Source organism: Equus przewalskii, chromosome 26 (assembly GCF_037783145.1).
Source record: "Equus przewalskii isolate Varuska chromosome 26, EquPr2, whole genome shotgun sequence".
Taxonomy (NCBI): domain Eukaryota; kingdom Metazoa; phylum Chordata; class Mammalia; order Perissodactyla; family Equidae; genus Equus; species Equus przewalskii.
Genome location: NC_091856.1, coordinates 10,407,369 through 10,479,457, shown reverse-complemented (window position 1 = coordinate 10,479,457; position 72,089 = coordinate 10,407,369). Strand labels below are relative to the sequence as shown.

Genomic DNA, 72,089 nt, shown 5'->3' with positions numbered 1-72,089 from the left:
GAAGGCTATTCCACAGTTCTATTAACTGCAATGTTTGCTGCGTATTTCAGGGGCAGTTTACAGAAGGAATGGAATAGGTGAGTCATCTTCTCCAGTTTTGCTTGCACAAACGCTGCCCATGAATCAGGCTTACTTACTGGCCTAAATGTCTTGAAATAATTTAAAACTTTTTATCTAATTTTTTGGTCCCAAATTAGTGAATGTAACTTGGGGAATCACACCCTTGAGAAGTGGAAATTTCTTATCTTCTTTACATTGCAGAATCACAACATTAAATTTTTAGGGGAGTTCGAAGGTCTTTGGTAGCAATAGGAGACTTTAGTAGTCTGAGTTCCAGGCACAATCGTTTGGAAGGTTTCTGGAGCAGATGACACCTAGTGATGTTGGCAGAGCAGCTCTTCATGTCGTGATTTCTCTTAAGAAATTATCTTTAAATTTTTAATTAATAGGAACTATATATGTTGAGATTTGTGAATCAGGCAAGATTTGGGTTGATATTTTGTAAACCAACAACATCCATATCCTTTTTCATTGCAATCTTCTGAATAAAAATACCACTGCACAACTGACTTTAATATATTTTTCGTAGAATACTATCGTAATTACAAAATTCAGAATCTTTTACTATTTTGAGCACTGCACCAGATTCATAAGAAATACTGTACTGACAATCCAATTTAACTCTAAATATTGAAGCACATGTTATCCAAGAAAGAAGATACTCCTCACGTGTGCTGAGGTAAATGGGAGCCGATAGTGCTCATCTATTTCTGTATTCTCAGATTTACACGATTTATTGATAGGTCTCAGCTAGGTTAGGAAACCAGAATAGAGATATTTACATTAAAAAGTAGTACTAGTTGGTAGGAAAAAATACTGAGTTGAAGAAATGAGTCCTGAATGGATACAACTTTTGGCTGTAAGTTCCAGATTTTCTTATTTACCTCAGACAAATCATAAGCCCTACCAAGAATCTCTCAACTTTAAAAGGAGGGAGTTGGATCAGAATTTCTGAGTTTATGCTGGCTCTGATATTAGCACTGGAATCAAGAAATTATTTTAGAAAAGGAGAAAGTATCTACATAAAATGACTTGGGATAGGTGAGACTCTGACAAAGTTGTAAGATAATCATGGGGACTCAATCTTCATCAGAAAAGGAGAAGACTCCAGAGCTTTGTTTCTGAAAGGGAGGACAAGAGAGTGGTAAAGAGAAAAGTGGAGGGCAACAGAGGAGCCAGAGCTAGAGCAAGGACACTGGGTGCTGGGTGGGAAAGGCCACTAGAGAAACCCTCAGTGGAAGTGGTGGTGTGTGCTGACCAACATGGACTTAGGTGACCAGAAATGTCTAACTTTCACCTTTCTGTATCGGGGGTTGAAATTTTAATAGATTATGTTGTTTAAAATCAGAAAAAAATATATTATATCCCTGAGAGAGATCTTTGTTTCCCTGTAAGAATGACAGGATGTACTCTCGGACACTGCAACCCAGAGACAATGGAGCAGCATCATTAAAGTATTGAAAAAACTGTCAATCTAGAATTCTATACTCAATGTACACACCTTTCAAAGTCAAGATTTTTTCCTTCACTACTTCTGGAATCAACTATGGTTCCTTTTTTAGTGGAAAACTGCATATAGAAATCAAGATTGGTACAATTATTATTAGATATCACTGCTCCCAGGCCCTCTCACTGGGCCTATGTGTGTATATACAGTCAAGAATATATATACATACACATTTATGAACATTTACATCCATATTAATTTCTATACGTATATCTACATCTCACCATTATCTCTGTATTTATCTTTCTTTATGTGGATGTACATCACTCTATATGTCTATATATACTGAAAATCATGAGTTCACAGTATCTTCAACTCTAATCCAAAACTGCAGGTTTTATTCTAATTTTCCCCCTTTCCATGTTTGTAACCCCTTCTCTGACGCTGAGAAACCTGGCTCTCATTATGTCTTAGAGGTTTACTAGTTACTTGTTTTACCCCTTTATGTACTGATTTCCCATTTTCTTTGCTTCACATTACCCTCTATCACCCCACTGTGCCCACACTAACATCCTTTTTTAATTACTTGAGATCTGACACTTCAATCAAGGCTGTTCCTCTTCAGAGATGGCTGCTTCAGCCTGATCTGGTGCTGACACACTTGACCATTTCCCCCTCCTCAGGTGTTCCCTTCTCACTCCATTTAGGTCTTTCTTCAGGGGCTCCCTCTACACCCCCTCTCAGGTTTAGACATTTGTCATCTGAATCATTCTGCTATGGACATCTTCCTCATCTATTCCAACTCTGACAACTCATGCCCAGCCAAGTGCCCCAGTCCTTCTCCTGGCAGCCCCACATTTTGTTACCCTGCTTGTGTTCTGCCAGATGCCTTCCTTCCCAGATGTGATCCTCAAACAGGTGCTGATATCCACACTCCTCTCTTATGTATATATGTTCCTTTCATCCTGCTTGGGCTCTGACAACCTGAGCTGTGCCATTCCCTGTATGGACGTCCTTTTCATTCTTCTTGGCTTCTGACAGCGTGAACTGGGTCTCCCTTCCACATTAACATTTCACTACTCCTGTCAGGGTCCAAAACATCCTGCTGGTCAGAACAAGCAAGGATGTCCTCCTGAACACAACTTGGTTACTCAAACATTTGCTGGATGGCCCTTGAGCATAGATGCTCTCTTCATCCAGTTCTTGCTATGACAATGTACCAAGCCACTCAACCATATAACAGACAAATATATATGATATGTTATGCAAAAAATGCAACTATAAATAATTACTCTCTAGCAATTTCAGGGGGATTCTTTTAAAGGAAAATATCTAAAATGAGACTATTGCTTCTGAAAGATTGAAACTTTCAGTGTTCTTTAAGAAGGACTTATACAATTGATATATTTTTCTTAGGAATTACTTATTAGAGAATAATATACAGTGATATGATTTTTGTCCTATCCAGCTCAAATGACCTCTTCAGTATATTTTGTTCAATCTTTAATATGCTGTTATTTTTCCAAACATTTAAAATTAGCTGATATTTTACAAAAGCTTTTGGATTTGTCATTTGGTATAAGAAATAATACATAAATTCAAGTTCTCTTATTGCCCTTTATTATATCAAGTACTTGGACTATATTTTACTAACCTTTTAAAATTTTAAGTAATTAATTAATTCAACAGATAATTACTGCTTACTGTTTTTAATTAACTTGACATTAATTCATGCAGGGAACAGGAAGTTCTACCATTGGAAGCTTTCAAAGCTAGTAAATGATTATAGTATAAAAAGTAAATTGCTATAATGGAGATAAAGGTCAAGGCAGCACAGAAGAAGGAATAGCTAACTCTGGGAAAATTCAGTGATTTGTGTAAATTATAACACTTGAGTTGTGTTTAATAAGGTTAGGAGGATGTCACCATAGGAGAAATGTAATGATGTGGATGAAGTGGCTTATGCTATTATTCTTATGTGTGAAATAACATGGTTTAGTGCAATAGGTACACAGTAAATGGAACGCAGCATGTGCAAAGGGGGTGAGGGAAATATGGAGAGGGAAAGAAAAAGGGAGAATATATACCTCAAAAATAAGATTAGGGCCAGATCGAGTTCCTGGGTAAAAAATAAAATAAAATCAATAATAGAAAAAAAATAGAAAAAATTAACCCTAATGGTTCCCTTGAAAAGAGAACTGAAAGGGGCTGGCCCAGTGGCTAGTGGTGAAGTTTGTGCACTCCGCTTCAGCAGCCAGGGGTTCGCAGTTTTTGATCGCCAGCATGGACCTATGAGCCTCTCATCAAGCCATGCTGTGGCAGCATCTCACATACAAAAGAGAGGAAGATTGTCAGAGATGTTAGATCAACAAAAAAAAAAAAAAGAGGAAGATTGGCAAAGGATGTTAGATCAGGGACAATCTTCCTCACCAAAAAAAACAAAAAATGGGGGGGCATGACTGAAAAATACATGTTTTACTCGTTAAGTAGACAAATGCACAGCATTTCCTTGGAAAAGCTTAATCCAGTTTTTTTCTTGTTTCTAAAAGTTTACTTTCACTTCTTAGGGCAGCTGTCCCTACATTTGTATAACAGTCATTTTCATAAATAGATAAAGTTAGATTACCACCTTGAAATTTCTTTCCAACCCTTAAATTCTCTGATTTTACATATAGATTTTATTTGTTTTGTTCTCTTTATATTAAAAGCCTTCGCCTCCAATATATGAGCTTAGTTTGTGCATGAAATTGAAGGTGAAATTTCTCAGCCTTTCCTCCAGAACCAGTGTCTACTCACCAATTTTCTCATAGCTCCATGCACCTCTGTATTCCTCAGGCTGTAGATGATAGGATTGAGCATGGGTATGACTGCTCCATAGAACAGGGCAATCAGTTTGTCAACAGCAGAGGCTTTGGACTTTGGCTTCATGTACATGAAGAGGATTGTCCCATAAAACATAATCACCACTGTCACATGGGCTGAGCAGGTGGAAAAGGCCTTTTTTCTTCCTTCCACTGAATTGATTCTTAGCACAATAGAAAGGATGAAAACATAGGAGATACAAATCAACAGTAATGGAAAAAGCAAAAATATTACATTATCCAACATTAGAGTAATCTCATTCAAGGAAATATCTGCACAAGCCAGCTTGACAAAGGCCAATATTTCACAAACAAAATGATTAAAGACATTTTTTCCACAAAAGGGCAACCGTATTGCAAGAAGAGTTTGTACCAATGAGTTGAGAAAGCCCAATCCCCAGGAGAAAGATGCCATCTGAATGCAAAGGGTCTTGCTCATGATGACGGGGTATCTCAGAGGGTTGCAGATGGCCCCATAACGGTCATATGCCATCACTGCTAGGAGCACACACTCTGTGGATGCCATCATGTAGGAGACAGACATCTGAACAACACATCTAGTGAAGGAGATGGTTTTTTTCTTGGATAGGAAGTGTATCAGCATTGCGGGGAGAGAGGCAGAAGTGTAACAAATGTCTAAGAAGGAAAGATTACTAAGGAAGAAGTACATGGGTGTGTGGAAGCAGGAATCCAAGAGAGTTAGGATGATCAAGGTGCTGTTGCCCAAGAGTATAACGAGGTATATCACCAAACACATCACAAAAAGGAGTTTTTCAGCTCTAGGGTACTCAGAAAGTCCCTGCAGAATGAACTCAATCTCCGTCCAATTGGTCTTTTCCATTTACTTTTTTATACCGGGAGTAATTCAAAGAAGAAAACTTCAGGTGTGTTGAAGGAGTCTGTACAATATTATCACATGAAGAAATAGATCGCTGGAATAGGAGGGGAAACAAGTACGTCAGCGTTGGCTGGAGTGGTGGTCCCAGCTGTGAATTTAGCTTTTTTAATTCCTCTTCTAGCTCATGAGGCGGGGGATTGAAGACAAGCAATAATTACATCGGTAGCTTATTGAAATACAGGCATTTGTATTCCATTTCCTGAGATTGTGATGCTCAAGTTCTGAGGCAGGGAAGAACTACTTGCATTTTTAACAAGCATCTGTTATTTCCACTTCAGCTGACCCACAGAGCCCACTTTGAATCTCATTATTATGGAGAAAGAATGTTTAATCTGTTTAAAAAAATCTAATTTATTCGATTTTATACCATGCCAATCATTGAAAATATCATTGGTTTAGGGTTTTATGATTTAAAAATATGTTTACACATATTACTCATTTCATAATCTCTATAATTCATTTAGGAAACTGAATTATATGCAAGTAAAATATATGTAAAAACACGGTAGGTGAGTGAGCTACTATTCAAAAGTGTTTTTTCAGACTTTAAATCCTTACTCCTCTTTTTAAACTAAACTCTTATTGCTCTCCCAAAATTATGCATTTTGTCTAAGAAATGGTAATCAGGCTTATTTTTTAAATAATACACTCCAGATGATTCTAATGTGCAACTAGGGAAGAGAACCACTCGTCTCACGGAGTGCTTCCAAATTTTAGCATACAGATGAATCACATGGGGAATCCTGGATCAGTGTATCTGAAGTGGGTTGAAATATCTGTATTTATTACCATGTTCCCAGGTGTAATTTATCTACAGAACACATCTGAGTAGTAAAGCCTTTTAGACTCTCTCCAATACCAACGGAGAGCAAACTGGTGCTTCAGTTGTGTGTAGTATTGTGATTGAATAGTAGACAATGCAAAACTGAACATTCTGGTGAGACTTGGAGATGAGACTTCTGTCTAAATGTATTGCAATCAATCAGTTTTGTGTTCTTTAGAATTTTAGATACACAAGCAAACAAACTGCATACAGAGGAGTTTGTCTTTTATTTATGTCCATATGAAAGTCATTCCTCTTCTAATTTTCGAATTTGCAATTAGGGTCAGTATTTTCCAAAAAGGAAATTTGAGGCCAACTCAGCCACCTGAGTTGCATACCAAACAGCATGGAGGAAATGACTTTATTTTGAAAAAAGTTAAAAGGTAAATATTAGTAGATGATCTTCGTCTTTCTAGTAAATAAAGCAAAGAATATAATTTTGAAAACACCTCCTCATCCTCAAGATATTCTTCCTAGCTTTAAGAATATTCCTAGAGGAAAAATGAATTGATCCAATGGAGGAGATTCTACTTAGTGTTTTCAAACGGCTGTGTTTCTGGTATAGGATTTATCATTTCTCTTTGTGATATTCATTTGCCAACAGGTTGTGCTGCTTTCTATGAAAGCTCCACTTTACAATGGTGAGACAATTAACCAGCATAATACAATGTTTATAGATCTATTAGTTGTGGAAATGAAGAGTCTCATCCATTTAAGCTGCACCCTACTTAGTAGGCATACATTCCAAAGAGGGTAGGAAGGGTTGGTTATACTTATATACCAGGATATACTTCTACTTGGTATTAAGATTTGAATTTGAATGACTGCAGGGCCACATATCACCCTACTCAACCAGGGAATAAAATTCTGATAGAGGCTTTGGAGGAGCATCAGTTGTCTTGGGTCTGTACTGAAGTTTTTCCAGGGATGATGTGAATCAGGTCAAATTCTCTGTCTTTTCTTTTCAAGGAATAACCTAAAACTGGATTTCTATTTGGAAATTATTTGCAGAAAATAATTGTGCTGTGCATTTGGTACACTAACAGTCCCAAGATAGTTGCTACAAAGAAAATGCCACTTGTAAACATTTGTAAGAGAATCCACCAATCCACTGTAATGCTTTCAAGTGGCAGGAAAAAAGGGAAACTGGACAGTATAGAGGAAATTATTTTCATTACTCTTGCAATGCTATAACTTTTAAGAAGCAATCAACAAGCACTGTTAAATAGTGTTGTGCCTGGAATTTTTTCTCCATTTAATTTTACTTCCCTAAATTGGATTCCAAGAATCTGGGAACAAAGGATGAAGATTTTTCAGATTCTTGACAGTTTCTAATAAATCATTTTCCATGGGATCTGATATTGGATAATTCCATTTTTACTAGATCTTTTGCCATTATTAGACATTATCTTTTAAAAAAGCTTTTCGCTTTTGGCTAATGCTAGGGAAATTGTTAAACAATCACAGTACACTCATTTGATGGGCCCTTATGCACCTGTTAATATGGCATTTGTGAGTAATTTGTATTAACACAAAAAATGATGTGTGAATTATTTGAAAAAGTTTAAGTAAAACAGAAACAAAACAACAGTTACAGCAGTTTTTGGAAAACCAAAATCAAAACTGGAAAACCTAGACAGAATAGAAAGAATGGAAAGAAGTATCCAGAGCATTAATAATTATGTTAGAGACCTTTCTTTTACTTTTTCGAATTACCCAAATTCTAAAATAAATATGCATAAAGGAAAAAATATAATAAAAAAAGAGAAAACCCCTGAAGCATGTGTCCAATTACGTTAGGAAGATAAACTCAGAGTAAAAAATGTTAAAACAATTTAAATAGTAAAGCGATTGTCTTAGGTGTCTAGAGACCACACACTGGGACTGAGGTATACTGGTGTGCCTGTCCAGTTATCCATAGGAACCCACTTTTTCTGGTGGAACTAGAACACTCATAATCCCTCTTCTCAAAATCTTCCAGGTCATAACTTTCTTTGTTTTTAGAAGGTATACTAAGGTAAAGAACTTGAGTTCTTGACTTCATCATATGATCCCAAAAGCGATTGCAGACCATTGATGCCTAGAACGGAATTGTCACTAGAAGACAAAATTCCAATTTGTAAAGGCTCTTGACTGGCCTGGATCCTGGCTGTCCTCTTATTCGTGTTTTCAATGCCCTGATCTTTTGTAAGAAATAACCACTCTGTGGTTCAATGCTCTGGGACTCCAACTGGGCACTGTTGTCATGCTGTAAGAGACCTAAGGAAAGTTTATGACTTTCTTATCCCAGCCAGAAGTGAACTTATAGGAAGTTTAACTTCCTATAAGTTTTTGGTTTGTTTTGTTTTATTAACTTGGCTACTTGAAGATCTAATATTTAAACTACTAAGATTTTTCAGTGAAAACTACAAAGCATCATACTCTAAATTCTCACTAGAGAAAATAATCCTGTTATCCTCTCCAACTATTCTAAAAGATCAATTAAGAGAACTGATATTATGCAAAGATTAATGAACTTGCTGACTCTCAACTGATAGATTTTTATGAACTCTAATCTTCAGTCAATATACAACAAGGAAAGATGCATTATTTTAGCTATGAGAAGAGTAATCGACAACATGTATCATCCTAGTATCCTAGTATGTATTAGGCACTTCATATAATTTTTATCATTTAATCTTCAAAATAACACAAATATTATTAAGAAATTTTTACCTAGAGGTAAATTAATTTGAGATTTCAAATGTTAAGCGCAATTTTCAATATCTTATATTTTGCAAATATCCTAACTATGATTTAAAACCTTATTTTTATGATTGCTAAGCCCCCATTTTTACCACTATAATACAATGTTTCCTTACTTATAAAATATTTTTAACAAGATGCACTTCATCAAGGATCCATATGATAAATATACACATAAAAATATATTTACCTCTTTTGAGGAAATGGAAGATATTGCCTTCCGCTTATGAAGACATTATCCATGATAATGAATTCAAATGGAAAATATGCCACAAATTCCTTTTGGGTGTAGTGTGGGGAATTAAGGTCTAGCATAGCGTTATTTGATTTATAATATAAATGAGAATATTTTTTCACTTTGGCCTGGCCTCCTGGGGCTCAGACTAACACTCAGTTATAATTACTTCTGCCTGATGTTACATATTTTTTGTCTATTCCTATTTTTACCACAAATATCTTTAATTACACGTTTCCTCAAACACTTACTGGAAACAGTTTGTGTGTCAATTATATATAAATCACCATGAGCTCTTTCTCCAGATAATTTTTACTTAACAGTTTATTGAACCAATTTCTTAAATACAGTAGCCATCAGCCTATTATTTATCTGGTCTGCTGTATTGCAAACAACTTTGCCTTCCTTGTTGGTCTTTTTCATGGACTCTTTTAGAATTGAAAAATAAATTAAAGAATATCCTTGTCTTGAAGATGATGCCTGGGTTTTTGTATTTTTTTCTTTATATATATATATATATATATATATATATATACATTTTCAAAATCCCACCAGCAATAATGACTTCAACTCAAAAATATATTTGTCGACAGGATGTTTTCCTTTTGAAATAATTTTCATAAAAACAACTCTCTTTCTCTTACCTCCTGACTGGGTTTTAAAATCATCCACACCATTCCATTCTATTAAGTAAGAGAAAAATTCCTAGGAATTTGAATTTCATTTGCATTTTTCAGATAAGACCAGAAAATTCTTAATTTAAAAGATGGTTGCTCCTCCTTCTTAAAAAGAAACATGAGAAAGAACAGGCACAGAGAATTTGTCTGTATCTGAATCTTCTTAAGTGGGTGTCAAGGAAATAAAATTTATTAAAAATAATGATCAATGATGCAACTGTAGTTTCCCATGATTTATCCTAAAGTTGACAGTTACTCCAGAGAGACTCAGTGTTTTAGGGAAGTCAAGTTCGCACACATTTTTACAAACTTCTTCAGTCCCTAAGGTTGTGAGTCAGAGACCAGAGACGTAGGATTCTCTAGAGACCAAGTCCCTGACTTCTGCACCTTCCAAAGACCCAATTACCATGATTTAAGGAAAACCTTCCCCAGCCATACATGTCTCTGAGTACTCATTGAATATATCTTTTTTTCATGGCCTCAACCTAAGTTGCAGCTGGAATCAGAGAATGTCCAAAAGTTCTCAGAAATGTACAATTTTCCCCAAGAATTTGCTTTTCTTTTTATTCCACAAAAATTACTAGACTGATCCTAATAGAATCCTAAATAAGTCATTGCACCTTTTTAAACTTTTTTAATGTTTCATATATTTGCTAATTCTACACCATACATAAACAATTTTTCTTTGTACCAGTATAATTGTATTCTAGATAAATTTTTATTAGTATTTGCCACTTTATATCAATAATTTTCTATGATTTTTCATAGCTCTTTAATATTCTCTTTTAATATTTGAAGACTGTGTTATTAAGTGGAATTACTATACTGTAGTCTACAATTTGAATCTTACTGGATATTTTAATTTGTTTCTGAGTTTTTGAGATTTTGCTATAAAGACCATTGATATCTATGCATCAGGTTATCTAATCTGCTTTTCCTTCTACTGGAAATAACTTAAGGCAAATTACTAGAAATAGGACCACAGAAAGAAAGGATGTGAATGGAGAATTCTTGTACACATGAAAAATTATTTTTCCCAAACATAATACTTTACATTACTACTGAAGTATTTGCACAGACCATTGTTTGTATATTTTCTAAAACGTGAGAAGGTGTTTATTCTTTCATATTGGCATAAAACATGTCTTTCTTTTAGTTTTCATTTCTATGATTGCTAGGTAGATTGAACAGTCCCTCTATGTTTGTTTAGTCCTTTTCTTTTCTCTTTTGTTGTCCATCCACACGCTTGCTTACCTATCTCTTGGTATTTTTATAGTTTTAATCTGTATGAGCTCTTAATAGATGAACACTTTGTTCTTCAAATTGTCTGCAAATACTTTTCCAACTTGTGATTTGCATTCTCATTTCTGACATGCTTTTAAGATTTTCATTGAAGATTTTCATATGATTCCTGAAAAAATATGAATGAAATTCTTTTCTGACTTGATTTGGTTTTTTTATTCCATATGATAAATATGCAGTTATAGGTCTAAGACATGGAACATACTGATATTTTTTAAATATTAACTAATTTTCCCAAAATATTTTATTAAAAATATGTCACACTCTTCCCCCTCTTATTCATTCACCAAGTATTTATTGAGCACTTGTTATGGGCCAGGCTTTATGTTCAACATTGAGATGAACTTGGACATAGGTTCAAAAATTTTAAAAATAAATGTAAGAAGAATTATATTATAGGTCATAAAATTTCTACCTTTACCTGTCATTTGTATCGTCTTACACTTAACACTACATCATAAGCAGTTTTTCACATATCATCAGTAGTCTGGGAACATGTGGTTTTCATGGCTGTATAGTAGTCTATTATATGAGTATTTCAATATTTCTTCAATCTATTCTCAAATAATGGGCATTTACCTTGCTTTCATTTTTTCTTCTTATTATAAACAATGCTACAATAATATTTATAATGTTTTCTTTAAGGGGAATGTGTATGTTTTATTTATTCTTGGAATAATCTCAATCACTTTCTTAATGAATTATGAAATTTTCGTAATGAATTATGAAAGTGGAGGTAAAGATAATTAAATGCATACTCTTACATAATCATACCAGTGAAATAGTAAAGTTCTAAATGAATGAATCTACAAGCTGGAAATTATCTTAAAATTAAACTAGTTCTAACCTTTATGAGATAACAGAAACACATCTACATTATGGTTGATGTTTATCTTGCTTCTGCCCCAAAACCCAGGGACAGAGCACTTCATGTAGCCACATAGGTTATTTTTGGACAATTCTCATTATTAGAAAGTTCTTAACATTTAACTGTATATATATCTGTCTTCGAATACAACTCTCATCTTTCCCTGTGGAACAACAAAAAATAAGTATGTACTCCTTTTATTGTGATAACATTTCAAGTTTCATTTACAGATTGCTGTCTGAGTCTTTCTTGTGCCAGGCTACAATTCTTTGCTCTTTCAGCCATTCCCCGTGTGTTTTGCAAAAATAATTAAGCACCCGTATTGCTGAAGAGAATACTTTAGGACTGTGAGGTTCTCTGCTGTAAATAAAGATCGTTCTTTTGCATTATGTTTCTGGTTACTGATTTTGCCTGAGTCTACAGGAGCAAAGCATTCTCTCTCATTTAGAAGGCAGAAGAGTGAGATGGTTGAGAACATTGGATTCTGGAATTAGACAGCCCAGCTTTGTCAAACATTATCCCTATGACCCTGGCAAAGTCACCACATCTCTCTAAATCTGATTCCCTGCCGGTATAATGAAGAATTTAGAAGTTTAAACCTGAAATTGTTAGTCTGAGAAATAATGAGGCAATGCATATGAAGAATCTAATATAGTTATGGGTGCATAGTAGGTACTCAATAAAAGTGCTTTCTACTCTAATTATATTGATGATTTCAAATATACATCTGTTATTATGAAAAGAGAAGTGCTTTGGAATTGGATACACCTGTATTAGGACCCCAGTTTCCCGACTTTCAGCTTGCTGACCTCGACTAAGCTATTTGAGGCTATAAAATGGGTATTGTCAGTACCTTGTAGGGAGGGCTGTTATGTGATAAAGAGTACTTATCATGGTTCTTGGTATTTAAAAGACAGTCTATAAAAGACATCATTATTATATTTGATTACAAATCAGTGAATCTGAGTCAGTTTGCCTACTTCTGATGCTACAAATAATCACTTCCAGTGGTTTTGGTAAATAAAACAGACATGTAATCATTCTGCTTCAATACGAAGCTATAAAAATCAATAGAAAGGGTCAAAATGAATCACTGCCACCAAAGAATGGAATGTATGTCTTGATGAGTTGGGGGAAATATGAACTGTTTGTAAGAGACAAAATTATATAACTTATTGAATTTGACTACACAAAGTCTTGACAACTCATTCCACCTAAGTTAGAGAAGACTCCTTTTTCTTGATAACTGTATTCAAGTCAATTTAACTCAACTGCATTTTGGCAGACCAAAAAGCTGTGGGAGACACAGAGATGAGAAATGCTCAGCCCTGACAACTCATGAGAAATCACATTCCTGCACTAGCTTCCTAACTGGTCTCTCTTGCCTCCTTCAATATATTCTCCATTCAGTAGCGTGGGGGATCTTCTTAAAATGTGATACAGCTCAAACCACTGCTCTGCTTAAAACCTAATCTATCATTCCAGCTGACTTTCTCTTCATATTTGCTCTTGCCTGTGTCTTACTTGTTAAAGATGTTTTTGAATATCATCCCTTGTCAGGGCCCAGTTTCACATTCATACTAACAATAAAATGACCACAACTTGATATCTTGTGAGGACTATCTTCTGGATAGTAAACTTTGTCTAAGAGGAGAGAAGATGCTGCAGTCTGACTACATGTTCTCTACTTTCACCTGCAGCACAGGTTCCTCAAAAAAAAAAAAGTGGAAAACATTAGCAAGAAGCAGAGCTCATGCATTCAAGGATCAGAGCTGTCATTCCCATGCTTATCTTTGTGTGTTTCATTTGCAGCCAGGACCAAGGAAGTGCATTTTACTTTTTCTGGTGGTTTGTGTAGAGTAGGGATGGGTGAAGAGCAGGGCATGATGGGAACAGAGGAGTTGGGAGGTCAGCGTGGCCCAATTCCCTTCTCACTGAAGATGCCAGTGTCCAATCACATACCAAAGGGACAGAAGCTGATAAGTTTTTACTTGTGATGAGTACCAGATAATGTGAAAAATGACATATTTATTTGAGAGTTTCAAATGTGAGTTCTCTAAAATTACATGGCAAATTTGAACAATCATGAAAATCTCCAACAAAGATAAAGGTGTTTGATCAACCCTGGTGTCCTTACTCACGTTTTTGTTATAGTCAGTACAAATATACTCTCCATGGATCATCTTATGAATATCTGATCATATAGCCACTGTTAGAAATATTGGGGATCCACATATTACATTTTCTGTAATAGATGCTCTCATATTTACATGCGGATGAACAAATAGTTCATCCAAAAGAAGCCTAATAGAACAGGTTGCTCTTTGGGTGTGGTCATGACTATTCCACAGCGATTCTGAATTGATGTGATGAACAGTCCTGTGACAAAAGTGTGCTGATTAGTATGTTTATTTTTTACCATTCTTTGTTTACTTGCCATTTATCATCTTATTGGCCCTGAATTGTGCACTGATGTTATATTTCAATATCATTGTAGATTATGTAAATTCAGAGTTTAGAAAAAAATCTTAATACTTGCTGATTCCTACTCTAGGCAGGAGGAGCCTACTCTGGGTTCTTTACAGTGTCCTGAACCGTGGTTGTCCTGCATTTATATGGAGAAAAAAGACGGCTCCCCTACAAAAGTTAGATCATTGCATTTCTAAACAAGTGTAATGATTTTTTAAAATCACAGCATTAATTCTACAGGCCCTCAATTAATGTCCCAGGATGAAAATGGACTATCTCCATGATTTCATGTGTTCTGGAGGTCACAGACTTAAATATCTTCAGGTCTATGCAGTGAATGTACTTGAGTAAAACAAGCTGGGTCTAAAGCAATATAGAAGGGTGAGGACTGTTGTAAATCTCTTCAATTCTTGTGACTAAACAAAATGGCTGTACTGTCATACTGCCTTTCACATCTGGTTATCGCCTTGACTCTCTACTCGGTGTTGTCATTAGCAAATGTCTTCTTCAGCCTGTCTGATTGCATTTTATGAATGATGGGTGAGGGCAGTGAATAAAGGAGTGCTTTCCTTCCACAGAATAAAATCTTTCCACTTTTAGAATTTGGCACATGATGATCTCATATGCTATTTTCTTTCTTTTTAGTTTGAATCAAGGAAGAGAAATGAACCACCTAGGAACAGCTCCATTTTCCCTCCAGAAAACTTGCGGAGGGAAGAATGTTGTTGGTAAAAAGTTACAAGTTTACTTTAACAAGCTTGACTTTAGCCTGTAGCAAGCACATGAGATCCCATCCCTATGTAACCTATTCATGCCTGAGTATCAGAGAGAAGTAGGTCAGTCAACTTTTAATGATGTCCTCTGAGATGCAGTTCCCTGCTCAGGTCTAAATATCAGACTGTGTTTTATATTCTGTGTGAGGGGAGATTACCAGGCTATGAGATAGCTAGTAGAAAGAAATCGTGTCTTCCTAGGTCAACTGACCTCTTTGGAATCACTGCGTTTCACATGACTAGAGGTCATATAGAATTCAAAATTGTCCTTTGTCTATTAGCTAAGAGGTGGACAGGAAAGCCTTTTAGAAGTCAAAAAAAATTATGATATATGATGAGGTGATGGAAATTGTATCATTTTTCGAGTCTGTTTAGTTGTGCTCCAATCCCCACTGGGTCACATCCTAGCTAGGTGACCTAGCTCCATTTGTAGAACTTTCTTGGATCCCACATTCATTATTGTACAAAATTATGTGTATCTTCAGGTTTTTATGAGGATTAAATTTATTCGCAACATAAATTATGTTTATTGTGTTTCCTTCCCCGAGCTACAGAAGATATTAGTTACTAAAGTGGTCACATCATTTTTAATTAATGTACAACAGGGAAGAGGGCTCTTCCTTTTTTTTCCCTTTTCTCTGGAAACCATATGGGTCTTGTTCAGAGATAGTCATAGGAATTTCCTATCTGGGCTCAGTAAATTTTTGCTCTTTTATGTTTATTTATGATCCTACTGATCGTATGACAACTTTGGATTTACCACTGGTGCTTCTCCAGCCCGCCCTACAGGAGCCATTCCTGAACCAACTGGGTCATCTTCTCTCTTCTCCATATTAATATCTCTGATTTCGCCAATGTCCATATCTCCAATTTCCTTTCATGGAGTTAGGATTTTCCCTTTTAGGATTCTTGAAGCTCTCTCTTTTGTCATCTTGGTGACTTTACATACCCATGCCTATCTTTCTAACTCTTGGATGCCTAAATTTGCCTCTGCTTTTAGTGGTTCCATTTCTTTCTCCCCTAACAAGTGGGGCGCAATTAGTAACAGTGGGTCTGCTTTTCTCATATACTGCAGACATTACCTTTAGTATTTATTTCAAAAATCACACCATCTATGGCATCAAAGTGAATGGCCATCATTAGTGTTTAAATTTCCATCTTCACATACTGGCTAGATGCCATCAGCTTGGCTGTCCACCATCACCACAAGCAAACCTGCTTATATTTGAATTCTCTGTATTCCTCCTCCTCCTTCATTTTTTCCAACTAGGACTCTTTCTCTAGAGTAAGAGAAGCACTGTAAAGTGTGGATGAATGAACTTTTACACTTAATCCTCACAACAGATGGGACCCTGAGGTTCATGGAAGTTATATTACTTGCATAGTCTTTAGATTAGTAGAGTAGGTGTGGAGGTGTGATTCCAATCTAAATAGTTTGACTTTACATCCAGTTTCCTAACCAGTAATGTTTTCTGCTTCCCTTGGTAAGCTAAAAATTCCTGCACCCTAAAAATTCATCTTCCCTAAAGTGCATCACATTGAAAATCCATGACCCTAGGTTTATTCAGCAATTTTCTGGTTGGTTAAAACACTTGGTTCCTGGTGATTACTGTCTGTTACTTGTAAGTATCTAGATATCTATGATTTTTTCAGGAGGGCGATGCAATCCTGGGCTCAAGACCAGATCAATGTGTTATCCACTCTTATTCATGGTCTTTTCCACAATCAGTGAGGACTTGATCATCATAGTCCCATATATTCACCTATATAACCAGTTAACAGCTCTGGAGAAATTCTGAAGTTAAATCCAGTTAGGATATCTGGAGCTTATTACCCTCTAATATTTTTGGATTAATTTTCCTGTTTTAGATGCAAATGGACTTCAGGATATTTCCCTCCTGACTAGTTGGCAGTAAAGGAAATAATGTCTTTATAGAAAAGACTATGGTTTGAAAACTAGCTTTCCCACTTAGAACCTGTATGATCTTCACTTCTATGAGTCTTAGGCTCTTCATCTATAAATTAAGAGCAAGGTGATGGAGCTTTTAAGATTATTGTGAAGATTTAGTAAGAAATAATTAGGTGTACAGTACACTGCCTTACAGAATGCCTCTGCATTCAAATTTTCTAAATAATTCCTTATCCTCATCTTCCTTTGCTTTTTGCTTCCTTCCTTCCATCTTCCTTATGAAGCCAAGTTCCCCATAGAATTGAAGTATGAACATTTCCCTAAAAAACTGTTTTTTTTTCCCCTGTATCCAGTACATTTTAATTTGCAGTATTTTATTAGACTTCATTTCTCAGCAGTGTTCCTAGTGAAATATTTTACAACGGCTATGGTACCGCTATCACCCAATCAGAGTAGATGCTAACTACAAACAATCAGTACAGCTATACCAATGACTACATGCTCAGAACTCGTTTTAATTTTCAGTTGTAATTTTTTCTCTGACCTATATGCGAGGCTGAAATCTAACTGGCATGCATTAGTATGGCTGCATTGATTGTTTATGGCAGGCTTTCATTCTGATTTATTGGAGCACTTGCCATAGAAGTTGCTAAATGTTTTGAGTATCATGGCTAGTTATCACTCATTTAGAATTGTGCTTTAATTATGTCAGGTTATAGAGCTTTTTAATTAATTAATTGCTGTTAATTTAATTGAGATGATACAAACTGTTTAATGTAATTTCCTTGCAACTTGCTAACTCTTGCTTTCAGACTAACAAAATGTCAATTTTTACACATGTTCCATATGTGCTTTAGAAGAATGTGTGTTCCATAAGAGTTGGGTTGTTAAATTTGCTAGTTGTTTTATTCAAATCAAAGTCTTCTCACATCCTGGTTGTGACTTCAGATATTTCTACGTTTCTGCCACAGCTTTTCCACTTGTAAAGTTGGGGAAAGTATTAGCTCCTTGAAGAGTTATCATGAGGACCCAATAATATGATCTTGATAAATTATTTTGGAAACTATATTTACCCTCTTCAATATATTTTTTCATTCATTTATTTGCTTACTTATGCATTAATTCAACAAATTCATGGAAATAGCATACTGTGTGCCAAGCAGGGATCTTAGGTGAGTGCTAGGTATACATTGGTGAAAGAAAAGAGTTATACATGTGTGTCTTTTTCTCAGGGCCCTAAGTTTATCCCTTATCACATGTATTTCAGAATTTGATAAACTACTGAATGTTTTCCTTTCATAGGATCATATGATGATTATTATGTAATTTTAGAGTACACTAAAGAGATTTTCATGATCTATATTTTAGGCAGAAGAAAGCAACTGCAGAAGAAACAAAAAGGTCTTTCCCAGGACCTTCTGTTATTTAGTTATGCATGGAAATGATAATCTGACCAAAAGCATTGCTACACTCTATCTGATTCACTACAGTTCTCAAGCATAAAATTACATATTTCATTGAGTTTTAAGATACCTCAAGACTGAATAAAAATTTCACAGGTCTATTCATTTACCAAAAGTAAAAGGTGAGTGACAGATTCAAACCTCTGAGGAGGTGGCACTGATAGGCTAATGGTTCTGGGTTACAGAAAGGAAGACATAAAAACTGACACCAATACTGGAAGCAGCTAAGGAGCTGCCCTTGTCATGGGGAAGAATCATAGGTGGAGTGCTGCTGACAGGAACAAGAAGCAAATAGGGAGGCTCAAGGTCCCTCTCTTCCTCCAATCTTCCTTTCTCCCTCTAGCAACTCTTTTGGAGAATTTAACAGAGGCCTGCTAGCAGAGGAGAAATGCGATTTTCAATGTCCCACAACTGACACACAAAGCAGAGCATAGAAAAGTGGATTTGCAGCTGAGAGACAGTATTTTCATAGCATCAAAATTACTCCATAAAAATATGGATGAAAATCTTGTGCCTTCTCAAAACATTGTGATCTACTAAAATGCACCCAACACTACTTATAAAACATCAGCCAGGGGCTGGCCCCGTGGCCGAGTGGTTAAGTTCGCAGCTCCGCTGCAGGCGGCCCAGTGTTTCGTTGGTTCGAATCCTGGGCGCAGACATGACACTGCTCATCAAACCACGCTGAGGCGGCGTCCCACATGCCACAACTAGAAGGACCCACAACGAAGAATATACAACTATGTACCTGGGGGCTTTGGGGAGAAAAAGGAAAAAGATAAAATAAAAAAAAATCAGCCAATGTTTATTGGACATTTAGGATGTCCTAGGCACTATTTAGCGCTATGCATGAATTAACTTATTTAATCTTAAGAAGAAACTATAATCACCTGTTAACAAGAAAGGAAGATATTACAGGATTACTTTACAATTGGAAAGAAGCTATAGTCTTCTTTAGATGTGTGTTCAATATTTCAACACTCATAGACTCCTCAAAGGGCTGGACAAAAGGAATGCTTTCCTCTATTGACATATCCAAGTCAATTTCTTCAATGGAAATGGGGCTTCTATTCCTCACGTTGACACAGCTCCACATGGCTGCACTCTTCAGACAACAAAGATTATCTCAATTTGGTGCCATCTTTGTCTTAGCCTCCAGTGCCCAAACCCTGTAGCTCCTCAGTTCATTCAACAACTTGACTCCTTCTCTTTTGCCACTTCTTATCTTCTTATTGCAATTTTTCTCACTTACTGGTTCTGTCTAGCTCTTCTACCACAAGCAGTATGGTCCAATGAAGAGAAGAAAAGAAGTCTTCTTTAAAACCTGGTCTTGAAGTCCCAGAGGAACTCTCTATCATGTCACAAACATGTCACGTGTCACCTCTATTTTATTAGGTTAAAACTTAGGGGGCATTACTAGGGGATGTTTTCAGTTACCTTTGTTTCATTATGTACCAAATCCAGAAAAGTTATGACAGCTGGTAATAAAACCGATTCCTCTACATTATAATACACATCACATAAAAAAGAAAAGATTAGTTTATTAGGGGAGTTCTTGTTACAAAATGCCAATATAGTTTACTTAGAAAATATTACTTTGAATCAAATTTCTTTTTGAACAATCTTTTTTACTTAAGATATGATAAATTACATTTCTCATTTTATACATGCTGTAGTTCACTTATTTATTCAAAGAATATTTATTGAGCATCTACTGTATGTCACATTCTATTCCAGGTCTTTGGGAAGTTGTAGTGTAAGAAACGTAAAGTTCCTACTCTCAGAGAGCTTATATGTGTGCTAGACACAAGAGTAAAATAATGAAAAAATTAAAAATGAGTATACAATATGTCATGTGCTCCTGTCCATGATGGCATATGACAGATATGTGGCCATCTGCATCCCCCTGAGATACCCCATCATCATCAACAAGAGGTTTTGTGTGCAGATTGCAGCTGTCTCCTGGGTGACAGGCTGCCTCATTGCCCTGGTGGAAACTACGTCTATGCTGCCACCTTCAGTCTCTGTGAAAACAGCATCATCAATCAATTCACTTGTGAAATTCTGGCTGTCTTGAAATTGGTTTGTGTAGACACATCCAAGGTGCAGTTAAATACACTGGTGATCAGTGTACTTCTTTTTCCCATGCCAATATTCCTCATTTGTATCTCTTATGCATTTATGCTCTCCAACAACCTAAGAATCAGCTCAGTGGATGGTTGAAGCAAAGCCTTTTTAACTTGTGAAGCCCACTGACTGTGGCGATTTTGTTCTGTGGGACAGCTCTCTCCATGTACCTGAAGCCCTTGGCTGTAGATTCACAGGAAATTGATAAATTTATGGCTTTGGTGTACAGTGCATTAACCCCCATGTTGAATGCTATCATTTATAGTCTATTCAACAAAGAAGTGAAAGTGGCTGTGAAAAAGTAGCTGATTAGGAATGCTCATTGTGCTCTCTTAATCCCTAGTAGTAAATAACATCAACAAATATTTACCTAAGGGATGTTTAGTGCTGATTATACACCAGAACATTGGGATAATGGGGGAAGACACTAATTTTACATGAGATGTGTGATCCTAAGTCTCTTCCTTGACTGACCACTGAAACTCCAAGGTAATATAGATATGTCTTACACAAGCATATCTGAATCCTTATGCAAAAAGGTCTCATCATGAAAATTTTAATATTCAGCTATAGAGTGTCAATATAATGTTCAACATTAGGTTAGTGTATTTTTAAGTGTTTAAAATTGTATCCATGCACTACAGAAATGTAAGAACTCTAGTAGAATTTTAGCTAGTTTATGATTAACCTTTGTTTTGGGCTGAATTGTGTCGCTAGACGTATTGGGTCAGAATGTGTCTATATTTGGTGATATGATCTTTAAAGAGGCGATGAAGTAAATTGAAGCTGTTAGTTTGCACCCTCATACATTCTAATTTGTGCCATTATAAGAAGAGGAAATTTGGACACACGCAGATACACCAGGGATGAGCACACACAGAGGAAAGTACATAGCAAGAAGGTGGCTATTTGCAAATCAAGGAGAGGCACTACAAGGAATCCAACCTGCTGACACCTTCACCTTAGACTCCTAGCCCCTGGAAATGTGAGGAAATAAATTTCTGTTTTTTAAACTATCCAGTCGGTGGAATTTTCTTTTGGTAGCCTTAGCAAGCTAATACAACCTCTTTTTCAGCATAGCTCAATTTAGTGGAAATAGTCACATATTCTGTAAATGTGTGGCTGTGTTTTCCATGTGTGGACATATCTGACCATGCAGACAGATGTGTGTGATGTGAATGTCTATGTTCAAATGTAAAGGGTCTGCACAAAAATATCGTGAATAGAAATGATGTGGAGGAGTGTCAGTCAGGAAAAAATATCCGAGGGTTCTGTGGCATGTTGTTGGTCTTAGGATGCTAACATTATTTTATCAATTCAAAGAAGCTACATGGTGTTTCAGTAAAATAATTAGCACACTTTTTAATTGGGCTTTTCCCTGATATCTGGTTCCTTAAATCCAAGGGTATAAATAAACCCATCAGCCTTTAGAAAGAAAAGACATAATATCTACATCTACATAATTTATAATACCCCAAACCCACTAAATTGTTATAAAATATTGAAATATATGAATATATCATACTATTTAAACCACAGTATACAAGGAATTAAAAAAATGCACTCTCAGCAGCTTTCGTAGTGTTTGTATATCCTCTATAGACCAGATGACTTACTGAGAGGTCAACGTTTAAAACTTATTTGATCGTTATCATGGAGTTGTCACCAGAGTCAATGGAATTGTTGTGATGGCTTGGACCCAGGTTGAGGGTTGCCCTTTGGTGTAGAAGAAAGAGACAGAAGGTGCTTTTGGATTAGCTTTAGGGCACTTGAGAAAATCATACCAAAGATTTATCTAGTCTGTCCAAAGGGTGACAAACTCATCAAGACAGTAGTTAGATTGGGGTCAATGGATTGACCAATCATTATCCAATGATAATCCTTGAAAGCAATGATCTGTGACTATCGGAAGAGTAATAAAATGGTGAGAAAATGGAGATAATGGAGAGAAGAAGAGAGTATACATAAGTAACAGCTAACACTGTGATAAGACAAAGCAATTATGAATTCCAACAAGTCGTATTCACTTACTCTACACTCCCTCAAAGATCTCACCTTCACTGCCTGCATAAGGGCAGAGTGAAACTGATCTATGGATGAGGAGATAGAAAGTATTCAAGACTCACAGGCCTCCATTTCTAAGTGGGGTCTTCCTAAGTTTGTATTCCTTTTAAAATTTTCTGTTGTCTGGCTTTGGGTTTATTATCTCCAAGTGGGTAGTTTTCTGCAAGTGACTTCAACAAATATTTCAAAGCTTCACTTGTGAAGACCTAGTAGGGCTTTTGATAGGGTCATAGGCGTTAGTGTTGTGGTTTGCTCTGCCTGATGTGAGTCACCTTCAGTAGCACAGACACTAGATCACCACGGATCTCTTATTCTTTTATGGCCTATGTCTAGTTGTTTTACATTTCATAATTCGTTATTTTAATGAATTTAATAACAAGATGGGGTTATCGTTACTTACTACTTGTTTTTGGGGGTTTTTTTTTTGAGGAAGATTAGCCCTGAGCTAACTGCTGCCAGTCTTCCTCTTCTTTGCTGAGGAAGCCTGGCCCTGAGCTAACATCTGTGTCCATCTTCCTCTATTTTATATGTGGGACGCCTACCACAGCATGGCGTGCCAAGTGGTGCCATGTCCGCACCCGGGAGCTGAACCAGCGAACCCTGGGCCGCTGAGAAGTGGAATGTGTGAACTTAACCGCTGCGCCACCAGGCCGGCCCCCTTATCACTTGTTAAATACAATGAAAAGGAGATACTGGAATTCAAGGTTAATGGTATATTCCATATAAGAAGTAATCAATGCCTTTAAAAGTCAAACACAGAGTGCCTCAGTATTGAAGATCAATGGGAACACATCATGACAAATAAAAAGGTTTGTGAACAATGGGCATAGCAATGATCAGATGGTAATGGATATTAATTCAAAATATCCTGTGCATTATCCTTTCCGTGGAATCCTCATCAGCACAATAAAATAAAATGAACAACAGGATCATTCTCAATGAAAATCACAAAGCGTAATGTTCTACACACACCTTTTGAAAAACAAAAATTTGTGGATATTTGAAGAAATCAATTGTGAAAAAATCAACAATATCAATACTGGTCAATTTAGTTATTGCCATAGCAGGACTGGTGATGCTGTATCATGCAAAATCATGGGCTTTACAACTAAAGAACTCAGGATTGAATTCATACTCTTCCTGTTCTTAGCTGTTTGACCTTGAAAACTGAACTTGATCTCTCTGGAATTTGTTTACTTCTTTAGGAAGATGAATACAGAAATGTTTACATCATGAGGTTGTTGTGACAATCATATGAGAAAGTAAATTGAAAACCAGCAACCAATTGCTACTAATTTTTGTTATCAAAAGCAAGGGAAGGGAGAGATCCTTTCAGGACTATTGATCAGCATTCATTTGAAAGATGAAGGTAAAATGGTTTGAGGAGGCCAGAATGTCAAGAATCTTGTAATACTGGACTTTATTCTGTAGAAAATGGAAAGTTAGTGAAGATTTTCTTGCACTCCTGTGATGTGAAGAGGTTAAGCTTTTAGGTTAGAAAGGCTGGTCTTGTGACAGTATGGAGGATTGATTGAGAAGGGGAGACATGACTTAGAGGTCCATTGCAACAGTGCCCACAGGGGCAATGAAGATTTCAGAAGAAAGCAATGGGATCAAGAAGGTAGGATGAATAGCGGAATTAAAGGGTTGTAGGATTGGATTTGAGGATCTCTCAAACATAGACAGACAGTCATCAAAGATGATTCCATAGGCATAAGCAAAGAACTCTGATGCAGCCATTGATTAAAAGAGAGAAGAAGCTTAAGGGTGAAGACTTCACAAAGATAAGGATGTAAGTTGGCTCTCTGGTGACTATGCATTGATGGTCAGACATCCAGGTGAACACAGACTAGTGAAGTCAAGGAGAGAATTCAGGACTAAAGCTATACATTGGGAAGTCCTTTGCACAGAGATGGAATTTGAGCCCTAGATGTGGTTGATGTTGTCTAAGGAGAAGTTTAGGACAAATGTCTATAAAATGGTTTGCAAGTCTTCCTATAATTGGTGTGAGCTGTCGTACAGGAGAAAGAAGAGTACACTTGGGAATTGCATTAATGAATTCTAATTTGTTTTTCCTTTATAAACTAAGTAATCTTAGGCACTTAAACATATAGTCTAATGTACTGTTCTATGAAATAGCAATAATTTATTTAATGTGTTTATAACAATTATTTTACTATATTTATAATAATTATTTTAAAATTCTTGCTTGCTACTTCCAAAAGATCACCTGTCAATCAGCTAGGGTGATGGGCTTAACACTTGAATGCAGTCAGTTTTTGAGGCTAGACTCTAGCTTCAGCTAGTTTGAATTTTCCTGTTATTTCAAATATATTGAGCAACACCTGTTAGTGTATTATACGCCTAAACCTGTCACCCTGGTGGTACTTAGGGATATAAGCATAAGGTTCCCCAAGGTGTCTCTCTCACTGTCTCTCTTTCTCTCTCTTCCAGCTTTGCTACATAGCCACTCACAATAAAATATACTAAAGAAATTCCTTTGGGGGAAACAGCTAAGTGTGGAAGATTTCAATTTCTGCCTCTGATCAGAGTATGGTCAGAGTACTGAACATATGTTATGGCGTAACAGGAATAAATTTTCCTTTCTACCTGAAACAATAAAAACAAAGCAGAATAAATGCTTGAAAACCTAATTTTATGATATTGGACATCAGGCAACTTAGGACAATGATCCCTGAGAGATGACAAACAAATGAAGTGAGCCCTATAATTTTCCCAGCTTACGTCCTTGAGTGAGTTTCCAGGTAAGAAGATAGGGAGAGGAAACCATGTGGAGTCTCCCTGAGTTCAGAGGATGGAGTTGAGAGGCCAGCGAGGGCACGATAGCTAGTTTTCAAGAAAAAAATACCAGAGAAGCAGAAGCTACAGAGAAAAAGAGCTCTGGAGATCTAAGGGGATGACCCTTGAGTCTTCAACTGAATGCTTATCAGTACAGGTGTGTGAGGAAACTAACTGGGCCTGGGAAAGAATCACTAAGAGGACTAGAGAGAATGATTTTCAGAGGTCACACAGGCTGAGAATAAAATTATCACATCTTACACTTTAAAAATTCACATTCTACAAGCTAAATAAATGCAATTTTTATTTGTTAATCAAGCATCAATAAAGCTGAAAAAAGAAAGCAGATTTTAAAATAACAGACATAAATGACACTGATAGAACTACTAAACAAGGCATCAAAAATTATTCTAACTGTATTCCATATAATCAAGAAGGTAGAAAAAAACTCAAGTTATATAGTTTGTCATTTGAAATATAGACGATTACTTTTAGAGATATAAAATACATTTTAAAAAGACAAAATCTAAGACCTAGAAATGGAGAATACATCTAAGTGAATATACACAATATACTCTGGAGGGAATTAAAATAATTGGACACTGCAGAAGAACAGATTGTTGAACTTGGAAACAGAGCAATAGTGACTCTTCAAAATGAAACAGAGAGAGAGAGAAAAAAAGTAACAGACCATTAATTGCTGTGAGACAACTTTGAGTGGTCTGATATACATGTAATTGGAGTGCAAAAAGGAGAAAGCTTTGGCAGGATCATATTTAAAGAAATAAATAATGGATGGAAATTTTCTAAGTTTGGTGAAAACAACGAAACATACAGACAAAAGAAGCTCAATAACCAAAAGAATAACAAACTGGAAGAAAACCACACCAAGACATATCACAATCGTGTTGCTTAAAATCACGACAAAGAGATATCACTGAAAGAGATCATTGCTCCTCTGTAGGCAAGACAGGACTTCCTGTTTTACACTGCAAGCCAGAGACAATGGAGCAGCATCACTAAAGCACTGAAAGAAAAAGCTGTCAATCTGGAATTCTATACTCAATGTACACACCTTTCAAAATCAAGATTTTTTTCTTCATCATTTCTGGAATAACTCTGGTTCCTTTTTAGTGGAAAACTGCATTTTAAAATCAAGATAGGGTACTAGATATATAATTATTGTCAGCATATAACTGCTCCCAGGCCCTCTCACTGGCATACGTGTGTATATATAGACGTGCATATATACATACACATTTATGAACATTTACATCCATATTAATTTCTATACATATACCTACATCTCACCACTATCTCGCTATTTGTCTTTATTTATATATATGTACATCACTCTATATGTCTCTATATACTGAAAACCATGAGTTCACAGTATTTCCAATTCTAATCCAACACTACAGGTTCTATTCTAGTTTTCCCCCTTTCCATATTTGTAACACCTTCTCTGACACTGAGAAACCTGGCTCTCTTTATGTCTAAGAGGTTTATTAGTCACTTGTTTTACCCCTTTTATTTACTGATCTCCCATTTTCTTTGCTTCACATTACCCTCTATCACTCCACTGTCCTCACACTAACATCCTTTTTAAGTTACTTGAGATCTGACACTTCAATCAAGGCTGTTCCAGTTCAGGGATGCATGCTTCAGCCTGATCTGGTGCTGACACACTTGACCATTTTCCCCTCCTCAGGTGTTCCCTTCTCACTCCATTTAGGTCTTTCTTCAGGGACTCACTCTACATCCCTCTCAGGCTTAGATATGTGTGCTCTGAATCATTCTCCTGTGGGTGTCTTCCTCACCTATTCAGGCTCTGACAACTCACACCGGGCCACCTGCCACACTGTTTCCTCTGGCAGTCCCACATTTTATTATCCTGCTTGTGTTCTAATATGTTCTGCCAGGTGCCTTCATTCGCAGGTGTGATCCTCAACCAGGTGCTGACATCCATACCTTCTCTTACGTATATATGCTCCTTTCATCCTGCTTGGGCTCTGACAACCTGAGCTGAGCCATTCCCTGTGTGGACGTCCTCTTCATTCTTCTTGGATTCCGACAAGGTGAACTGGGTCTCCCTTCCACATTAACATTTCGCTACTCCTGTCAGGCTCCAAAACATCATGGTGGTGAGAGTAAGCAAGGATGCCTTCCTGAACACTATTGGATTACTAAAACTTTTGCTGGATGGCCCTTGAGCATAGATGCTCTCCTCATCCAGTTCAGGCTATGACAATGTACCAGACCACTCAACCATATATCATACAAATATATATGATATGTTATTATGCAAAATTGCAACTACATATAATTACTCACTAGCAATTTCAAGGGGATTCTTTTAAAGGAAAATATCTAAAATGAGACTGTTGCTTCTGAAAGATTGAAACTTTCAGTGTTCTTTAAGAAGGACTTATACAATTGATATATTTTTCTCAGGAATTACTTATTAGAGAATAATATACAGTGATATGACTTTTGTCTTATCCAGCTCAAATGACCTCTTCAGTATATTTTATTCAATCTTTAATCTGCTATTATTTTTCCATACATTTAAAATTATCTGATATTTTAGAAAAGCTTTTGGATTTGTCATTCAGTATATGAAATAGTACATAAATTCAAGTTCTCTTATTGCCCTTTATTATATCACGTACTTGGACTAAATTCTACTAATCTTTTAAAGTTTTAAGTAATTTAATTCAACAGGTAATTACTGCTTACTGTTTTTAATTAACTTGACATTACGTTATGCAGAGAACAGTGAGTTCTGCCACTGGAAGCTTTCAAAGCTAATAAATGATTATAGTATAAAAGTTAAAATGCTATAATGGAGCTAAAGGTCAGGGCAGCACAGAAGAAGGAATAACTAACTCTGGGAAAATTTTCAATGATTTACGCAAGATATAGCACGTGAAGTGTGTAGTAAGGTTAGCAGGATGTCATCACAGAAGGAGAAATGTGATGATGCGGATGAAGTGGCTTATGCTATTGTTCTTATGTGTGAAATAACATGGTTTAGTGCAATAAGTGCACAGTAACTGGAACACAGCATGTGCAAAGGGGGTGAGGGAAATATGGAGAGGGAAAGAAAAACGGAAAATATATAACTGAAAAATAAGATTAGGCACAGATTGCGTCCCTGGGTTAAAAAAAAAAATCTATAGCAAACAAACAAACAGAAAAATATGAACAAAAATAGTTCTCTCAAAAAGGGGAGTGAAAGGGACTGGCCCAGTGGCTAATGGTGAAGTTCGCGTGCTCCACTTCAGCAGCCGGGGGTTCGCAGTTTCGAATCCCAAGCATGGACTTATGTCACTCATCAAGTCATGCTGTGGCAGCATTTCACACACAAAATAGAGGAGGATTGCCACCGATGTTAGCTCAGTGGCAATCTTCCTCACCGAAAAAAAAAAAAAAAAAAGCAGGGAGGCAGGGACTGAAAAATATCTTTTTTACTGAAGTAGACAAATACACAGCATTTTCTTGCTTCCAAAAGTTTACTCTCACTTCTTAGACCAGCTGTCCCTACATTTTTATAACAGTCGTTTTCATAAAAAGATAAAGTTGGATTGTCATCTTGAAATTTCTTTCCAACTCTTAAATTCTCCGCTTGTACATATAGCTTTTATTTCTCTTGCTCTCTTTATATTAAAGGCCTTTGCCTCCACTAAATGACCTTTTTTAGTGCATGAACTGTCAAGTGAAGTTTCTCATCTTTTCTTCCAGAACCGGTGTCTAGTTATCAATTTTCTCATAGCTCCATGCACCTCCGTATTCCTCAGGCTATAGATGATAGGATTGAGCATGGGTATGACTGCTCCATAGAACAGGGCAATCAGTTTGTCAACAGCAGAGGCTTTGGATTTTGGCTTCATGTACATGAAGAGGATTGTCCCATAAAACATAATCACCACTGTCACATGGGCTGAGCAGGTGGAAAAGGCCTTTTTTCTTCCTTCCACTGAATTGATTCTTAGCACAGTAGAAAGGATGAAAATGTAGGAGATACAAATCAACAGTAATGGAGAAAACAAAAATAGTACATTGTCCAACATTAGAGTAATCTCATTCAAGGAAATATCTGCACAGGCCAGCTTGACGAAGGCCAATATTTCACAAACAAAATGATTAAAGACATTTTTTCCACAAAAGGGCAACCGTATTGCAAGAAGAGTTTGTGCCAATGAGATGAGAAAGCCCAATCCCCAGGAAAGAACCACCATATGAATGCAAAGGACCTTGCTCATGATGATGGGGTATCTCAGAGGGTTGCAGATGGCCACATAACGGTCATATGCCATCACTGCTAGGAGCACACACTCTGTGGATCCCATTGTGTAGGTGACAGACATCTGAACAACACATCTAGTGAAGGAGATGGTTTTTTTCTTGGATAGGAAGTGTATCAGCATTGCAGGGAGAGAGGCAGAAGTGTAACAAATGTCTAGGAAGGAAAGATTACCAAGGAAGAAGTACATGGGTATGTGGAGGCGGGAATCCAGGAGAATTAGGATGATCAAGGTGCTGTTGCCCAGGAGGATGACCAGGTATATCACCAAACACATCACAAAAAGGAATTTTTCAGCTCTTGGGTACTCAGAAAGTCCCTGCAGAATGAACTCAATCTCTGTCCAGTTGGTCCTTTCCATTTACTTTTTTATACCTGGAGTAATTCAAAAGAGAAATTCAGGTGAGTTGAAGGAATCTGTACAATATTATCACATGAAGAAATAGATCTCTGGAGTAGGAGGGGAAACAAGTATGTCAGCGTTAGCTGGAGTGTTGGTCCCAGCTGCGAGGTTAGCTTTTCTAATTCCTCTTCTAGCTCATAAGGCAAGGGATTGAAGACAAGTAATAATTACATCGGTAGCTTATTGAAATACAGCTTCTGTATTCCATTTCCTGAGATTGTGATTCACAAGTTCTGAGGCAGGGAAGAACTATTCACATTTTTAACAAGCATCTGTTATTTCCAATTCAGCTGACCCACAGAGCCCACTTTGAATCTCACTATTTTGGAGAAAGAATGTTTAATCTATTTTAAAAAACCTATTTGTTTGATTTCATACCATGCCAATCCTTAACAATATCATTGGTTTAGGGTTTTATGATTTACATATATGTTTGCACTTATTACTCATTTCATAATCTCTATTATTCTCCTAGGAAAGTGAATTTCATGGAGGTAAAATATATGTAAAAACACAGTAGATGAGTGAACTAGTATTTAAATGTGTTTTTTCAGACTTTAAATCCTCCCTCCCCTTTTTAGACTACACTCTTTTTTTTTCTTTTTGAGGAAGATTAGCCCTGAGCTAACATCTGCTGCCAATCCTCCTCTTTTGCTGAAGACTGGCCCTGAGCTAACATCCGTGCCCATTTTCTTCTGCTTTATATGTGGGACGCCTGCCACAGCATGGCTTGCAAAGTGGTGCAATGTCCGCAGCCAAAGTGGAACATGTGAACTTAATTGCTGCTCCACCAGGCCAGGCCCTAAACTACACTCTTATTACTCACCCAAAATTAGGCATTTTGACTAAGGAATGGGATTCAGGCATATTTTTTTAATAATGTACTCCAGGTGATTCTAACATGCAACTAAGGAAGAGAACCATTTGTCTCGTGGAGTGCTTCCAAAGTTTAGTATACAGATGAATCACATGGGAATTATGAATCAGTGTGTCTGAAGTAGGTTAAAATATCTGCATTTATTACCATGTTCCCAGATGTAGTTTGTCTACAGAACACACCTGAGTAGTAAGGCCTTTTCCATTCTCTCTCTCCAATCCATCAGAGAGCACATTGTGCTTCAGTTGTGTGTAGGTTTGTGACTGAACAGTAGACAATGCAAAACTGAACTATCCAGTGAGACTTGGAGGAGAGACTTCTGTCTAAATGTATTGCAATTAGTTTTGTGTTCTTTAGATTTTTAGATATACAAGCAACCAAACTGCCTACAGAGGAGTTTGTCTTTTATTTCTGTCCATATGAAAGTCATTCCTCTTGTAATGTTGAATTTTCAATTAGGGTCAATATTTTCCAAAAAGGAAATTTGAGTTCAAGTCAGTTGAGTTGTATACCAAACAGCATGGAGGAAATGACTTTATTTTGAAAAATCTTAAAAAGTAAATGTTAGTAGATGATCTTCTTCTTTCTAGTAAATAAATCAAAGAATGTAATTTTGAAAACACCTCCTCATCCTGAAGATATTCTACCTAGCTTTAGGAATATTCCTAGAGGAAAAACGAATTGATCCAATGGAGGGGTTTCTACTTAGTGTTTTCAAACAATGGCTGTGCTTCTGGTGCAAGATTTACAGTTTCTCTCTGTGATAGTCAATTGCCAACAGCTTGTGCTGCTTTTTATGAAAACTCCACTTTACAACGGTGAGACAATTAATCAGTATAATACAGTGTTTATAGATCTATTGGTTATGGAAATGAAGATTCTTATCCATTTAAACTTCACCCTACTTTGTAGGCATACATTCCAAAGAGGGTAGGAAGGGTTGGGTAGGCCAGGATATGCTTCTATTTGATATTAAGATTTGAATTTGAATGACTGCAGGGCCACATATCACCCTATTCAATCATCAAGTAAAATTCTGATAGAGACTTTGGAGGAGCATCAGTTGTCTTGGGTGTGTACTGAAGTTTTTCCAAGGATGATGTGAATCAGGTCAAATTCTCTCTCTTTTCTTTTCAAGGAATAACCTAAAAGTTGATTTCTATTTGGAAATTATTTGCAGAAAATAATTATGCTGTGCATTTGGTACCCTAACAGCCCCAAGACAGTTGCCACAAAGAAAATTTCACTTGTAAACATTTATAAGAGAAACCACCATTCCACTCTAATGCCTTCAAGGTGGGGAAAAAACAGGAAAATGTACAGTATAGAGGAAATTATTTTCATTACTCTTGCACCGCTTTAACTTTTAAGATGCAGTCAACAAGCACAGTTAAATAGTATTGTGCCTGGAATTTTTTCTCCATTTAAGTCTACTTCCCTAAATTGGATTCCAAGAACTTGGGAAAAGGGATGAATATTTTTATAATTCTTGATAGTTTATAATAAATCATCATCCATGGGATCTGGATATTAGATAATTCCATTTTTACTACATCTTGGCATTATTAGATACTATTTTTTAAAACAGCTTTTCATTCCTGGTTAATGCTAGGGAAATTGTTAAATAATCTCAGTATACTCATTTGATAGGCCCTTATGCACCTGTTAATATGGCATTAATAAGAAATTTGTATTAATACAAAAGATGATGTGTGAATTATGTGAAAATGTTTAAGCAAAACAGAAACAAAACAACAGTCACAGCAGTTTTTGGAAGACAAAAACCAAAACTGGAAAACCTAGACAGAATAAAAAGAATGGAAAGAAATATCTAGAACATTAATGATTGTCTTAGAGACCTTTATTCTACTTTCTGAATTACCCAAATTCTAAAATAAATATGCATAAAGGAAAAAATATAATAAAAAAAGAGAAAACCCCTGAAGCATGTGTCCAATTATGTTAGGAAGATGAGCTCAGAGTAAAAAATGTTAAAGCAATTTAAATAGTAGCGTGATTGTCTTCGGTGTCTAGACTACACATTGAGGCTGAGTTGTACTGGTGTGCCTGTCCAGTTATCCATAAGAACCCAGTATTTCTGGTGGAACTAGAACACTCATAATCCCTCTTCTCAAAATCTTCCAGGTCATAACGTTCATTGTTTTTAGAAGGTATACCAAGGTAAAGAACTTGAGTTCTTGACTTCATCAAATGATCCCAAAAGAGATTGCAGACCATTGATGCCTAGAACGCAATTGTCACTAGAAGACAAAATTCCAATTTGTAAAGGCTCTTGACTGGCCTGGATCCTGGCTCTTCTCTTACTCATGTCTTCAAAGCCCTGATCTTTTGTAAGAAATAACCACTCTGTGGTTCAATGCTCTGGGACTCCAACTGGGCACTGTTGTCATGCTGTAAGAGACCTAAGGAAAGTTTGTGACTTTCTTATCCCAGCCAGAAGTGAATTTATAGGAAGTTTAACTTCTGATAAGTTTTAGTTTTGTTTTGTTGTATTAACTTAGCTACTTGAAGATCTAATATTTAAACTACTAAGATTTTTCAATGAAAATGAATCATACTCTAAATTCTCACTAGAGAAAATAATCCTGTTATCCTCTCCAGCTATTCTAAAGATCAATTAAGAGAATTGATATTATGCAAAGATTAATGAACTTGCTGACTCTCAACTGATAGATTTTTATGAACTCTAATCTTCAGTCAATATACGACAAGGAAAGATGCATTATTTTAGCCATGAGAAGAGTAACCCACAACGTGTATCATCCTAGTGTCCTAGTATGTATTAGGCACTTCATATTATTTTTATCATTTAATCTTCAAAATAACACAAATATTATTATGAAATTTTTACTTAGATGTAAATTAATTTGAGGTTTCAAAGGTTAAGCACAATGTTCAATATCTTATAGTTTGTACATGCCCCAAATATTTAAAACCTTATTTTTATGATCCCTAAGCCCCCATTTTTACCACTATACTACAATTTTTCTTTATTTATAAAACTTTTTATAATGCCACAATTTAATAACATGCACTTAAGCTTCATCAAGGATCCATATGATAAATATACACATAAAAATATATTTACCTCTTTTGAAGAAATGTAAGATATTGCCTTACACTTATGAAGACATTATCCATAATAAAGAATTCAAATGGAAAATATGCCCCAAATTCCTTTTGGGTGTAGTGTGGGGAATTAAGGTCTAGCACAGTGTTATTTGATTTATTATATAAATGAGAATATTTTTTCCTTTGGCCTGGCCTCCTGGAGCTCAGACTAACACTTAGTTATAATTACTTCTGCCTGGTGTTACATATTTTTTGTTTTTAATCCTATTTTCACCACAAATATCTTTAATTACATGTTTCCTCAAGCACTTACTGGAAACAGTTTGTGTGTCAATAATATATAAATCACCATGAGCTCTTTCTCCAGATAATTTTTACTTAAGAGATTATTCAACCGGTTACTTAAATACGGTAGCCATTAGCCTATTATTCATAACAGGCTGTTGTATTGCGAACAACTTTGCCTTCCTTGTTAGTCTTTTTCATGGACTCTTTCAGAATTGAAAAATAAATTAAAGAATATCCTTATCTTAGAGATGATGCCTGGGTTTTTGTATTTTTTTCTTCATATATATTTTTTCAAAATCCCACCAGCAAGGATCACCTCAACTCAAAAATCTTTGTTGATAGGATGTTTTCTTTTTGAAATAATTTTCATAAAAACTTCTCTCTTTCTCTTACCTTCTGACTTGGTTTTAAAATCATCCACACCACTCCATTCTTTTAAGTAATAGAAAAATTCCTAGGAATTTGAATTTCACTTGCATTTTTCAGATGAGACCAAAAAATTTTCAATTTGAAAGACAGTTGCTCCTCTTTCTTAGAAACAAACATGAGAAAGAACAGCCACAATCAGAGAATTTGTCTGTGCATGCATCCTCTTAAGTAGGTGTCAAGGAAATAAAATTTATTAAAAATAATGATCAAAGATACAACTGTAGTTTCCCATGATTTATCCTGAAGTTGACAGTCCAGACAGACTCAGCCTTTTTGGAAGTCGAGTTTGCACTCATTTTTACAAACTTCTTCAGTCCCTAAGGTTGTGAGTCAGAGACGCAGGATTCTCCAGAGGCAAAGTCCCTGACTTCTGCACATTCCAAAGATCCAATTACCTTGACTTAAGGAAAACCTTCCCCAGCCATACATGTCTCCAAGTACTCATTGAATATGTCTGTATTTCATGGCCTCAACCTAAGTTGCAGCTGGAAGCGGACTATGTCCCAAAGTTCTCAGAAATGTCAGTTTCCCTAAGAATTTGTTTTTCCTTTTATTCCACAAAAAATATTAGACCTATCCCAATAGAATCCTAAATAAGTATTCCACCTCTTTAAACTTTTTTAATGTTTCATATTTTTGCTAATTCTACACCACACATAAACAATTTTTCTTTATACCAGTATAATTGTACTCTAGATAAACTTTAGTAATTTTTTTTAAAGATTTTATTTTTTTCCTTATTTTCCCCAAAGCCCCCCAGTACATAGTCGTATATTCTTCGCTGTGGGTCCTTCTAGTTGTGGCATGGGGGACGCTGCATCAGCGTGGTTTGATGAGCAGTGCCATGTCCGTGCCCAGGATTCGAACCAAGGAAACACTGTGCCGCCTGCAGCGGAGCGCGTGAACTTAACTTCTCAGCCACGGGGCCAGCCCCCTGTAGATAAACTTTAATTAGTATTTTCCACTTTATAACAATAATTTTCTATGATTTTTCATAGCTTTTTAATATTCTCTTTTAACATTTGAAGAGTTATTAAGTGGAATTACTCTAGTCTACAATTTGAATCTTACTGGATATTTTAATTTGTTTCTAATTTTTTGAGATTTTGATATAATGACCATTGGTATCTGTGTATGTGGCTATCTTATCTGCTTTTCTTTCTATTGGAAATAACTTAAGTAAATCTCTACAAATAGGACCATAGAAAGAAAGGATGTGAATGGAGAATTCTTGTACCTATGAAAAATTATTTTTCCCAAACTTAACACTTTACGCTGCTACTGAAGTATTTGCACAAACCATTTTTTTGTATATTTTCTAGAATGTGAGAAGGTGTTTATTCTTTCATATTTTCATAAAACATCACTTTCTTTTAGTTTTCATTTCTATGATTGCTAGGTAGATTGAACAGTCCCTCTATGTTTGATTAGTACTTTTATTTTCTCTTTTGTTGTTCATCCACATGCTTTGCTTAACTATCTCTTGGTATTTTTATAGTTTTAATCTGTATGAGCTCTTAATAGATGAACACTTTCCTCTTCAAATTGTCTGCAAATACTTTTCCAACTTGTGACTTTCATTCTCATTTTTCATATGCTTTTAAGATTTTCATTGAAGTAAGATTTTCATACTATTCCTGATAAAATATGAATGAAATTTTTTTCTATTACTTGATTTTTTTTGTTTCTTCCATATGATAACTATGTATTTATAGGTCTAAGACATGGAACATGTCTGATATTTTTAAAATATTAACTAATTTTCCCAAAATATTTTATAAAAGTATGTCACACTCTTCCCCCTCTTATTGATTCACCAAGCATTTATTGAGCACTTCTTATGGGCCAGGCTTTATGTTCAACATTGAGATGAACTTGGACATATGTTCAAAAATTTAAAAAATAAAGATGAGAAGTATTATAAGTCATAAAATTTATATCTTTATCTGTAATTTACATCTTCTTATCCTTAACACTACATCATAAGCAGTTTTTCACATATTATCAAAAACTCTGGAAACACATGGTTTTAATGGTTGTATAGTAGTCTATTATTTAAATGTTTCAATATTTCTTCAATCTATTCTCAAATATTGGGCATTTACCTTGCTTTCATTTTCTCTTACTATAATAAACAATGCTACAATAATAATTATAATGTTTTCTTTAATGGGAATGCTTATATTTTATTTATTTTTGGAATAATCTGAATCACATTCATACTGAATTATGAAATTTTCATAATGAATTATGAAAGTGGAGGTAAAGATCATTAAATGTATACTATTACACAATCATATCAGTGAAATAATCAAATTCTAAATGATTGAATCTACAAGCTGGAAATTATCTTAAAATTAACCTAGTTCTAACCCTTATGAGACAACAGAAATGTATCTACAATATAATTGATGTTTATCTTGCTTCTGCCCCCTATCCCAGTGACAGCGCATTTTATGTAGCCACATAGGTTATTTTTGGACAATTCTCATTAGAAAGTTCTTTACATTTAACTGTATGTATATATCTCTCTTTCCTAGTGGAACAACAAAAAATAAGTATGTATTCCTTTTGTTGTGACAACATTTCAAGTTTCATTTACAAATTGCTGTCTCTGAGTCTTCCTTGTGCCAGGCTACAATTTTTTGTTCTTTCAGCCATTCCCCATGTGTTTTGCTAAAATAATTGAGCACATGTATTGCTGAACGTAATATTTTAGGAGTGTAAGTTTTGCTGTTGTAAATAAAGATCATTCTTTTGCATTATGTTTCTGGTTACTGATTTTGCCTGACTCTACAGGAGCAAAGCATTCTCTGTCATATAGGAGGCAGAAGAGTGAGATAGCTGAGAACATTGGATTCTGGAATTGTACTGCCCATATTTGTCAAACACTACCTCTACGACCTTTGCGAAGTCACTGCACCTCTCTAAACCTCAGGTTTCATGTCTGTAAAATGAAGATATTAAAAATTTAAAAATTCAAACCTGAAATTCTTAGTCTGAGAATTAATGAGGCAATGCATGTGAAGAATATAATATAGTTATGAATGCATAGTAAGTACTCAGTAAAATTGCTTGCTACTCTAATTATATTGATGATTTCAAATATGCATCTTGGTTATTATAAAAAGTGTATTAGGACCCAAGTTTCCTGACTTTCAGCTTGCTGACCTTGACTAAACTATTTAGGCTGTAAAATCAGTATTGTCAGTACCTTGTAGGGAGGGCTGTTATGTGATAAAGAGTACTCGTCATGGTTCTTGGTATTTACTAGACAGTCTATAAAAGACAGCATTATTATATTTGATTGCAAATCAGTGAATCTGAGTCAGTTTGCCTACTGCTGGTGCTAAAAATAATCGTTTCCGTTGGTTTTGGTAAATAAAACAGACACGCAATCATTCTGCTTCAATAGAAACCTATAAAAATCAATAGAAAGAGTATCAAAATGAATCGCTTTCACCAAAGAATGGAATCTATTTCTTGATGAGTTGGGGAAAATATGAATTGTTTGTAAGAGACAAAATTATATAACTTATTGAATTTGACTACACAAAGTCTTAACAACTCATTTAAAGTAATTCCATCTAGATTTGAGAAGACTCCTTTTTCTTGATAACCATGTTCAAGTCAATTTAACTCAACTGTACATTGGCAGACCATAAAGCCATGGGAGACACAGAGATGAGTAAACGCACAGCTCTGACAAGTCATGAGAGATCGTGTTTCTGCACTAGCTTCCTAACTGGTCTCTCAGCTTCTCTCTTGCCTCCTTCAATATATTCTCCATACAGCAACATGGAGGATCTTCTTAAAATGTGATATAGATCAAAGCACTGCTCTGCTTATAGCCTAATGTGTCATTCCAGCTGGCTTTCTGTTCATATTTGCTCTTGCCTGTGCCTCACTTGTTAAAAATTTTTTGAATATCATCCCTTGTCAGGGCCCAGTTTCACATTCATACTAATGGTAAAATGGCCACAACTTGATATCTTGTGAGGACCATCTTCTGGACGGTAAAGTTTGTCTTAAGATGAGGGAAGATGCTGCAGTCTGACTACATGTTCTTTACTTTCACCTGGAGCACAGTTTCCTCAAAAACAAAGTGGAAAATATTTGCAAGAAGCAGAGCACATACTCTCAAGGGTCAGAGCTGTCATTCCCATGCTTATCCTTGGGTGTTTCATTTGCAGCCAAGACTAAGGTAGCACATTTTTCTTTTCCTGGAGGTTTGTGTAGACTAGGGGTGATTGAAGGTCAGGGCATGACGGGAACAGGAGCTGGCAGGTCAGCATGGCCAAATTCCGGTCTCACTGCTGATGCCTGTGTCCAATGCTACCAGATACCAAAGGGACAAATGCTGATAAATTTTTACTTGTGATGAGTACCAGATAATCTCAAAAATTACATATTTATCTGAGACTTTCAAATGTGAGTTCTCTAACATTGCATGGCAAACTTGAACAATCATGAAAAATCTCCAACAAAAGAAAGAGGAGTTTGAGCAAGCCTAGTGCCCTTACTCACATTTTTGTTATAGTCAGCACAAATATACTCTCAACAGATCATCTCACAGATATCTGATCATATAGCCACTGTTAGAAACATTGGGATCCACATATTAAATTTTCTGTAATAGATGCTCACATATCTAGATGCAGATGAACATAGTATTTTTCATCTGTGTGCCCCAAAAGAACCCTAATAGAACAGTTTGCTCTTTGGGAGCAGTCATGATTATGCCACAGTGATTCTGAATTGATGTGATGAACAGTCCTGTGACAAAAGTATGCTGATTAGTATGATTATTTTTTTACCATTCTTCGTTTACTTGCCATTTATCATCTTGTTGGCCCTGAACTGACCACTGGTGCTATATTTAAATATCATTGTAGATTATGTTAAATTCAGAGTTAGAAAAAAATCTTGGAGGAGGGGGCTGGCCCCGTGGCCGAGTGGTTGAGTTCGCGCGCTCCGCTGCAGGCGGCCCAGTGTTTCGTTGGTTCGAATCCTGGGCGCGGACATGGCACTGCTCATCAAACCACGCTGAGGCGGCGTCCCACATGCCACAACTAGAAGGACCCACAGGGAAGAATATACAACTGTGTACTGGGGGGCTTTGGGGAGAAAAAGGGAAAAAAAAATAAAATCTTTAAAAAAAAAAAAAGAAAAAAATCTTGGAGGAACATGGAGATGGATGTTAGTTCAGGGACAGTCTTCCTCAGCAAAAATGAGGAGTATTGGTGGCAGATGTTAGCTCAGCATTAATCTTCCTCAAGAAAGGAAGGAAGGGAAGGAGGGAGGGAGGGAGGAAGGAAGGAAGAAAGAAAGACAGAAAGGAAGAAATCTTAATACTTGCTGATTCCTACTCTGGGCAGGATGAGCCTACTCAAGATTCTTTATAGTGTCCTGACCCATGGTTGTCCTTGATATATGAAGAAAAAAGAACTCTCTGAAACAAAAGTTAGATCATTGTATTTCTAAACAAGTGTAATGATTTTTTGAAATCATAACATTAAGAATATGGGCCCTCAATTAATGTCCCAGGATGAAAATGGACTATCTGCATGATTTCATGTGTTCTTGGAGTCAGAATCTCAAATATCTTCAGTGTTGTGCAGTGAATGTACTTGAGTAAAACAAGCTGGGTCTAAAGCAATATGGAAGGATGAGGACTGTTGTAAATCTCTTTAATTCTTTTGACTAAGCAAAATGCTTGCACTATAATATTCTCTTTCATGTCTGTTTATCACCTGTGACTCTCTACTTGGTGTTTTCATTAGAATATGCCTTTTTCACCCTGTCTGATTGCATTTTATGAATGACAAGTGATGGCAGTGCATAAAGGATTGCTTTCTTTCCACAAAATAAAATCATTCCACTTTTAGAATTTTCATTCTAAAATTCTTTATAATTCTTTAGAATTTTCATAGATCATTTATATGATGATCTCATATACTCTTTCTTTTCAGTTTGAACAAAGGAAGAGAAATGAATCCTCTAGGAACAGCTCCATATTCCCTCCAGAAAACTTGTGGAGAGAAGGGTGTTGTTTTTAATATGTTACAAGTTTACTTGAACAAGCTTGACTTTAGTCTGTTGCAAGCACATGGGATCCCATCACTATGTAACTTATTTGTACCTTAATATCAGAGAGAAGTAGGTCAACTTTTAACGATGTCCTCTGAGTTGTAGTTCCCTGCTGAGGTGTAAATATCCGTTGTGTTTTATATTCCCGTGAGAGATTACCAGGCTACAAGATAGCCAATAGAAAAGAAATAACGTCTTCCAAGGTCAACTGGCCTCTTGGGAACCACAATGTTTTCATGCCTAGAGGTCATATAAAGTAAAAATTGTTCTTTGTCTGTTTGTTAAAGAGATGGATAGGAAGGTCTTTTAGCAGTGAAAAAAGCTGAGTTATATGATGAGGTGATGGGAAGTGCATGAATTTTTGGAGTCTGTTTAGAGCTCCAATCCCCACAGTGCCACCTCCTAACTGTGTGACCTAGGGCCATTTGTATAAGTTTTTGGGACTCCACATTCCTTACTGTATAAAACACGAATATCTTAGGGGTTTTATGAGGATAAAATGTATCTGCAACATAAGTGATGTATTAGTGTGCTCCCTTCCCTGACCTACAGAAGACATTAGTCACTGAAATGGTTGCTTCATTTTTAATTAATCTGAAACAGAGAAGAGGGCGCTTCCTTCCTTTTCCCATTTCTCTGGAAACCTCATGGGTATTGTTCAAGGAGAGTCATAAGAATTTCCTATCTGGGCTCAGTAAAATTATTTCTCTTTTATGTTTATTTAGGGTCTTACTGAGCCTATGACAACTTTGGATTTACCACTGATACCTCTCCAGCCTGTCCTGCATGAGCCATTCCCAAGTGAACTGGGTCATCCTTCCTAGCTCCACATTAATATCTCTGATAGCAACAAGGTCCATATCTCCAATTTCCTTTCTTAGAGATAGGCTATTCCCTTTTAGGCTTATTGATGTTCTCCCTTTGTGATCTTGCTGAGTCTACATAGCAGTGCTTCTTTTTCTACCTCTTAGGTGCCTACTTGCCTCTCCTTTTAGTGGTTCCACTTCTTGCTTCCCTAAAAAGTGGGGTGGAGTTAGTAATGGTGCTCTGCTTTTCTCATATACTGCAAAGAGATTACCAATAATATATGATTCAAAAATCATACCTCCTACAGCACCAAATGGAATGTGCTTCATTAGTGTTTAAATATGGATCTTCATATACTGGCTAGATGCCATCAACCTAGTGATCTACCATCACCACAAGCAAACTTGGTTATATATGAATTCTCCCAATTACTCTGGCTCCTTGGTGTTTTAAGCCAAGATCCTTTCTCCAGCGTAAGAGAAGTGCTGTAAAATGCTGATGTGTGAACTGGTACATTTATTCCTCACAACAGATGTGAAACTGAGGTTCAGAGAAGTTAAATTACTTGCATAGGCTAGTAGAGTAGTAGAGTAGATCTGGAGGTGTGATTCCAATCTAAACAGTTTGACTTTGCATCCAGTCTCCTAACCAGTTATGTTTTCTGCTTCCCTTGATAAACCAAAAATTCTCACACCCTAAGAATTCATCTTCCCCAAAGTGCATCACACTGAAAAACCATGACCCTAGGTTTATTGAGCAATTTTCTGGTTGGTTAAAACACTTGGTTCCTGCTGATTACTATCTGTTACCTGTAAATACAGGGATATCAATGAGTTTCTCAAGAGGATGATGCAATAGTGTGATCAAGAGCAAGTCAAAGTGTTATCCACTCTTGTTCATGGCGTTTGCCACAATCACTAAGGACTTGATCATCACAGTCCCCTGAACTCATCTATCTATCGTTTTAACAGCTCTGGAGAAATTCTGAAGTTAAATCTAGTTAGGATATCTTAACTTTCTTGCTCTCTAATATTTGTGGATTAATTTTCCTGATTCAGATGGAACTGGACTTCAGGATATTTTCCTCCTGATTAATAGACAGTAAAGGAAATAATGTCAAGACTATGGTCTGAAAACTAGCTGTCTCACTTAGAACCTGTATGATCCTAATCTCTTCATCTATAAATAGAGAGCAATGAGATATATTTTTGAAGATTATTGTGAAGATTTAGTAAGAAATAATTAGATGTAAATATAGAACATAATGCCTTGCATTTTGGCTTTGCATTCAAATTCTCTAGATAGTTCCTTATCCTTATCTTTATTTTCTTTTTGTTTCCTTCCTTCTGCCTTCCTTATGAAGCCAAGTTTCTCATAGAATTGAAGTATGAACATTTCCCTCAGGAAACGTCTTTCTCTACCTAGCAAATTTTAATTTGCAGTGTTCAATTAGATTTTGTTTCTTAGCAAGGTTGCTATTGAAAATATTTTACAAATTCTGAGACAGCTACCACCCAATCAGAATGGACACTAACTGTGAAGAACCTGTACAGCTATGCAAACACGTACAAGCTCAGATCTGGTTATAATTTTTTGCCTGTAATTTCTTTCTGATCTATAAGCAATGCTGAGATTTAGCTGGCCTACATTAGTATGGCTGAATTGATTTTTTTTATGGCAGGCATTCATTCTGATGCATTGGAGCACTTGCCATAGAATTTGTTAAATATTTTGAATATCACCTCTAGTTATTAGTCATTTAGAAGAGTGTTTTAATTATCTCATGTTTTAGAGCTTTTTAATTAATTACTGTTAATTTAATTGAGAGAATATGGACTGTTTAATATAATTTCTTTGTAATTTGCTGGTTCTTGTTTTCAGCCTAAGAAAATATCAATTTTTATACATGTTCCATATGTGGCTTAGAAGAAGGTTTATTTCACAATAGTTGAGTTGTTAAGTTTGTTAATTGTTTTATTCAAATAAAGGACTTCCCACATCTTGGTTGTGACCAGATATTTCTTCATTGCTGGAACTAGATTTTCTCTTTGTGAAGTTGGGGAAATACTAGCTTTTGAAGAGTTATCATGAGGGTCCAATAATATGATCTTGATAAATTATTTTGGAAATTAAATGTACCTTCCTGAAGATATTTTTTAATTCATTATTTACTTACTTATGTATGAATTCAACAAATTTATAGAAATAGTACAGTATGTACAAGGTAGAGAGCTTAGGTGGGTGCTAGGTATGCATTGGTGAAAGAAAAGAATTATACCTCTGTGTCTTTCTCTCAAGGTCCTAAGTTTATCCCTTATCACATATATTTCAGAGTTTGGTAAACTACTCAATGTTTTCCTTTTATATGATCATATGATTATTATATAATTTTGGATTATACTAAAGAGATTTTCATAATCTATGTTTTAGACACAAGAGAGAAACTGCAGAAGACACACAAATGTCTTTCTCAGGACCTTCTGTCATTTAGTTGTGTATGGAATAGTTTGGCCAAAATTAGTGCTCACACTCCATCTGAGGCACTACATTTCTCAAGCAGAGAATTGCATATTCCATTGCTTTTAAATATACCTCAAGACAGAGTAAAGACTTGACAGGGCTATACATTTACCAGAAGTAAAAGCTGAGTGACAGATTCAAACCTCTGAGGAGTGGCAATAGTAGGCCACTGTTTGTGGGTTACAGAAAAGAAGATGTAAAAACTGAAACTAATACAGGTACCAGCTAAGGAGCTGCCATTGTCCTGATGAAGAATCATACCTGGGGTGATGCTGACAGGAACACGAAGCAAATAGTGAAGCTCAAGACCTCTGTCTTCCTCCAACCTTCTTTTGTCTCTCTAGCAACTCTTTTTTTTTTTCTTATTGCCATAACATCGGTTTATAACATTCTATAAATTTCGGGTGTACATCATTATATTTCCATTCTTGGGTAGATTACATCACGTTCACCACCCAAAGACTAATTAAAATCAATCACCACACACATGTGCCTAATCACCTCTTTTGCCTTTCCCCTTCCCCACTTCCGCTCTGGGAACCACCATTCCAAGCTCTGTCTCTCTGTGATGGTTTGTTGTTGTCTTTAGCTTCTACTTATGAGTGAGATCACACTGTATTTTACTTTCTCCCTCTGACTTATTTTGCTTAGCATAATACCCTCAGGGTGCACCCATGTTGTCACAAATGGCCAGATTTCATCATTTCTTATGGCTAAGTAGTATTCCATTATATGTATATATATATATACACACACATACATATACCACTTCTTCTTTATCCATTAGTCCCTTCATGGACACCTAGGTTGCTTCTAAGTCTTTGCTATTGTGAATAATGTTGCAATGAACATAGGGATTCAGGTATCTTTACACATTCATGTTTGAATGTCCTTTGGATAAATACCCAGCAGTGGAGTAGCTGGATCATATGGTAGTTCTATTCTTAATTTTCTGAGAATCTCCATACTGTTTTCCATAGAGGCTGCACCAGTTTGTACCCCCATGAGCTGTGTATTAGAGTTCCCTTCTCTCCACATCCTCTCCAACATTTGTTGTTTCTTGTCTTGTTAATTATAGCCATTATGACAGAATTGAGTTGATATCTCATTGTAGTTTTTTTTTTTTCTGAGGAAGATTGGCTCTGAGCTAACATCTGCCACCAATCCTCCTTTTTCCTCTGAGGAAGATTGGCTCTGAGCCAACATTTGTGCCCATATTCCTCCATTTAAGATGTGGGACACCTGTAGCAACATGACTTGATAAGTGGTGTGTAGCTCCGCACCCATGATTTGAACCAGAGAACCTCTGGCTGCTGAGTCAGAACATGTGAACTTAATAGCTGCGTCACCGGGCTGGCCCCGGGATTTGTATTTTTGACTTCTCTTTCTGCTAGTTTGTTATTAGTGTATAGAAATGCAACTATTTTTGTATGTTGATTTTGTATCCTGAAACTTTGCTGTAGTTGCTGATTATTTCTAATAGCTTTCTGGTGGATTCTTTAGGGTTTTCTGTATATGGAATTATGTTGTCTGCAAACAGTGAGTGTTTTACTTATTCTTTTCCAATTTGGGTCTCTTTTACTTGTTTTTCTTGCCTGATTGCTCTTGATAAGACTTCCAATACAATGTTAAATAAGAGTCTTGAAAGTGGGCATCCTCTTCTGGTTCCTGTTTTTAGAGGGATATCTTTCAGTTTTTCTCCATTGAGAATGATATTAGCTGTAGGTTTATCATATATGGCCTTTATTGTGTTGTGATACTTTCCTTCTATACCCATTTTATTCAGTGTTTTTAGCATAAATAGATGCTGTATCTAGCAACTCTTTTGGAATAATTTAGCAGAAGCCTACCAGTAAAGCAGACATGTAGTTTTTAGTGTCCCAATGCTAACTCACAAAGCAGAGCATAGAAAAGTAGATTTGAAGCTGAGAGACGATAGTGTCATAGCATCAAAATTACTCCACAAAAAGTAAGGATGAAAATCTTGTGCCTACTCAAAACATTATGACCTATTAAAGTGCACCCAATGCTAATAATAATAAGCAGCCAATGTTTATTAGACATTTAGGATGTTCTAGGCACTATTTAGCACTATGCCTGAATTATCTTATTTAATCTCATGAAGAAACAACATTTATGTGTTGATGAGAAAGGAAGATATTGTGGGCTTACTTTTACAATTTGGAAGTAGCTGTAGTCTTTTACTTTAGATTTGTGTTCTATATTTCAACTCTCATAAACTCCTCAAAGGATTGGAAAAAAGGAATGCTTTCCTCTATTGACATATCTAAGTCAATTCTTTCTATGGAAAAGGGACTTCTATTCCTTACATTGACATTGCTCCACCTGGCTGCACTCTTCAGACAATAGAGATTCTCTCGGTTTTGTGCTATCTTTTTCTTATCCTTCAATGCCCAAAACCCTGTAACTCCTCAGGTCATTGAACAACTTGAGTTTTTGTCTTTTGCCACTTCTTATCCTCTTATTGCAAATTTTGTCAGTTACCAGTTCTTTCTAGTTCTCCTACTGATTAGGAGCTGTATGGTCCAATGCAGAGAAGGAAAGAAGCCCTTGTTCCAACCTGATCTCAAAGGCCAAGAGGAATTCTCTGCTACCATGCCATCTCTATTTATTAGGTTAAATCTTAGGATGAATTACTAAAGGACTTTTTCAGTTATCTTTGTCTCATTATGTACCAGACCCACAAAAGTTGTGGTAGCTGGTAAATAAAATATGTTCCTCTGCATTATATTACACATCACATAAGAAAGAAAAGGTAGTACATATGACAAGGAAGTTCACATGACAACATGCCAATCTACTTTATTTAGAAAATATTACATTGAATCAAATCTATTTTTGAATAACCTTTGTTACCTCAGATATCACAGATATGCATTTCTACGTTTATACATACTGAAGTTCATTTATTTATTCAAAATATATTTATTAAGCATCTACTATGTGTCATGTTCTATAATACTTCTTTGGGATGATGTAGGGTAAGAAGGAGACAAGTTCCTACTCTCACAGTGCTTATATGTGTGGTGGATACAAATAGTAAATAAATTAACAAATTAAAAATGAATATGCAATATTTCATGTACTGATTAACAATCACTTTGAATCATTAATTAATAATGTACTTATTTTTATGTGACAAAGTGTTTTCTGTCTTGTTTTAGTGAGGAAGATCGGCCCTGAGCTAACGTCAGTGCCAATCTTCCTCTATTTTATATGTGTGACACCGCCACAGCATGGCTTGATTAGTGGTGTGTCGGTCCACACCAGGGATCTGAACCTGCGAATCCTGGGCCATGGACGTGGAGCGGGTAAACTTAACCACTATGCCACCAGCCCACCCCCACAAAGTGCTTTTTAGGACACCTTTTGCCTTTTTTATTTTCTAAAGGTTTAAGAGTGATTATGTTTTGCTGGGACTTCCTAAGAAATGTTCAATGTTTTACATTTCCATAATTGTGTTTTGTAAAAGCACAAGCATATTATATTTCTGCAGTTTGAACAAAAACTAATAGTAACAAATGCAACCAAAATATTTCTATCATATAGTTTTGAATGACACACGGTGAAATTGTTTTCACACAGTGATTTTCTCTATTTGAATTTTGTATCTGCAGCAGCTTAGAATACTGAGTCACATGGTGTAAATCAGTATTCATATTCCATCAGAGTTTTTCCTACTCAGCATGTTCCTCACAGCAGTCTTTACATCCTTGTTCCTCAGACTATAGATGAGAGGATTGAGCATGGGGGTCATCACTCCATAGGAGAGGGAGATGAGGACCTCAAAGGTGCCTTGATTATCTGGACCAACAGAGCTTTTAGATCTGGGCTTTGTGTACATGAAGAAGATGGTTCCATAGAATATAATCACCACTGTCAGGTGGGCTGAGCAGGTGGAGAAGGACTCACGTTTTCCTTCAGTAGAAGAGATCCTCAGAATAGTGGCAAGAATAAAAATGTAAGAGATGGAAAGTACCAGCAATGGAATAACCAGAAGAATCAATTTGACCCTGCCATGCTGATCACACTGATTGAAATATCAGCACAGGCCAGTTCTAGGGTAGCTAGAATTTCACAGACAAAGTAGTTAATGACATTGTTAGCACAGAATGGTAATTGTATTGTGAGAGATGCCTGCACCACGGAGTCCACAAGCCCAGCAACCCAAGATCCAGCTGCCATGGGCACGTAGGTACCTTTGCTCATGATAGCAGGGTATCTCAGTGGGTAGCAGATGGCCACGTAGCAGTCAAGTACCATCATGCCTAGAAACTCACACTTTGTGGCCCCCATTGCAAAGGAGAGAAACATTTGCACCATGCACCCGGAGAAGGAAACTCTTTTCCTTCCTGTCATGAAGCTGTCCAGAATTAGCGGGACAAAGGAGCTTGTATAGCAAATGTCCAGAAAGGAAAGATTACAGAGAAGGAAATGCATTGGGGTGTGAAAGTGAGAATCACAGATGATTACAGAGATGAGGACTCCACTTCCCAGCAGGATCATCAGGTACACCCACAAAACTAGCACAAAGAAAACTGTCTGGAGCTTTGGGTGGACAGAAAGCCCAACCAGGACAAATTCTGTCAACATGGAATCATTGGTCCTCTCCATATTACATTTGCCCTTTCTCCAACAGGCACTCTGTGGATGATAGAACAGAGATTTGTTAATACAGTGTCTGCAAGAGCTTCTCTTTTAAGAATCATATTCTGTGTTATCATGGTTCTCTATTTAGATACAACAATATAGCCATGAGAGAATTTTTTTGCTATGAATCCAGGCCACTAGAGCAGGAATCCTAACCTGATTTCCTCAGGGTTAAGAGAGAAGATATTTGATTATAGGACATTTGGATCCTAAACAAGTTTATTACCATTCCTACTAGTTCTGCCTCTTAACACATTGACTGCAAATCAGTGCCCCAGAGTCTGGAGGCAGCAGAAAGATGGGCTTTATTTGGCAGTGAATCCTGTACCATATTTTAAATTTGTGTTGGAGGTCAACATTTCAAAAGCAGGAGAATGGGATAAAAATCTATACTTTCAGTTTGTCTTCAAATACGTGATAATATTTGAAAACATTGGATCCGTTTCCATCATGGAGCTCAGTTACAAGTGACCCATTGGATTTGAAGCATGTTCTCCATTCTACCAAAGTACCCTCCTCTCTCTTTTATCTGCTTCTCACTGGAGATGAATATTAGTCGCCAATTAACATGTTTATTTGTTAACTTGCATCATTTATATGACCTGACAGAATTGTATATGTACGTGAATTCTTAACCCATTGCTGCAGGGCTGACTTATCCACCAGGCCCAGTAAGCCTACTATGCTGTTAGGAGCCTATCAAAATGTTTTGATTTCTTGAAAATCTGAAAGAAAAAATGATTTCTTTAAGTTTTAATGCATAATATTATCATATATATCTTTATACCAATGCAGATGTAAAATATAACTTTTAATATGATTTCATGGAAGAAAGGGCCCATGAAGGCAAAAGTGCCCAGTGCCCATCAAAGTCATAATGTAGTCTTGTGTGGTTGAGTCTCTTCAGAGCTCAGTATGGTCTGCTGGCGGCGTAAGTATTCATTATGTATTTGCGTAGAGCCTCACTGAGGACGGCAGCCTATTGACAGGGCATATCTTTATATTACTTCAGTATCTACCTCAATATGATGAGGAAGCATCTGTTCAATATATAAGGGTTTTTTAATAGAAATGAATTAAAAGTATTTACAAAGCCAATTTTATTATGAATAGAGAGATGTAATGTGTATTGTAGGCTCCTCCTGATTTATTTTCACCTCTTGTGAGAACTATCATTTAGGGACCAACTGTAATAACAGTGCTTTTATTCAAAATACATGCAATTAACTAAACCAAGGACATGCAACCATTAGTTCCTAGCAGATAAAATTTGTACAGAAGAATAATATATAAAACAAACAAAAGATAGTTTCTCTGGTTGAAGTTACATGGGTTCGCAGGGAAGGAGAAGGCATTTCCCCTTAGCACCTTATTCACTCTTCCTCCCTCAATTCAGTTTTTAGAGGATTCCAAGGGGCAGAGTTTGGAAACAACCAATGTAATAAGTAATTTTAATAATCTGCATTTTCAAGAATTTTATTAGCAATAATAATAATAATAGTAATATATGCATTGATTACTCTATGCCAGCTTCATTTCTTTTTTTTTTTAGTCAGCTCTTTTTTTTTATTTTTTAAATTTTTTTTAATTTTTATTTTTTTCGGATGTACATCATATTTCGAATTTTGTATACATTACATCATGTTCACCACCCGAACACTAATTATAGTTCATCCCCTCACATGTGACCCTAATCACCCCTTTTGCCCTCCCCCATCCCGCCTTCCCCAATGGTAACCACCAGTCCAATCTCCAATGCTATGTTTTTGTTGTTGTTGTTGTTTTTATCTTCTTATGAGATCATATGGTATTTGACTTTCTCCCTCTGACTTATTTCACTCAGCATAATACCCTCAAGGTCCATCCATGTTGTCACAAATGGCCGGATTTCATCATTTCTTATGGCTGAGTAGTAGTCCATCGTGTATAAATACCACGTCTTCTTTATCCATTCGTCCCTTGATGGGCACCTAGGTTGCTTCCAAGTCTTGGCTATTGTGTATAATGCCGCAATAAACATAGGGGTGCAAGTATCTTTACGCCTTTGTATTTTCAAGTTCATTGGATAAATACCCAGCAGTGGGAGAGCTGGATCATATGGTAGATCTATCCTTAATTTTCTGAGGATACTCCATACTGCTTTCCATAGTGGCTGCACCAGTTTGCACTGCCACCAGCAGTGTACGAGGGTTCCCTTCTCTCCACACCCTCTCCAACATTTGATGTTTCCTGTCTTATTAATTATAGCCATTCTGACTGGAGTGAGGTGATACCTCATTGTGGTTTTGATTTGCATTTCCCTGATAGCTAATGATGTTGAGCATCTTTTCGTATGCCTCTTGGCTATCTGTATATCTATTTTGGAGAAATCTCTGTTCAGATCTTTTGCCCATTTTCTAATTGGATTGCTGGACTTTTTGTTGTTGAGCTGTATGAGTTCTTTGTATATTTTGGATATTAACCCCTTATCTGATATGTGGTTTTCAAGTATCTTCTCCCAATTGTTAGGTTGTCTTTTCATTTTGTTGATGGTTTCCTTTCCTGTGCAGAAGCTTTTTAGTTTGATGTAGCCCTATTTGTTTATTTTTCCTTTGTTTCCCTTGCCCAGTCAGACATGGGACTTGAAAATATGCTGCTCAGACCAATGTCATTGAGCATACTGCCTATGTTTTGTTCTAGAAGTCTCATGGTTTTCGGTCTTACATTCAAGTCTTTAATCCATTTTGAGTTGATTTTTGTGCATGGTGTAAGGGAATAGTCTACTTTCATTCTTTTGCATGTGGCTGTCCCGTTTTCCCAACACCATTTATTGAAGAGACTCTCCTTTCTCCATCGTATGCTCTTGGCTCCCTTGTCGAATATTAGCTGTCCATAAACGTGTGGGTTTACTTCTGGGCTCTCAGTTTTGTTCCATTGATCTGTGTGTCTGTTTTTGTGCCAGGACCATGCTGTTTTGGTTACTATGGCTTTGTAGTATAATTTGAAATTAGGGTGTGTGATACCTCCAGCTTTGTTCTTTTCTCTCAGGAATCCTTTGGCTATTCAGGGTCTTTTGTTGTTCCATATAAATTTTGGGATTCTTTGTTCTATTTCTGTAAAAATGTGGTTGGAACTTTGATAAGGATTGCGTTGAATCTATAGATTGCTTTTGGAAGTATGGACATTTTAACAATGTTAATTCTTCCAATCCAAGAGCACGGAATATCTTTCTGTTTCTTTGTGTCTTCTTCGATTTCTTTCAACAATGTTTTATAGTTTTCAGCGTACAGATCTTTCACTTCTTTCATTAAGTTTATTCCTAGGTATTTTATTCTTTTTTGCAATTGTAAATAGAATTGTATTCTTAATTTCTCTTTCTGCTACTTCGTTGTTAGTGTATAGAAATGCAACGGGTTTTTGTACATTGATTTTGTATCCCGCAACTTGACTGTATTCCTTTATTATTTCTAAAAGTTTTTTAGTGGACTCTTTAGGGTTTTCTAGATATAAAATCATGTCATCTGCAAAGAGTGACAGTTTCACTTCTTCTTTTCCAATGTGGATCCCTTTTATTTCTTTTGCTTGCCTGATTGCTCTGGCTAGGACTTCCAATACTATGTTAAATAAGAGTGGTGACAGTGGGCATCCTTGTCTGGTTCCTGTTCTTAGAGGGATAGCTTTCAGTTTTTCTCCATTGGGAATGATATTTGCTGTGGGTTTGTCATATATGGCCTTTATTATGTTGAGGTATTTTCCTTCTATACCGATTTTATTAACAGTTTTTATCATAAATGGATGCTGTATCTTGTCAAATGCTTTCTCTGCATCTATTGAGATGATCACGTGATTTTTATTCTTCATTTTGTTAATGTGGTGTATCACTTTGATAGATTTGCGGATGTTGAACCATCCCTGCATCCCCGGAATGAAACCCATTTGATCATGATGTATGATATTTTTAATATATTGTTGTATTCGATTTGCTAGTATTTTGTTGAGGATTTTTGCAACGATGTTCATCAGTGATATTGGCCTGTAATTTTCTTTTTTTGTGTTGTCCTTGTCTGGTTTTGGTATCAGGATAATGTTGGCTTCGTAGAAGGAGTTAGGAAGCCTCACCTCCTCTTCAGTTTTTTGGAAGAGTTTGAGAAGGATAGGTATTAAGTCTTCTTTCAACGTTTGGTAGAAATAACCAGAGAAGCCATCTAGTCCTGGACTTTTATTTTTTGGGAGGTTTTTGATTGCTGTTTCGATCTCCTTACTGGTGATCGGTCTATTCAAATTTTCTACATTCTTCTTGATCCAGTTTGGGAAGGTTGAATGTTTCTAAGAATTTATCCATTTCTTCTAGATTATCCAATTTTTTGGCGTATGGCTTTTCATAGTATTCTCTTATTATCTTTTGTATTTCTGAGGTGTGCATTGTAATCTCTCCTCTTTCATTTCTGACTTTATTTATTTGAGCCTTCTCTCTTTTTTTCTTGGTGAGTCTAGCTAAGGGTTTGTCAATTTTGTTTATATTTTTGAAGAAACAGCTCTTGGTTTCATTAATTTTTTCGATTTTTTTTTAGTCTCTATTTCGTTTATTTCTACTCTGATTTTTATTATTTCCTTCCTTCTGCTGATTTTGGGCTTTGTTTGTTGTTCTTTTTCCAGTACCTTTAGGTGCACTTTTAGATTGTCTATTTGGGATTTTTCTTCTTTGTTGAGGTAGGCCTGAATTACTATAAACTTCCCTCTTAGATCTGCTTTTGCTGTATCCCACAGATTTTGGCATGTCGTGTTTTCATTTTGATTTGTCTCCAGGAATTTTTTAATTTCTTCTTTGATTTCTTCATTGACCCAATCATTGTTCAGTAGCATTTTGTTCAATCTCCACATTTTTGTGGCTTTTCTGGTTTTCTTTCTGTAGTTGATTTCTAGTTTCATACCTTTGTGGTCAGAAAAGATGCATGGTATTATTTCGATCTTCTTAAATTTATTGAGACTTGTTTTGTGGCCTAATATGTGATCAATCCTGGAGAAGGTTCCATGGGCATTTGAAAAGAATGTGTATTCTGTGGTGTTTGGATGGAATGTTCTGTATATATCTACTAAGTCCATCTGGTCTAATGTGTCCTTTAAGGAGAATGTTTCCTTATTGATCTTCTGTTTGGATGATCTATCCATTGGTGTAAGTGGAGTGTTAAAGTCCCCTACTATCAGTGTGTTACTGTCTATTTCTCCTCTTATGTCTGTTAAAAATTGCTTTATATATTTAGATGCTGCTACGTTGGGTGCGTAGATATTTACAAGTGTTATATTTTCTTGTTGGATTGTTCCCTTTATCATTATGTAGTGCCCATTTTTGTCTCTTGTTACAGTTTTTGATTTAAAGTCTATTTTGTCTGATATAATATTTCTACCCTCTGCTTTCTTTTCTTTGCCATTTGAGTGGAATATCTTTTTCCATCCTTTCACTTTCAGTTTGTGAGTGTCTGTAGGTCTGAAGTGTGTCTCTTGTATGCAGCATATACATGGATCCTGTTTTTTTATCCAGTTGGCCACCCTATGGCATTTGATTGGAGCATTTAGCCCATTGACATTTAAGGTAGCTATTGATAAACATGTATTTATTGCCATTTTGTCACTTTTTCTTTTTTTGGGGTGTTTTAGTAGTTCTTCTCAGTTCCTGTCTTTTTCATTTGTTCTCTTCCCTTGTGGTTTGATAGCTATCTTTAGTAATATGTTTGATTTCTTTTGTCTTACTTTTTTTCCTGCTTGTTATAGGTTTCTGGTTTGTGGTTACCATGAGGATCCTATTTAATATACTATGCATATAACAGTCTATATTGAGTAGATAGACTCTTTAGCTTGACCTCTTTCTAAAAGGTCTACTTTTTCACTCCCCTCCTCCCACATTATATGTTTTTCACATCATATATAGTCTTTTGCTTAGTGTGTGTCTATCCATTACCCTCTTATTATTGAAATAGGTAATTTTAGTACATTTGTCTTTTAATCTTCATATTATCTTCACAGGTAGTTGATCTGCTGCCTTTACTATACTTTTACCTTATAAGTGATTTTATTGCCTGTTTTTCCTTGCTGTTGTTGTTTTGGGTTTTTTTGATAATTTTTTTCTTTTATCTCTATTTGTGGTCATTGCTTTCCCACTTAAATAAGTCCCTTCAGCATTTCTTGTAGAACTGGTTTCTTGGTGATAAACTCCTTTAATTTTTGCTTGTCTGGGAAGCTCTTTATCTCTCCTTCCATTCTGAATGACAGCGTTGATGGATAGAGTATTCTTGATTGTAGGTTTTTTCCTTTTAGCACTTTAAATATGTCGTGCCAATTTCTTCTCGCCTGTAGGGTCTCAACTGAGAAGTCCGCTGACAGCCTGATGGGCTTCCCTTTATATGTCACTTGTGGCCTTTCTCTTGCTACTTTTAGGATTCTCTCTTTGTCTTTAATTTTAGACATTTTGATTATAATATGTCTTGGTGTGGGCCTCTTTGGGCTTCTCTTGTTTGGAGCTCTCTGTGCTTCCTGAACTTGGATGTCTGTTTCCTTCCTCAGGTTAGGAAAATTTTCCTCTATTATTTCGACAAATAAATCTTCTGCCCCTTTGTCTCTCTCTTCTCCTTCTGGGACACCTATAATCTGAACGTTAGCATGCTTGATATTGTCCCAGAGTTCCCTTACACTGTTCTCATTCTGTCTGATTCTTTTTTCTCTTTTCTGTTCTGCTTGGGTGATTTCCTCTAATCTTTCATCTAGCTCACTGATCCATTCTTCTGCTTCCTCTACTCTGATATTGAGTCCCTCTAGTGAATTTCTCATTTCGAGTATTGTATTCTTCATTTCTGATTTTTTTTTTTTTATATCTTCCAGTTCTTTGCTGATGTGCTCACTGTGTTCATCCATTCTTCTCCACATATCTGTGAGCATCCTCATTATATTTTGTTTGAATTCTTTGTTGAGGACGTCGCTAGTTTCTGTTTCACTTAGTTCTTTTTCTGGGGTTTTGTACTGTTCCCTTGCTGGGAAAGTATTCCTTTGCCTCCTCATTATGCCTCTTTCTCTGTGCTATGTTCTTTGTACTAGGTGAGTCAGCTATGTCTCCTGATATTGGAGAAGTGGCCTTATGTATGAGATGCCTTATGAGGCCCAACAGTGTGCTTCCCTCTCGTCACCAGACCATAAGAACCAGGAGTGACCCCTTTGTGGGCTACTTGTGTTCTTCTGCTGTGGCAGGGTTGCTCCCACTGCAGGTACCCAGGGAGTCTGATCTCTCCTTCCCTGGCCAGCTGTTTGCAAATCCAGTTTGGAGTGGCCTCAGCACTGTTGGCTACAAAGTCTATCAGCACACTCTTATTGCAATTGTCCTCTTAATTGGGTTGGTACCCAGTATAGCTGGTTGCTAGGCTCAGGGGTGTACAGTTGTGATAGGCCTGAGGCCAACAAGGCTGTTGTCAGTTCTCTTAGGGATGCAGCTTAGTGGGGCTAGCCCTTGGCATGGAGGCCCTCAGTTGTTTCAGGCTTTGGAAATTGGGGCTGATCCTTTTTATGGCTATTTGTGAAGCATAAGTCTTCTACCGCTGATAAGCTTCACCCCCCCACTGGACCACATACACTGTCAACACAGTCCCTGTCGGTGCACACTTCTCAACCCCCTGGAGCATACCCCACCGCCACACTGCAGAGGCCCCCACCTCTGTGCCAATGCCCCCCACAGTTCACCTGGTCCTCACACAAGCCCTGCCCCACAGAGGCAGACACCCTTGCCTGCCTGTAGAGGATCAAGGCACTTAGTCAATGCAGGCTGAAAAGTAGCCTGAGGGTTTGCTGTTAGGTGGGGCCAGTCCCTAGGGCGGGTTTCCTGCCCTGGCTGAACTGGATTAAATCTGTGCTCTAGTGGGTGTGGCAGACCCCTGGGCTAACAGCCCAAGGGAGGCACCTCAATGGCCCCCACCGGTGTCATATCAGCACACCTGGACCATCTCAGAACAATGGCCCCCACCAATGTCTCAGTCTCCGGAGAGGATCCCCCTCTCACCAAGATGCCCCCAGAGCCCACCAGGTGAGTCTTGTTTCACCAAAGGACAGTCAGCCTTCTGTCTGGTGATTTTAGGTTGCTGCAATGAGTGAGTTTGTGCGTGGTCCCTTTAAGATGCGGATCTTTTTGGCTTTCGGCCAATAGCTTTTCTGGGAATGTCCTCACTGCAGTTAATAGCCAGCCAAGCCAGACAGTAAGACCCCCCCTCTCAGTTGGGCTGAGTCCGAAGGATGGTTATAGCAGTATTGCCCCCGCTCCAGACCTCACTCCTCCAGGGAGGGCTGCGTAGCTTAGGTTGGCTCCCGCCTGGCCAGCTGAGAAGCTCCGCTGCTCCCAAAGGTGGCTTTTTTCCTCTCCGGCCGGAGTTACTGCCTCTTCTGCTTTCGTCAGGACTGTCCCTTGTTGTGGGGGTTCTTTTTATCGAGTTTTCAGTTTTCAATCCAGGGTGATTCTTCCCAAAATTGTTGTAACCTGGTTGTGTTCATGGTAGGAGGCAAGTTCAACGTCTGCTCACAGCGCCATCTTAACGAGATCCCAGATTCATTTCTAAATGCTTTTATTTGTAACAATCCAAGGAAGTAAGAACTGTTATTGTATGACATATGGACTATCCTTCCTTAAACATGTGGTAAACATCACCAGTGAATGAATAAAATAAAAAGTAATTCTTTTAAGAGATGTAGGAAATAAATTTGGTGAAGGTTAATTCATAATTTTCAGATAAACTATTTGAAGTTCACAAACAAAAGATAATTTTCTAATCTTGAAAGGAAACTATATGCCAAAAACCTATAGCAGAATATTACCCATTAATACTTGACAGAGGCAGTTTATTCGTTCTCATTAAGATCTGGAATAAATAAAGATGCCCGCTCTTACAGCTACTATTTAACATAGACTTACTTGTCCTGGTCAAAATCATAAGACAAGAAAATGGTGGAAGCATCAATAAAAAGAGACTAAAAAATTTACAAGCCCTAATAAGAATAATCGGTAAGACTTCGGGCTGTAAGATCAATGGAAAAATCAATAGTTCTTGAATGATTAGCAAACATAACAGAAACAAATATGATGAAAATAACAAAAATATAAAGTATCTGGGTTTTATCCTAACAAAGCATGCACAAGACCTTTACAGAAATTATTCAAAAAGTATAATAAACTGTGTAACAGAATACGAGTAACTGAAAAGGTACAACATGTTAATAGATGGGATAAAAATATAAGGTTACCATTTTTCCCCCAAATAAGTCTAAATGTTCACTTGAATACATTCAAAATTTTAGCTGGATTTTTAAAATGAATATGAATACTCATTCTAAAATTTATATGGAAGAATGAAAGCACACAACTTGTACAGTTAATTTTATAACAGAAAAATAAGGAGAGCACCCATATGTGAAACATACTACTAAAAGACAATACAGAAAACCTTGTGAATGTATAGTCAATGAAAAAAAACTTTAAAACATAAAGCTTTAAGCAAATAGAAACTTGCTCAAAGGACATGAATCAGTGATTCGCAGAAGAGTTTTCCTAAATGGCTGACAACTACATGGAGAAATTCTCAAAATTAGAAAATCTGAAAAATGCTCATTAATTTATTTTAAATCAGAAAAATGCTGATTAAAATAGCCATGAGATATCATTCATCTTCATTAGAAAAGTAGATGATACCAAATGTTGGCAAGCATGTGGGGAGGCAGAGTTATGGTGGAAGTGTGCACTGGTATACTGGAAAACTCTCTGGCTGTATTAATATTTTGTAGGACACAGTGATTCCAGTTCTGGGAATATGTTGTAGATAAGTTCTTGCTCAGGACTATAAGGGACAAGCATGAGGATGGTCATCATTGCATTGTTTGTGGCAAAAGGAGGTTGGAGGCAACCTGAATGTCCATCATCAGGAGAATGGTTCTACCACATGTGAACATGCATTATGGAACAGGTTTCAGAAGTGAGAAGCAAATGAACAGATGTCCATACGACAGCCTAAACAGATCTCTGAAAAAGTGTTGAAAAAAGTAAACAATATTGTGGTTTATAGCACAATAAAATTTATATATAAAATTAAAATACATATTTTACATGAGTCTATGCATATTTAGGGACAAATCAGACACATAATTGTGGGTCGAGGACGGAATGTTGTTAGAATCAGTGATTATGGGAGAATATAGGTGACTCTTTAGGAACTGGGGGTAATAATGTACAAAGGAATATAAAATAAAATACAGAGGAGCATGATTAACTAAAGCCTAAGTTTAAGAGACAAGCAAAAACGTATATAAAAATCATAGAGATTATAAGGCATATGCCACTAAAGGCGCTCTGATCAGAAATGTAGTTTAATAGGTGGGACTATCGTAAATGAAAAAACAAGAGGGAAATTTTCTTCTGACACCACAAAAACACCACATAATGGATTGGAAAAGACAATTAAGGCACTTAAAAGAAAAAAAATGGGTTGAAGCTTAGTTAGACCAGATATTTTAGAAAATACAGTTTTAAATCTATTTAAAGAAAAAAACCAGTTAGTCATAAAATGGTTAGTTGGCAATGGAGAATGAAAAGAAGTTCCCAGGGTCAATGAGAGGCAGTTCTCATCCAACAGATTTCAAGTCTTGTGGTCCCATTGGAAAGGTTATCTTTAATGTAGAGACAGATAAATTTGGCATTCCTATTATTCTAATATTGCTGTGTGATGAGGTCTGTTGGCAGGAAATCAGTGACTTCCCTTGAGGGAAGCCTTTGAATCACTACACATGTTTTTTCAAACTCCAAGAGTAAGTTCAAATAGACTTCAAAGAAGGGGAGATGATCTGAGAGAGGGCTACGACGAGATATCATAGCGTCAATTGAATCTGGCCATGATGAGCTGAAGGGGAATAGTCTTAGGTAACCGGCTGAGGCGAAAGTGCATCAGTGGGGCTTCTAGACAAGAAAACAATGTGTAGGGGTGCAATAGCCAGAAAAAGAAAAAAAAGAAGCACAAATATTTGCCAGTTTGTGAGGTATATTACACGTAGTATTAAAGAATTATAATTTATTCTGTAGGCAATTGGGAACGTTTGGAGCTTTGAGCAGGGATATTAAGGATAAAGACACAGAAAAAAGATTGATATAGAGGCGTTCTTCAGAATAATGTACTCTTCTCACTAGTGTGGACCTGTGACCCACTCTTGGTAGGTCTTAATCATTGTTTTTCAGGGCAATCATTGACTCCGCCTCTAGCTCGCCGAGAACCTGACTCAAAATTCATCTTCTTTTGGAATTAGATACATGATAGTTCATTATAGATGAAATTAGTATTACAAAGTTTTATTTCCCTTGACAAAAGCACAATCCTCCCAGTTCCTCTGGGTTCTCAGCTCAGTCCTGCAAGAGTCTATGAAAACTCCAATGTATCTGCCTTCAGTTTGAAGTGAAGACCATAGCTCGGCTGGGTCCACAGCAAGGTCTTAACTGATTACTGTAGTTATTAACTAACTAAAGTAATAACTCCCTCATTTTGCCTGGGTTTCACTTTCTTTTACTTCTGAATATGAAAGGCCCTTCAACAGATACCCAGAGGAAAAGAAAAATATCCCAGTTAATATGTTAAAATATTGATGCCCTGGGGGTCATAGGAACCTAATCCTTTGCTATTCATGACACTTTTTTTTTTAAAAGATTGGCACATGAGCTAACACCTGTTGCCAATCTTCTTTTTTTTCTTTCCTCTTCTCCCAAAGCCCCCCATACATAGTTGTCATTCTAGTTGTAGGTCCTTCTGGTTGTGCTTTGTGGGATGCTGCCTCAGCATGGCTAGATGAGCAGTGCTAGGTCTGTGTCCAGGATCTGAATGAGTGAAATCCCAGGCCATCAAAGCTGATCGCATGAACTTAACCACTGGGCCAGAGGCCAGCCAGACTTTTTTTTTTTAAGAGAATTTTCACCTCAAATCCCCAGAAAACTTCTCTTCCAGGAGTAATGAGTTTATTAAGACATTTTTCCCTGGATGAAAAAGGACACATTCATTTGTCTTTGTCCTCGGTTTTCCTCTACATGTCCGATGGTGTGCTGGACGTTGTAAGCAATAGTAGTCAAATGTAGATGAGCTGAAAAAGTTCTTGGCTGCATCTCTTATGAGCTCTGTGACATTATGCTCATTCTAGCTTCTCTCAGCAACTGTGTGCTCACCTGTGTATTGGGGCAGCCTGGTCGGATTTCAACATTATCACATATGCTAAGTTTCTAATGTAGAGTAGGACCTTAAAACATATTTTATTCTTCCTCGGGTCATAATTAGTTTCAGTTAAAATCTTATTAGACCCAAAATTACATTCCTAGGGAAACCCAAGTCCAAGTGCTATATCTTACACACGCTGGGTAAGTGACCTCAGGCACTACTTTTCATATTCTAGGTTTCCTTGTCTATAAAGTTACCAGTGGATTCTTCATAGATTTGATGAGAGAATGCAATGATATGATCCAATGAAAGCACTTTGCCAACTAAATCTAACATCCAAATGCTTGTTCATTCATTCAACACATATGTAGCAGTATCCTAGTGTATGTTAGGCAATATAACTAGGATTGGTGGTGAGGGGATGGCAACGAGGAAATAAAGTTATTATAATGTCTATTTTTCTCAAGGCCAAAGAGTAATTCTTTACACAATATTTAAGTATTTGTTAAACAACTTAATGTTTTCCCTCCATATGATTTCATAATTTTGAGGTTGAAAAGGAATCGTCGTAAGCTACTGCATTTTCATTTTAGAAACAAGGAAGGCAATGCTGAGAGAAGGTCAGTGACTTACTCAGTGTTCTGTTCATAATTAATTGTGTGTAGCATGCAAGTGCTGACTGGCTCTAAAGCTAACACTCTTTTCCAAACACTGTATTATCTCAGACAGGGAAATGTGTGCTCTGTAAATCTTATTGGTTTCAGGGACAATTGGAGGGAGACTCAATTAAGCAAACTTGGAATCCAAGCAGAATGACAGACACATTGACAATGTCACTTCCACAGATTTGATCCACTGACCCGAGTTTCTGCTACAAGTGAAAGCACTTAGCACAATGTAGGAATAGATGCCCAGATTTTTTTTCCGGGAACATTTCTGTTACCCAAGATTAATCCATGTTGATAGTAACACAAACAAGACAGAAATAAGGGGTCTGTGGTGGATTTCTGCTTGCACACAATTACTCTCCAGAGTCAAAACTCACTCTGGAACTCAGGGACACTAGGATAAAGAGGTACTGATTACAGTGATCCTGGCCCAAGAAGCTTCCAGATGTAAGATGTAAGATGACCCATAGAATCTTGAGACCTTTGTGTTATCTAAGGGTCTCTCTAATTTTGAGCTTCAGAAACATCCTGCAAAAGATGATCCATTAGCACAGCAAGGTGATTTAAATTCCTTTTGGGGAAAGCCAGGGAGGGATCCAATAACTAGAGTTAGGAATGCAAACATGGAGGATTAAAAAGTTTCCAAATCTCCAGGGAGAATATAGTTAGACCCAGTTATATCATATAACTGGCATATTCTTGTAATTCACCTCAAATAACAAATATTTATCACAGTCTACGTTACCACAATATTTGGAGGTAAGATTTCAATAAACAGAAAAATGTTTTTAATAAGAATTGCTTTTTTTCCCTTGAAAACATCCCATGATTAACAGCAGAAATTGCCTACCTTTCAGAAGTATTTTCAAATATCTAATTTGGTTCTCAGGATTCTACCATGAGTGAGTACAGTTATTCCTATTATTCAGATATATAGCCTGAGACTCTGAAAGTTGCACTATTTTGCTAAAGGTTGTCCAGCCAGCATGTGAGAGGGTAAAAGAGATCTCAAATCCAGCTTTTGTGACTCCAGCTCCTGCCATCTATTTGCAGCACTACCTCATCTGACACACATAACTTTTAGAGTATTGCATCCCCACTTTACAATGAGTGCAGGAAAGTTAGAAGATTGTAAACAATTTAAACTGGCAATTAAATGCCAAGAAAAAATTAAACTGAGCTTTATTTTCTCTATAGATCCAAGTCAGAGTTGAAGCAGGAAAAACAGAATGTAACCTTTTATCAAAAATAATTCTTCTTTGACTTTAATTACAAGGGTCTGCAATCAAACTCAACTCTTGTCTCAGAAATGAATCTACCTTTCTCAATATTTTTCTGTTAAAGCTTTTTCAGACAAGTCTACTTTTTGAAATCATTAATTTCTCTGCAACCTTTTACATATTTATTCTATAATTCACTCTAAATGTTGTAAATTATGCTGTTTGGGCATCTGATATTTAATGCCAGGCAATAATAGATAATACCAACTGAGTTGGAGGAGGGGGTATTTATCTATGCAATTTACATGTATTTAATTTATATAATCCTGAGTACAGTCTTTTGACATATGTGCTACTATTATCTTCATTTTAAAGACTAAGTAACTGAATAACAAAAGATATTATTCGTTTTCTGTGATATGTACATGCAACAATTTCCCTAGAGGGACTGAAAACTATTTAATGGCATAAAACTTTATGCTTCACTTTTCTGTGTCACAGCATCTTCTCGAGATGTACCTTGAGCATGGAGGACACTCAGTATATGTACTTGTGGGGAGATGGACAATTTTACCATATACATTTAGTTCCTCAAAGGATGCACTATATCTTATATACTATGAAATTATAAGATGCTTTAATATTTATACTTATTTGCAGCGTTGCTTTTCACTGAACGACGACTGAAGAAATAAAGGATCCTGAAAGGAGGCAGAGCTTGAGTCCTTTTCCCTAACCTCTTTCTCTGTCCCTTCAACCTGAAAAACATGGAACCTATATGTTTTATGTGCTATCCTGCATTTTTTATTGATGTATAATTGACTTTTAACATTGTGAAAACTTATGGTGGATACTGTGTAGATTTGATACACTTAACATTACAATATGAATGCCAGCAGATCATGAGCTAACACCTCCATCACATCACATAATTATCATTTCTTTTTTGTGGTGAGAACATTTAAGATCTAGTCTCTTAGCAACTTTCAAGTATATAATACAGTATTGTGAACTATAATCACAATATTGTGCATTAGATCCCCAGAACTTCTGACTGCAAGTGTGTACCCTTTAACTAATATCTCCCCATTTCCCCTACCCACTAGCCCCTCGTAAGCACCATTCTACTCTCTGTTTCTATGAGTTTGGTCTTTTTAGATTCTACTTATAAGTGATATCATACAGTATATTTGCCTTTCTCTGATATATCTCGCTTACCATAAGGCCCTCAAAGTCCATCCACGTTGTCCCAAATGGCAGGATTTCCTTCTTGCTCATGGTTGAATAATATTCCATATATCACATCTTCTTTATCCATTCACCCATTGACAGACACTTAGGTTGTTTCCATATCTTGACTATTGTGAATAATGCTCTAATGAGCTTGGGAATGCAGATATCTTTTCAATATCCAGTTTTCATTTCCTTTGGATATATACCCAGAAGTGGGATTGCTGGATCATATGGTAGTTCTATGTTTAATTTTTTTAGGAACCTCTAATCTGTTTTCCTGGTGGCTGAAGCAATTTACATTTCCACCAACAGTGCACAAGTGGTCCCTTTTCTCCACATCCTCACCAATACTTATCTCTAGTCTTTTTCATGATTGCTGTTCTAACAGATATGAGGTGTTATCTCACCATGGTTTTGATTTGGCATTTCCCTGATGTTTAAGGATGAGAATTTTTTCATGTGCTTGTTGGCCATCTTTATATATTTTTGGAAAAATGTCTGTTCATATTCTCTGTCCATTTTTTTAATTGGATTGTTTTTCTGTTGTTGAGTTGTATAAGTTTTTATATATTTCGGATATTAACCCCTTATCGGATACATGATTTGCAAATATCTTCTCCCAATTGGTAGGTCGTCTTTTCATTTTGTTTGTGGTTTTCTTTGCTATGCAGAAGCTTTTCAGTTTTATGTTTTTCCATTTGTTTATTTTTTCTTTTGTTTCCCTTAAGTGAATATACATATTCAAAAAGTTATTGTTAAGACTGATGTCAAAGAGCATACTTCCCACGTTTTCTTGTAGGAATTTTATGGTTTCAAGTCTTACTTTCAATGCTTTAACCCATTTTAAGTTAATTTTTGTGTATGGTGTAAGATAGTTGTCTACTTTCGTTCTTTTGCATGAGACTGTTTTGCTTTTCCAACACCATTTATTGAGAGACTTTCCTTTCTCCATTGTATGTTTTTGGCTCCTTTGTCAAAAATTAGCTGTCTATAAATGTGTGGGTTTATTTCTGGGCTCTCAACTTTCTTCCATTGATCTATGTGTCTGTCTTTCTGCCAGTACCATGCTGTTTTGATAGCTTTGTAGTATACTTTGAATTCAAGGAGCGTGATATATCCAGGTTTGCTAATTTTTCTCAAGGTTGCTTTGGCTATTTGGGGTCTTTTGTTGTTCCATATAAATGTTAGGATTCTTTGTTCTATTTCTGTGAAAAATGTCTTTGGGATTTTGATAAGGATTGCATTGAATTTGTAGATTGCTTTGGATTATAAGAGCTTTTTAACTATGTTATTTCTTTAATCCATGAGCCTTGAATATCTTTCCATTTCTTTCTGTCTTTTTCAATCTCTTTTACAATGTCTTATACTTTTCAGAGGACAGGTCTTTCATGTCCTTGCTTAAATTTCTTCCTAGGTATTTTCTTTTTTTTGTTGCAATTTTAAATGTGTTGGTATTCTTGAATTCTCTTTCTGGTAGTTTTTAGTTACTTTATAAAATGCAACTGATTTTTGTATGTTGATTTATAACCTGCAAATTTAATGTATTTGTTTATTATTTCTAATAATTTTGGTGGATTCTTTAGGGTTTTCTATGTATATCATCATGCCATCTGCAAATAGTGACAGTTTTATTTCTTCCTTTCCAATCTTGATCCTTTTTATTTCTTTTTCTTGCCCAATTGCTCTGGCTAGAAGCAATACTAGCAACACTGTGTTGAATAAGAGTAGTGAGAGTGGGCATCCTTGTCTTATTTCTGTTCTTAAAGAGAGATGTTTCAGTTTTTCACTGTTGAGTATGATGTTAGCTGTGGGTTTGTCATATATGGCCTTTATTATGTTGAGGTACTTTCCTTCTATACCTATTTTATTGAAATTTTTTATCAAATATGGATGCTGAATCTTGTCAGTTTCTTTCTCTGCATCTGAGATTATCATGTGATTTTTATTCTTGATTTTGTTAATGCAGTATATCGCATTGATTGATTTGTGAATGCTGAACCATCCTTGCATCCCTAGAATAAATCCCACTTGGTTGTGGTGTACGATCTTTTTTAATGTATTGTTGTATTTGATTTGCTAATATTTTCTTGAGGATTTTTGCATGTATGTTCATCAGTGATATTGGCCTATAATTTTCTTTTTTTGTATTGCCCTTCTCTGGTTTTGGTGTCAGGGCAATGTTGGCCTCATAAAATAAGTTGTGAAGTGTCCTCTACTCTTCAAATTTTTGCAACAGTTTGAGAAGGAAAGGTTTTAAATTTTCTTTGAATGTTTGGTAGAATTCACCAGGGAAGCAACGTGGTCCTGAACTTTTACTTTTAAGGCGACTTTTTATTACTGTTTTATCTCCTTACTGGTGACTGTTTTATTCAGATTCTCTATTTTTTTTCTTGATTCAGTTTTGGGAGATTGCATGTTTCTAAGAATTTATCCATCTCTTATAGGTTATCCAATTTGTTGGAGTATAGCTTTTCATAGTATTCTCTTATAATTTTTTGTGTTTCTGTGGTATCCATTATAATTTCTCCTCTTTTGTTTCTGATTTTATTTATTTGAGCCTCCTCTCTTTTTTCTTAATGAGTCTAGCTGAGAGTTTGTCAGTTTTATTCATCTTTTCAAATAACTAGCTCTTAATTTTGTTGATCTTTTCTATTGTCTTTTTAGTCTCTATTTCATTTATTTCCACTCTGATTTTTATTATTTCCTTCCTTCTACTGACTTCGGCCTTCAATTGTTCTTCCTATAGTTCTTTTAGGTGTAGTGTTAGATTGTTTACTTAAGGTTTTTCTTGTTTTTTGGGATAGGCCCTTATTGCCATAAGCTTCCCTCTTAGTACCACTTTTGCTGCATCCCATAGATTTTGGCATGTTGTGTTTTCATTTTTGTTTGTCCCCAGGTAAATTTGTTTTCTCATTTAATTTATTCATTGATTTGCTACTTGTTCTGTAACATGTTGTTCAGTCTCCACCTATTCGTGACTTTTCCAGCTTTCTTCTTGTAGTTGATCTCTAGTTTTATAACATTGTGGACAGAAAATACGCTTGATGTGATTTCAATCTTAAATTTATGGAGATTTGTTTTGTTTCACAACATATGGTCTATCTTTGAGAATGTTCCATGTGCGCTTAAGAGAATGTATATTCTTCTGCTTTTGATGGAATCTTTTATTTATATCTATTAAGTCCACCTGGTCTAGTGTTTCATTTAAGGTCAATGTTTCCTTGTTGACTTTCTGTCTAGATGATCTATCCATTGATGTAATTGGGATATTAAGGTTCCCTACTATTATTGTGTTGCTGTCAATTTCTCCCTTTTGGTTTGTGAATAGATGAAATAGTCCTTTTTCTGCTTACAGCATCTTATTTTCATTCATCTGTGTATGTTTTGTCCTTTTCCTCTTCCCCTTCTATGTTTTTGTTGTCACAAATTATCCCTTTTTGTTTTGTGAATTCATTACCAAATTGAAGAGGTTATAATTACTTTTAATGCTTTCTTCCCTTTAACATTTATGCTATAATTAAGTGTTTACTAATCTATTCTGATATCGAATTGCACTTTCAGGATGCTGTCTATTTGTCACCTTGCTCAAAGCTTTGTATACCTTTGCCTTTTTGTTTCAGGTAGGAGAGCTCTTTTCAAGACTTCTTTTAAGGTAGGTCTAGTGGCAATAAACCCCTTTAGCTTCTGTTTGTGTGAAAAAGCCTTTATATCTCCTTCATATTTGAAGAATAATTTGTTGGATAGAGTACTCTTGGCTGACAGTTTTTATCTCTTTCAATATTTTGAATATATCATTCCACTTTCTCCTAGCCTGTAGAGTTTCTGCTGAGAAATCAGCTAATAGCTTAATGGAGGTTCCCTTGTAGGTTATTGTTTTTTCTCCCTGGCTGTCTTGAATATTCTTTCTTTGTCATTGACTTTTGAAAATTTCCTTATCATGTGTCTTGGAGAAGGCCTTTTTGCATTGACATAGTTAGATGTTCTATTAACTTCATGTACTTGTATATCTGGTTCTTTCCCCAGGTGTGGGAAGTTCTCAGCTATTATTTCTTTAAATAAGCTCTCTTCTCCTTTCTCCCTCTCTTGTCCTTCTGGGATACCTATTATCCTTATTTTGCTTTTCCTAATTGAGTTGGATATTTCTCATAGAATTTCTTCAGTATTTAAAAATCTTAGTGCTGTCTCCTTTTCCATCTAATTCATTTCTAGATTTCTATCTTCAAGCTCACTAATTCTCTCTTTCATTTAGTCTTCTCTATATCTAATGCTTTCTACTTTATTCTTCATCTCATTTATTGAGTTCTTCAGCCCCAGAATTTCTGTTTGGTTCTTTTTTAGAGTTTCAATCTCTTTGGGAAGTACTCCTTCTGTTCATTAATTTTATTCATTAGCTCATTGAACTGTCTTTCTATGTTTCCTTGTAGCTCATTGAGTTTCCTCATGACAGCTATTTTGAATTCTCTGTCAGTTAGATCACAATATTTCATGACTTCAAGTTTGGTTTCTGGAGAATTGTCATTTTCTTTTTGTGATATCATCTTACCATAATTTTTCATTGTGCTTGAGGAATTGTCCCTCTGCCAGTGCATTTGTAGTATCAAACATCTTTCTTATTTGAGTAAGGCCTTGTTTACTTTGATTCTGAGCTGCTTCTGGTTGTATGTGAGAACCTGTGCTTTCCACCCTCCAGTGCTTCTGCCAGAGATATTATCAGTGCCCTTGTTGTGCTGCTTGGCCTCTGAGGCTGGTGTCTTGCTGCTTTGCTACCACTGCAGTTGCAGGCATCACCACTGGGGTCACCAGGCTGATGACCACTTATGCTGCTTCCAGGATTGCTTGGGTGACAGATTCTTCAATAGCATTGGGAAGTGGAGGTGGGTGGGACAGGATCCAGTGTCATAGGTGCCTCTGCCACATCCACAGTTGTTGGATCTACAGGCACTGCTGTCATGGGTCAGTGAGCTGTGGTTGCAGGCAGTAGTGCAGCTCGGGGGTGGGGTGGGGGACCAGAATCATGGGTCTGCTGTCACTGTACCATGCTTTCCACAAGCTTGGGTGTCTTTAAAGCTGGGGGGCCACTGCTGCATGTGCTACCTCCACTGCTGCTCCCAGGTTTTCTGGGGCTGCTGGCACCACTGCTGGTGGGTCACTGGGTTCACAGGTGTCACCACTGCTATCAGGCAAGTCAGGGTCATGGGCACCACTGCCACCTCCACAGGGGGCAGGGTACCTGAGTTGTGGCTGCTGCCATGATTTCTAGAGCTTCTGGTTGAAGACATTGTAACTGTTCCTGGAGCCTGCAGCCTCAGCCACTGCCATACATCTTGGAGCCTCTGGTCTTAGGTGTTGCTGTGGTTTATGGAAGCTCAGGTTATGGCACTGCTGCCACTGCTAGGGACACTGGGGTCTTGGATGCAGTGGCCGCTGCTGGAGGACTAGGTCACCACCACCAAGGTAGGAGGAGGGGCTGGGTCATGGATGCCCCATGGTTCCTGGAGCCTTCATTAGTGGGTGCCACAGTGGTTCATGGAGCCTCAGGTCATGTGCGTTCTCTTGGTTTGGGGTGTCTTTGTGCATGGTTGTTTCTGGAATTCCTGGAGTCTCTAGTCTCAGAAGCCACCACCACTTCTCCCCCTGGTTCACTGTCTTTCCAAGGTCCAATCACTCCACCTTCAGATATATAGATATATGGATTTCTCAGGCATTCTGGTATGCTGTACAGAGCATCCTTTGTTGGTCTATGGATGTCCTACTGGTTGTAACTCAGGGGAGAGGGACAAAGGGGGCAAATCATTCTGCCACGAGGCTGACATCACTCTCTGTTTCATTAATTTCCACTCTGATCTTTGTTATTTCCTTCCTACTGTTAACTTTGGGCTTTGTTTTACCTTCTTTTTCTTATTTCTTAAGGTGTAAAGTTAGGCTATTTGAGATCTTTCTTTTTTCTTAATATATACACTTATCCCAATAAACTTGCCTCTAAGAACTACTTTTTAGCATTCCATATATTTTGGTATCTTGTGTTTCCATTTTCATTTGTTTCAAGATTTTTTTAATTTCCATTTTGACTTTTTCTTTGACCTTTTGGTTGTTTATGAGTGTGTTGTTTAGTTTCCATGTTTGTAAATTATCCAGCTTTCCTCTTGTTGTTGACTTCTGGTTTCATACCATTGTGGTCAGAAAAAATACTTAGTATGACTTCAATCCTCTTAAATGTGCTAAGACTAGCTTTGTGGCCTATCATATGACCTATCTTGGAGAATGTACCGTGTGCACTTGAAAAGAATGTGTATTCCAATGCTCCTGGACGGAATGTTCTATATACGTCTGTTAGGTCCATTTAGTTGAAAGTATGGTTCAAGTCCAATGTTCCCTTACTGATTTTCTGCCTAGATGATCTATCAATTGCTGAAAGTGGGATATTAAAGTAATCTATTATTATTGTGCTATTGTGCATTTCTTCCTTCAGATTCACTAGTATTTACATAATATATTTAGATGCTTTGATGTTGGATGCATTTACATTTACAATTGTTATATTTTTTGATCTGTTGACCCTTTCATTATTATCTAGCAAACTTCTTTGTCTCCCTTGACAGTTTTTGCCTTAAAGTCTATTTTGTCTGATATAAGTATGGCTACCCCCACTGTTCTTTGGTTTACACTTGTATGGAATATCTTTTTCCATCCGTGTACTTTCAGCCTATGTGTGTCTTTAAACCTGAAGTGAGTCTCTTTTAGGCAGCACATAGTTGAATCTTGTTTTTTTATCCACCCACTCTGCACCTTTTGATTGGAGAATTTAATCCATTTATATTTAGAATAATTAATGATATGTAAAGACTTACTAAAGCCTTCTTATAAATTACTTTATGGCTGTTTTATAGTTCCATTGTTTCCTTTTTCTTTTCTTGCTGTCTACCTTTGTGGATTGATGTTTTTTCCTGGTGGTATGCTCTGATTTTCTTCTCTTTATCTTTTGACAATCTACTATAGGCTTTTGCTTTATGGTTACCATTCAGTTTACATAAAAATTCTTATAGATATAATAGTTTATTTTAAGCTGATAGCAATTAAACTTCAATTGCATATAAAAACTATATCCTTTTCCTCCCTCCTTTTTATGTGTTTTTTTTTTTTTTTTGGTAAAGATTTTCCCTGAGCTAGCATGTGTTGCCAATCTTCCTCTTATTTTTCCTCCCCAAAGCCCCAGTGCATGATTGCATATTCTAGTTGTAAGTCCTTCTAGTTTTTCTGTGTGAGGTGCCATCACGGCATGGCAACTGACAGACAAGTGGTATGGTTCCATGACCCAGAAGCGAACCTGCACCACTGAAGTGGTGAGAGTGCTAACTTTAACCACTAGGCAGTCAGGGCTGGCTCCCTCTCTTTTATCTTTTTAAAGCGACAATTTACTTCTATTTATATTCTGTATTCATTAACAAATTATAACAACTATAGTCATTTTTAATACTCTTTTCCTTTAACCTTTTAAATGGTTAACATACCATCCTAATAAAGAATTAGAATTTTAAGAATCAGACTATATATTTACCTTTGCCAGTGTATTGTATATTTTTATGTTACTAATTAGCATCCTTTTATTTCAGCTTGAACTCCTTTCAGCATTTTCTATAAGGCAGGTCTAGCATTGATGAACACACTTAGCTTTTGTTTGCCTGGGAAAGTCTTTATTTCTCTTTTATTTCTGAGGGATAGCTCTGCTGAACCTCAATGTTGATATCTACAATACTGCTCAATAGATTTGCCTAAAAC

At 36.5% G+C, this 72,089-nt stretch overlaps 3 protein-coding genes and 1 pseudogene across 3 annotated transcripts; 1 reads left to right on the top strand and 3 right to left on the bottom strand.

Annotated features, from left to right (window-relative positions):
- Positions 1 to 4,270: 4,270 nt before the first annotated feature.
- On the bottom strand, positions 4,271 to 5,209 carry LOC103567885 (olfactory receptor 13D1-like). Its single transcript, XM_008544626.2, has one exon. It carries the CDS (start codon positions 5,207 to 5,209, stop codon positions 4,271 to 4,273), a length of 939 nt encoding a protein of 312 aa, XP_008542848.1.
- A 3,498-nt stretch (positions 5,210 to 8,707) lies between these two features.
- On the top strand, positions 8,708 to 20,962 carry LOC139079733 (olfactory receptor 13F1-like; annotated as a pseudogene).
- An 8,286-nt stretch (positions 20,963 to 29,248) lies between these two features.
- Positions 29,249 to 30,187, bottom strand: LOC103567884 (olfactory receptor 13D1-like). Its single transcript, XM_008544625.2, has one exon. It carries the CDS (start codon positions 30,185 to 30,187, stop codon positions 29,249 to 29,251), a length of 939 nt encoding a protein of 312 aa, XP_008542847.2.
- A 17,822-nt stretch (positions 30,188 to 48,009) lies between these two features.
- Positions 48,010 to 48,968, bottom strand: LOC103567883 (olfactory receptor 13C8-like). Its single transcript, XM_008544624.1, is given in 2 exon segments — positions 48,010 to 48,359; positions 48,362 to 48,968. Coding segments are annotated over 2 exon segments (957 nt in total).
- Positions 48,969 to 72,089: the final 23,121 nt, after the last annotated feature.

Excerpts from the sequence above, each read along its gene's own strand:
- LOC103567885 (XM_008544626.2), bottom strand. The coding sequence starts at position 5,209 with ATGGAAAAGACCAATTGGACGGAGATTGAGTTCATTCTGCAGGGACTT.
- LOC103567884 (XM_008544625.2), bottom strand. The coding sequence starts at position 30,187 with ATGGAAAGGACCAACTGGACAGAGATTGAGTTCATTCTGCAGGGACTT.